Here is a 72,089-nt window from a genome sequence, read left to right as displayed (position 1 = left end):
CAACTCCCCCTAAAGGTCAACTCCCCATGACCAATAGGTAAAACACCCCCTAAAAGTCAACTCCCCCTTGACCATTGCATCAACAATGTCTTGGAGAGTTTCAAACCTTTAGAACTCTAAAACACCAATTCCCGAGCTGAAATTTCAAACAACCAGTCGAATTTCAGCAACTTGGCACGCCCTGATCGGTCACCAGACCGATCAGGTCTTCCCTGGATCGGTCACAGTGACCGATCCACAACTGCCTGGACCGATCAGACTCCCTTCTGATCGGTCCACAACCTTTGATATCAGTTTCTGAATTTCCTTCCGAAATTCAGAAACCCCTACAAAATTCCAGAAAATTCCAGAAATTATAAAACTTTGAGGATACATTCCTCATAATATATACTATTGATCCGGCGGTAAGAATGGGGGACCCCATTTAGCAGAGTCAACACCACGTGGAGGTCGAAAGGTAAAAGGCCAACCAGAAGCTTGGCCGAGCTGATTATGATGGTGATAACCGGCTGAATCTTCCGAGCAGAAGCGATACACCCCGGCGGGGAGTCGGGGTTCCGACGCTCATGATGAACAGTATAGTAGAGCCGAGCGGATGGCCCGCTCGGCCAAAAGAATGAAACACTGCGAACAGTCCCGAGCACGCGACCAGGAAGCTCCCGAGCGGATCAGGAAGCTCCGACCGGTCGGACGTGAGGAAACCGCCAACCGGTCGGACGCTCGGCATGGAGACAAGGACAGAAACATCCTCTGATAGCAGGTGATACGCAGGATCTTAAGGCATGGGCTCACTGTCCCATCATTGACGTGCTCAGACTGTAGCAGTAAGGGGTTAGGCAAGCCCATCTGACAAGCCCATACTAAGGTATGACACATAACACGTGTGCACCTCGGTATGAGTGCACATGCCTCTTCACAGCCCTATATAAGGGTCCTCACCCTTCGCCGGAGGTACGCTCTCTCGCATGTTGGAGCCTGACTTGAGCGTCGGAGGGTCGTCGCCGGGGACCCCTCCCCGGCCCGACTTCTGTGCAGGTTCGCCGGAGGTCGATGCAGCTGGCCGAAGATAGGGGAGAGCGCCACGTGCCCAGCGTCCGTCGATTCAGCGACTCAGACAGGATCAATTTGGCGCCGTCTGTGGGAAAGCGCCTATATCCGAGCGGAATAGATGGACGAGGCTGGATGACCTCACATCGTGATGCTCCCCCAGGAGAAACTCGACGCTCTAATGGGGGCAAGAGCAGCTAAGCTCGTGGAGCAACAGAGACAAAAGGCTCAAGCTGAGCGGATATCCGAGCGACCCAGGAGGACTGACCGGAGAAACATTAGAAATGGGAGTAAAATAAGGGTCCAATCGGCCCTCAGGTGGGAGCAACTCCTGCCCCGATATCGGTCCGACAAAGGGGTCTTCATCAGGCGAGGCAACTGGCCAATAAGTTTCGACAAGTATAACGTATGCTCCTCACTCCACGGGTATTCGGGAGTTGAGAAATTGGGTCATAGTCGTGCCGATCGATAGGTCAGTTCTTTCAATTACCTGTTGCTCAGATTGGTAGTTTAAGAACTCACGTGCCGCTCGGCCGGGAGTGTATAAACCGAGCCAAGAGCTCGATGGGAAGACCACGAGCCGCTCGGCCGGGAGTGTATAAACCGAGCCAAGAGCTCGATGGGAAGACCACGAGCCGCTCGGCCGGGAGTGTATAAACCGAGCCAAGAGCTCGATGGGAAGACCACGTGCCGCTCGGCCGGGAGTGCATAAACCGAGCCAAAGGCTCGACGAACGAAGGCCCCGAGCCGTTCGGCCGGAGGTATAATATCCGAGCCAAGCGCTCGACGAACGAAGGCCCCGAGCCGTTCGGCCGGAGGTATAATATCTGAGCCAAGCGCTCGACGAACGAAGGCCCCGAGCCATTCGGCCGGAGGTATATTGAACGAGCCACACGCTCGAAAATTCGGAGACCCCGAGCCGTTCGACCGGAGGTATAATATCTGAGCCAAGCGCTCGACGAACGAAGGCCCCGAGCCGTTCGGCCGGAGGTATAATATCCAAGCCAAGCGCTCGACGAACGAAGGCCCCGAGCCGTTCGGCCGGAGGTATAATATCCAAGCCAAGCGCTCGACGATCGAAGACCCCGTGCCGTTCGGCCGGGCGTACGATACCCAATCATCGACACAAAAATCGAAGGCCACGTGCGGGAAGCAAAGTGGTGTAATATGGCGCTAATGCTGTATATTTTAAGCTGCGCCGAACGGAAGCGTTAAAATTAGCCTTAACGGCCGACGAGCACCGTCGTTAAACATCGAGAGCCGCGCCGACCGACTATAAATAACCGCGCCGTCTAGCCCAGACGTTAAACCGTAGAGCCGCGCCGATCGGCTATAAAAACCGAGCGGAAGACCGACGAGCACCGTCGTTAAAAATCGAGAGCCGCGCCGATCGGCTATAAACAACCGCATCGTCGAGCACCGACGTTAAATATCGAGAGACGAGCCGGCGTCTGTAAACCCTCCGAGCGGAAGACCGACGAGCACCGTCGTTAAAAATCGAGAGCCGCGCCGACCGGCTATAAACAACCGCGCCGTCGAGCACCGACGTTAAATATCGAGGCGACGTCTATAAACCCTCCGAGCGGAAGACCGACGAGCACCGTCGTTAAAAATCGAGAGCCGCGCCGATCGGCTATAAACAACCGCGCCGTCGAGCACCGATGTTAAATATCGAGAGACGAGCCGGCGTCTGTAAACCCTCCGAGCGGAAGACCGACGAGCACCGTCGTTAAAAATCGAGAGCCGCGCCGATCGGCTATAAACAACTGCGCCGTCGAGCACCGACGTTAAATATCGAGAGACGAGCCGGCGTCTGTAAACCCTCCGAGCGGAAGACCGACGAACACCGTCGTTAAAAATCGAGAGCCGCGCCGATCGGCTATAAACAACCACGCCGTCGAGCACCGACGTTAAATATCGAGAGACGAGCTAGCGTCTGTAAACCCTCCGAACGGAAGACCGACGAGCACCGTCGTTAAAGATCGAGAGCCGCGCCGATCGACTATAAACATCCGCGCCGACGAGCACCGTCGTTAAAGATCGAGAGCCGCGCCGATCGGCTATAAACATCCGCGCCGACGAGCACCGTCGTTAAAGATCGAGAGCCGCGCCGATCGGCTATAAACATCCGCGCCGACGAGCACCGTCGTTAAAGATCGAGAGCCACGCCGATGAACGAATATCAGAGTAAGAAACCGCGGAAACTACAAATATTAAACCATTCAGGCCCGATCGGGGGTTGGTCCTTCGATACTCGGCGTTTGTTAACTTCACGCAGGCAGGATACGTGTAGAGCGAGTAGACCTCCTTGCTCGGACTTTATGCAACGGGCCAAGCCGGTCGGACGCGTGAGGGAGAACGCTTAAGAGCAGGACTGACTCTAAGCATGAACGTTAAGCAAACAGAAGAATATTATGAACAATGAGTAGGAAGACAAGCAAAGGAGCATCGTTTCATTAGAAGAAAAATTATGCCGAACGGCACGTACAATAAAATTTTTGCATTCGCCGAGCGGATGAAATACAAAAAGCACTGGAGATAACTCGCCTCACTCCGGGTCTTCAAAATTAAAAAAGGCGTCCGGGATGTCATCAATCATGGCCGCCAGGTCGGAGGCGGGAATATGCATTCCCTCGGGAAGGTGGCCACTCTTCTTCAGGTACGCCAGGGTGACCTTGACCGCTTCGGCGAATGTGGAAGAGACACTGTCGCCGAATTTCGCGCCGAACCGCTCCGAGTGGAGATATTCTTGGCGCGCCGCTGCTAATCGACTCGGCTCTCCCTCCTTATACCTTTTAAGCACCGCCCGGGAGGCAATTAGGGAATCTTGGACTGCCTTCAAGTCCATCGCAGCTTTGGTGTGTTCGGCCGAGCGGATCTCCCGCTCGGCATTCAGCTCGGCCTCTAGCTTTTTAGATTGCTGATCCAGGGCCCGGACTTCGACTTTCATTTTATCCAGATCAGCAATCGCTCGCCTCTTCCGGCCACTGGCGCGCTTCACGTCCCCGTCCCGCTTCTTCACCAAGTCTTCGAGTCGGGCCACCTCTGCAGCCAGATCGGCAGCCTTCTACTGTTCGGCCTCGAAGGTTTGTTTCTCCCATTCGGCCGACGGACCCCCCGACATTTGAAGTTTTTCCAGGAGATCCTCCAGCTCGGCAGCCCAGCGCTGCAAGGGAAATAATAAAATCAGGAATCGAACAATAGCATGGCACGGGAATAAAGATGGGTTTACCTGAGTGGCCTGCTGCATATTGTTATCGTCGAGCTGCTTGGGCGTCATGAGGGCCACCTGGATCTGGGCGTCCTCGAAGAGCTTGGCGAGCGGACCAGTCAGGGTTATTTCGTGGACGGGGCTCGATGGCCGGTCGGCAGACAGTAAATATTCCTCCGATGGAAATCGGAGGGTGGTCTTGATGGTCGGATGGCCGGACGGCGCTTCTTCAGTTGCCGCCGCTTGTTGCGAAGACTCCCCTATGGTGGAAGTTTCACCCAACCGACGTAAACGGCGACGAGTCCGGGGAGGAGAGCCGGAAGGCTGTGCGGTAGGTGAGGCCGCTGGAGTCCCGATCTGTGATGGCGTGCGAGCAGGCGAAGTTACGCCGATCGGCACCTGTGGTGCTCCCTCTTGTGGTGGCGGAAGGCTGGAGTCCCTTCAACGCTTTCGCCGAACTTCCAGCGGTGGATCCCCGACTTGAGGGACCCCCAGCTTGGCGGGGGCTAAGGAAACAGGATCTGACTCAACCTCTGTTGAAGCGGATGGGGCAACATCTGTTTCAGGGGCGGACTGCGCCCCCCCCCCCCCCTCCCGCATCTGCCGGGCGGCTGGGGATGAGACCCCGCTCGGCGAGCTCCTTTTTGGTGGCCGCCTCGATCTCCACGGCCTTCAGTTTCAGATGAGCGGTAGCTTTGGAGCGCCACATGACTTCAACTGCAATAGAAGAAATTAAAATCAGTTAGATAAAAAAGGTGAAGGGAGTAAAGAGTCTCTTACCCATACGGTAGGGAAGATTGGCCCGAACGGGAGATAACCCAAAAATATACAACACCCCCTTGAGAAGCAACTGGTCTATCTTGTACCGCTGACCGGACAACCAGTTCACTGCATGGAGATATGCCGGGTTGCTTCTGAATTTGCCGAGCTCCGGCTGAGTCGGCACGGCGGTTTGCCATTTGGTTCGAAAGGCTGGCCGCTCAGGAAGTCAGATGTAGAAGAAAAATTCTTTCCAATGCTTGTTGGAGGTCGGCATATTGTCAAAAAACTTAAAGCCTATTCTACTTTGGAAAATAAAAGTCCCCAACTCGGATTTTTTGGGGTAGAAGAAGAAGTGGAATATTTTAGGGTCAAGAGGGATACTGTGCAGCTTGAAGAGGACGACCATCCCGCTCAGTAGCCTAAAGGAATTCGACACAAGTTGGCCAAGCGGGATGCGAAAGTAGTTACAAACCTCTAAAATAAAGGGATGGGTAGGAAATCTAAGGCCACCCTGGAATTGGTCTAAAAAGAAACAGATTGTGCCGATCGGCGGGTCATGTGGTCGGTCAGTCGGGTCGGCTACAACTATTTCATAGTTATCGGGAATCCCGTACGTCCGAACAAGACGCCGAGCACCCTCCTCATCAAACCGACTCTCCATGGTCAGGTACCAAGGGCCGTGAACACCAACAGCGGGTTCGGAGGAGCTTGCCATCTCGAAGGAGCAAAAAGACAGCGAGAAATCGAAAGAATGGGAACAAAGAAGGCAGAACGAGTTGGGAAGGCCTTGTAAGGGAAGGGAGAAGCTTACTGAGGGAAGGTAGACAGGAAGGATCACCAAAGAGCCGAAGACCACCAAGAGGTGAAAGCTGGGATGGCCGGAATGAGGCAGCAGCAGCGGGCACCTTCGACGGAGAATACGCGATGAAACAGAAAATGCGGCGTAAAAGGCGAAGACGAGGGCTTTATACGAACGAGGCTGGTCAGCCTCGTCCGTCAGATGCAGGTCACGGAAGACGAAGCCATCGTCTAGCCGTCCGTTTCAAAATGACCAGCGTCCCATCGTACGAATCATCACCGCCACGCGAGAAGAGCCACGTGGCGCTCTGTCGCCAGGCACAATTAATGCGCCCATACCGCGCATGCTTCGACTTAATGGAGAAGATTTACGTGATTTTCGAGAAGATCTAGACAAGCAAACATCCATGTTGAGCGACAAGACAACCGGAATGAAGAGCCGAACGGCTGAATTTGACAGAAGGGCCGAACGACCCCAGGGATATTATAAGCTACGGAATGGCGGCGACCGCCCGCTCGGACACATATAGTCCAGTCAGTCGGACTCACTGCCTCCTTCGACTAGACTTGAAGGGAAGGCAAGTGATCCGGCGGTAAGAATGGGGGACCCCATTTAGCAGAGTCAACACCACGTGGAGGTCGAAAGGTAAAAGGCCAACCAGAAGCTTGGCCGAGCTGATTATGATGGTGATAACCGGCTGAATCTTCCGAGCGGAAGCGATACACCCCGGCGGGGAGTCGGGGTTCCGACGCTCATGATGAACAGTATAGTAGAGCCGAGCGGATGGCCCGCTCGGCCAAAAGAATGAAACACTGCGAACAATCCCGAGCACGCGACCAGGAAGCTCCCGAGCGGATCAGGAAGCTCCGACCGGTCGGACGTGAGGAAACCGCCGACCGGTCGGACGCTCGGCATGGAGACCAGGACAGAAACATCCTCTGACAACAGGTGATACGCAGGATCTTAAGGCATGGGCTCACTGTCCCATCAATGACGTGCTCAGACTGTAGCAGTAAGGGGTCAGGCAAGCCCATCTGACAAGCCCATACTAAGGTATGGCACATAACACGTGTGCACCTCGGTATGAGTGCACATGCCTCTTCACAGCCCTATATAAGGGTCCTCACCCTTCGCCGGAGGTACGCTCTCTCGCATGTTGGAGCCTCATATCTACTGTCTGCTTGCCTGACTTGAGCGTCGGAGGGTCGTCGCCGGGGACCCCTCCCCGGCCCGACTTCTATGCAGGTTCGCCGGAGGTCGATGCAGCTGGCCGAAGATAGGGGAGAGCGCCACGTGCCCAGCGTCCGTCGATTCAGCGACTCGGACAGGATCAACTATCAAGGAAAAATAGTTTTCTATGAAAATATCTTCCATTTTTCAATCTTGATACAAAGTTCAAAAGTCTTTGAAATAGCTCAAAGTAAACTCATCTTTGTATCACTTTGCTCAATGATGAGAGCTATCACTAGAAAAGCTTCATCAAGGTTTTTCAAATCAATTTTAAAATGATTTTAAACCCTTTAATTTAGGACCACAATCTTAGGGCTAAATGTACATGACTTGTACACAAGCTTTCCCTATGATCCCCAATTAGAATTAGGCTCATCTAGGTACAAGAACTATGCACCTTGATCCTAACTCACAATCCTAATATCTCACACACATCTAAGGTGTATCAAACACATCCAAGTCAATTTTGATGTGAGATATGGGTTTAGGTTAGCTTAATCTAAGTTCTCATGCATTTTTCTAAATAACAATTTGATCTCCATATCAAATTGTGTTTTAGTCCTTAAATCAATTTCATTGATCATTAATGCACAAGATGATGACATGACATATAATTGTATCATAAATGGAAACATGTGCCAATGTCATGATGTCATGACATAAAGTATGAAACTTAAATAAAGCATGACATTTAACTAACCTAAGCATTATCATGACATTTTAAATGATCATAAAATAAATATGATGTTATGACATGACATATGGCAAACAATATATGGCAAATAGCACATAAAGGTAAAGAAAATACCTAATTCTAGCCTTAGTTGCCATTTTTGATAATTTTGATCATTTTGCCATAGGTTCTATATTCCTAAGTGTAATAGACCTAGCATCTTATACCAAAGATTTTTAGATCACTATGTGCCAATTAGATTGACTCTAGAAAACTCCTCAAATTTGATTGGCACATTCTAATCACCTTAGGAATAATTCTTAATTTCATTTTCAAGGCTTGATTATACCTTGAAAAATCCTAAAGTGCCACCTTTTGCCATGATTAGGTTAACTACCTATTCAAGTAAGGTTGGCACACCCTAACTAATCTAGCGTGATGAAATCACGCTCCTAGGAACCCAATACCTATTGGAGCTCATTGGGTTCACTAAATATTCACTAGGGATGACTTCCCTAGCAACCCTCCTAATGATCCTCCTAGGCTTTGAAGCCTTGGTCATTTGGGACTCATCAAGATCAACTCTAGGGGTGACTCCCCTTGTGACTTTGGTATTGTTCTTGTTGGGATCTTAGATGGCTAGAGGGGGGTGAATAGCCTCTTTGGAAAACACTAAACAGAAATTTCTTAAAGAACTTTGTTAGCACAGCACAGCGGAAGTAGAAAAACTAAAACGAAAGAAAACAAACACACAGCAGACACAAGGATATACGAGATTCGGGGATAACTTGCCCCTACTCCTCGGCGTGTCCGTAAGGAGGACGACTCCTTGATCTTTCGGTAGATCACACCCCGGACAAGATCCGGCTAAAGATGTCTCCTTCTCGGTGGAGCAACCTCTCAACAAAGTCTCAGATGATTATAGATTTAAGCACAAGACTTACAGTGGCTGAGAAAGATATTAAGATGAGCTTACAGCCACGCGGAGAAGAGAACAGAGCAGAGAGCGCACAATCAACCTTCTCAGCAAGGAGCTCATAGCTTCACCAACTTGTTCTCTCGAAGACTTGATCACAAAAGACAGAGAATTCAGAATGATTCCTTTCTGAACTCCTCTTCTTCCTTCTTATGTCTCTCTACTTCACTGGCTCGAATCACCGCCGTCTGCAGAATCGCTGCTGCCAGCCAGGCGTAGCCAATCACCTCTCCTCCTCTTCTGATTCTCTGAACACATGCCAATGGAAATCACTAGCGTCTCTGGATACCAACCAATGGGAAGAAGTCAAACTGAGCAGCCCAATCGTAATCGGATTTCGCCAGTGAACGTTGATGCCCCAAATGTATTTGTTGCAGCAAATTACAGTGAAAAGGGTACTTGTCTCCTTCTCTTAATGAAGCTTAATTTGAATCCAGACATGAGAATGTGACCTGCAACCTGCAAGCTAGAAAGACTCACAGCGAATGGTTAAAAACAGATAGGTGAATACAAATACGGCAATCAGAAAAAGTGCATGCAAAGCGAACAATACCGTGGGTCGGTCTGCAGACCGAACCACGCTTTCTGGATCATCGCTGATCGGTCTGCGGACCGATCAGGAACTAATCTGATCGGTCCCCAGACCGATCAGGCGCCGCTCTTTCCGAAGGTGCGCAGCTTCTGATCGGTCTGCGGACCGATCAGGCACTAATCTGATCGGTCCCCAGACCGATCAGATGTCGCTTGTCCCAGTGCTTAAAGCCTCCTGATCGGTCTCCAGACCGATCAATGAAATCTCAGTAGGCTACTGATTGATTTCTGATCGGTCCGCAGACCGATCAGTAAAATCACAGTGGGCTACTGATCGATTTCTGATCGGTCTGCAGACCGATCAGTAAACGTTCAGTAGCCACTGATCAATTCCTGATCGGTCGGCAGACCGATCAGGTATAAAGGTTTCACTGGATCGGTCCGCAGACCGATCAGGTGTCCAAGGTTTCACTGGATCGGCAGATCAGCTTCTTGACTCAGTCCGGGTCGAGCCCTCTCTGACCTAGTCCGGAGAAACGAGCTCCCTAGCTCTCTCCGACTTCATCTGGTCCTAGAGAACGAGCTACCGAGCCCTCTCTGACTTCGCATGCCAAGCTTCCTTCTTGGACTTTTCAACACCAGATGTCCGATCACCCTTGATCCATCTGGATTTTTCCTTGCCTGGCTTCACTCACCAGGACTTGCACCTAGCTTCACTCACTAGGGTTTTCACCTGGTTTCACTCACCAGGACTTTCCAACTGCCTAACATCCCAGTTAGGACTTTCCACTCGTGCCAAGCTCCCTGCTTGGACTTCTCCAGTGCCAAGTCTCCATACTTGGACTTTTTCCCGAATCAGGTCAACCAAGTCAACCTAGATTAGTAATTAATCTGAGTTAAATATCTGATACAAACTTAAATCAGTGTCAATAGCAAAACAACATCCAGGTCAGACTGTATCAACAATCTCCCCCTTTTTGTTGTTTGACAACACGATTTAAGTTTAGATCAGAAATGCTCATATACCCATAATTTTAGGGAAATCAGGATCCTCCCCCTAAGACGGATACACCACCAAGTCAAGGACGGGAATCAGGATCCTTCCCGTTATCCTCTCCCCTAAAATCAAGCTTTCATACATTTCTAAACTTAGGAAACTTAGGTATCCTCTCCCCCTTTGTCAAACACCGAAAAGGTGCAAATGAGGTGACAAAAACTAAAAAGGCTCCCCCTGAATCCATACTGCCTTCTTTTAACTGACCTAGAGTTCCCTCTAAGGTCACAATACGACAGTAAGAGAGACAAAAGATACAACCAAATCATGGCATAGGAACAGCATAAAAAAAACATAGAAAATGAAGCATAATAAGGAGCAAGCAAATATAAAACCGAGTAGCATAAATATATGAGTAGCATCAGAAGTGCAAACATCCAGGTCAGACTAACAAATAACATCCAAAATACATACAGACAAGGTGACACACAGACTATATCAATCAACGTCCTCAACATGAGGAGCATCATCATCATCGGCAGGAAGGGTGAAATCCTGAGGCGGCACGCTGGAGGATGGATAGCCTGGGTAAGACTGCGGAGGCGGGTATCGTGCCATCCATCCGAGTAGCAACTGCTGTGTCACCACCTGATGACTGCGCATATCATCGAAGCGCTGGTCAATATGCCCGCGCAGGTCATCGTAGCGCTGGTCAATCCGTAAGCGTAGTCCATTGAACTCAGCAGTCACCATCTCCTCGTGACGATCAAATCGGCTCTCCAACTCAGCGATCTGCCAGCGCAGGTCTGGATCCGCCTCGCCAATGTCAGCAGGAGGAGCAGCAAAAGGAGCAGCTGCAACCTGTCGTGGAGGTCCCCGTGGTAACTCACCTAAAGCTCTCCTATCCTTCCACTGAACATCCCCATTTTGCCCTATGATTCCAGACTTGGAAAATGCCCTTTTCCCAAGTCGGCAATCCTGCCTGACCATTTTGATTATTCTACCCTTAGAGACATCAACCTGAAGGGTCTCAAGCCAATCAGTAATTATATGCCCATAAGGCATATAAATAGTGAAGCCGCTAGGCTGAGAATATGATATGATCGAGGAGTAGATGCTCGACATGATATCAAAATCAAGACGCCTACGCAACCCGTAAAGCATCAGACAATGATACGGTCGAATCTCTGATAATGGTTTAGATGTGATAGGTAGAAGGCAGTTCGTGACAATTTTAAAAAGAATATAATCTTGAGGAGATAATCTCAAGGCTGCAAAAGTAGGGAAGTCAACATCTAGCTCATCTAGCCCTTGTCTAGGCTGTCTGAAGAAGTACTCATATATATCGTCAGGTGAGATATCAAACGGTGGAAGTAACTGTTCTGGTAAGTCAGGAAATATCGAAAAGACATTACCGGAACACCTCCGACAATTGAGATACTCAAAGAAAGATGAGATATTGAAATCAAGAGTCCGCTTAGCAATTCTCGTTTTAAAACCTTGATCATTAGTCTCATGAAGGTTATTATAGAACTCAGAGACCAAGTCATAGTTGATATCCCGTTCCAAGTAGACTAGTGAATCGAGTTTGTAGTATGCTATGATTTCGGACACTTGTGGGCAAAATTCGTCCATGAATTTTCTATCCACGGACCTACAAGGAAGTAATTTGAATGTCCTTTGTTGAAAAGCTTGCTCAGACTGGCGGTTTGGGAATCTACTGGAACTAGCTGGTTGGGGTCGGGAAGGAGCAGCAGGAGTTTTGGATTTAGATGTCTTGGTTGGTTCCTTAGAGGTTCCCTCACCATCAGTGGGTTTCTTCCTAAGGGGACACAATGGGGTAAAATGGGGCAATGAGTGAGCACCGGAGCCACCAACAAGTAAGAACCGAGACAACAATAACAGAAGTTCCAGTGAGAAATGAAAACACAATGCCAAGTTTTAGAGAGGTAAGAAGTTACCTTGGTGCCATTTGAACTTTAGGCTAGGGCTTCCGAGGGCTGGAGCTTCGGCGTGCAAAGAGAAGAGAAAGGGTGAACTGGTGGGAAGAGTCGGCTAGGGTTTCGCGTGAATGAAGAAAAGGAGGGATCGGGAGGTTTTAAGGGTTTAGATGAGTGTACAGTGAAGAAATGATCGGACGGTTGTCCGATCAGAAGGTATCCGAAGCCCCCTGATCGGTCACCAGACCGATCAGGGAACCTCCTGACCGGTCTGTAGACCGATCAGAAGGTGATCAGTAGCCTTCAGCGAAGCCCCCTGATCGGTCACCAGACCGATCAGGGAACTTCTTGATCGGTCCGTAGACCGATCAGAGATCGATCAGTAAGCCCCCTAAGTCACAGACTTAACCAATAGAACCACTGATCGGTCTATGGACCGATCAGAAGAGCCTTATGCGTATCAGATTATCCTGATCGGTCCCTGGACCGATCAGTGAGGCGCACAAACATAACCTGATCGGTCCCTGGACCGATCAGATTACAGACAGAAAGGTTGGGAAGTTTTTGGATCGGTCTGTCGACCGATCCATCTTCTCCTGATCGGGCTGTAGCCCGATCAGAGTCTGATACTGAAATTTTCAGTGATTTCAGTAACCGAAATCCTTAGATATGTTTGATAGTTCGTAGAAGTTTCTCCAGTAAAACTTTCAAAATCAATATCTAGAACCCTGAGAATCTACAAGCATAATTATGTCCTAACGATGGGCTCTTATGGTGTGAATTTGTTTATAACTTGAGACTTTCAAATTCGAGCACAAACACTGAGATTTCAGACAAGTTTCAAGTTTGTCAAAATAGACAACTCAAGGTTAAAAACTGAAATCTTCAACCTTGCTATGTTCAGTCCCAAATTTGGCAAAATATGTCCAAATTTCTATCATTATTTCGATGACTTATCCTAGTTTCAATCAAAATCACGAAAGGTATCGATCAAAGGTATCAAACATTCCAACAATCAAGGTTACATGATTTATAGGGAAAAGTCCAACCAAGTTTCCTTGGTTGGAATATATGAGTAAGATCTAGGAACCAAATACACATGAATTATGTAATGGTCTTCCCCATACTCAATTAATGTCTCTTCAACCTAATTATTCAAGGGATGCATGATACATTTTGAATAACTTGGTTGTTCCTAGCATCTCACCCCATTTCTAGCAAACAAAAATATTTTGTTAAACCTTATAGTTTGTGTGAGATGTTCCCAAGTTGCCCAAAATCATTCCCAATTTCTTTTGTCATTTTAATTTGTCCTTATTGATCATGATGAAGTCCTAAGGACCTAAGGAGCCAAACACATCCCCAACTCCCTCCTTAAATGACTAAATTCATTTTCCGGAAGGGGTTTGGTGAAAATGTCGGCTAGGTTTGACTTTGACTCCACATATGTGAGCACAATGTCACCCCTAGCTACGTGATCTCTAATGAAGTGATGACGCACTTCAATGTGCTTGGTCCTAGAATGATGGACTGGATTTTTAGTTAGGTTGATCGTGCTAATGTTGTCACATAGCACTTGTACACCCTTATAAGAAAGTCCATAATCCTCTAGGGTGTGTATCATCCACAACAATTGCGATACACTCTCTCCCATGGCAATATATTCGGCCTCGGTCGTGGAGAGAGCAACACAATGTTGCTTCCGACTTGACCAACTAACTAAAGATGAACCTAAAAATTGGCAACCCCCACTAGTGCTTTTCCGATCCAATTTGCACCCAGCATAGTCGGAATCGGTATAGCCTATCAAGTCAAAAGACTCTGTATGAGGGTACCATAGACCTACTCGAATTGTGCCCTTAAGGTATCTCAATATTCTCTTAACTGCAATTAAATGAGATTCCTTGGCACAGACTTGATATCTAGCGCACATGCCCACAGCAAAAAGTATGTCTGGTCGACTAGCTGTGAGATATAGAAGACTACCAATCATGCTTCTATATTGCGTTAGATCAATTGGTTTTCCACTCTCATCATTGTCAAGGCGAGTGCTTGTCGCCATTGGAGTGGACACTTCCTTAGAGTCACTCATATTGAATTTTCTAAGCATCTCTTGAGTGTATTTTGCCTGATGGACATAAATTCCATCTCGAGTTTGTTTGATTTCAAGTCCAAGAAAGAATGTCAATTCTCCTACTAGACTCATCTCAAACTCACTTTCCATGTGAGAAATAAATTCATTCAAATAGCCCTTGTTATTTGAGCCACAAATTATGTCATCGACATATACTTGGGCTACAAAAATATTTTCACCATCTCTCAGAAATAGTGTTGGGTCTATTTGGCCTCTCACAAAACCCTTTTCTAGTAAATATGTTGACAACCTTTCGTACCAAGCTCGAGGTGCTTGTTTAAGCCCATAAAGAGCTTTCTTGAGCTTGTATACGTGGTTTGGAGCTTCGGTACTCACAAATCCCGGGGGTTGTTCAACATAGACCTCTTCTTTAATGAAGCCATTTAAGAAGGCAGATTTAACATCCATTTGATAGAGTTTGAAACCTCTATGTGCAGCAAAAGCTAGCATCAAACGAATGGACTCTAATCGTGCCACGGGAGCATAAGTCTCATCATAATCGAGACCTTCGACTTGACTATAGCCCTTGGCTACAAGTCTTGCCTTGTTTCTTACAACTTCTCCCTTTTGATTTAACTTATTTTTGAAGACCCATTTAGTTCCAATAATGGTGGTCTTCTTAGGTCTAGGAACTAAGTCCCACACTTGGCTCCTTTCAAATTGACCTAATTCGTCTTGCATAGCTATGATCCAATCAGGATCGTGCAATGCCTCATCAACTAATTTCGGTTCAATCTCTGAAATCAATGCGACTTCATTAGACTCATTTTTGAAGAATGACCTAGTCCTAACCCCTTGTTGAATGTCTCCCACAATTTGGTCTTGGGGATGACTAGAGGCTATCCTAGATTGTCTTGGTGTTGATGGTGCCTCATGAATGGTCTCACTAGGCACAGGCAAGGACTCAATATCTGGCAAAGGATCAGATTGAGTTCTTTGTTGCCTTTGCTCATCAACATCAGAGTCAACTTCGACTCGTTCCTCATTTTGATCATTCAAACTTAGATTTCTAAGTTCAAATTGAATTTCTCCTATAGCCCTTGATTGATCATTTGAGTTAGGGATTTCTTCAAAAGCTATATCAGAGGACTCTTCAATCAATTTAGTCCTATTGTTGTAGACTCGATAGGCTTTGCTGGTGAGCGAGTACCCAACCAGTATCCCCTCATCAGCCTTGGCCGAAAATTTTCCAAGATGGTCCTTAGTATTTAAAATAAACACCTTACAACCAAACACCCTAAGATGTTTAATTGTAGGTGGTTTCCCAAACCAAAGTTCATGGGGAGTCTTTCCTAAAAACCTATGTATCAGGATTCGGTTTTGCACATAGCAAGCTGTATTCACAGCTTCAGCCCACAAGTAACTCGGTAGTGAGTACTCATTGAGCATGCTTCGTGCAGCCTCTTGTAAGACTCGGTTCTTTCTCTCCACAACCCCATTTTGCTGTGGGGTCCTTGGAGTTGAGAACTCATGTCTATACCCTTTTCCTTGAAAAAATTCTACACACCTATGGTTTTGAAATTCACCACCATGATCACTTCTAATGGTTTTAATTGTTGTTGATTTTTCATTTTCAGTTCTTCTACAAAAGGAAATAAAATATCTATAGTTTGGTCCTTATGCTTCAAAAAGAAAGTCCATGTGTATCTAGTAAAATCATCAACGATTACCAAGCAATATCTACTTCCATTCAATGATATTACACTACTGCAATCAAATAGGTCCATGTGCAATAAATCTAAAGCAGTAGATGTACTTACAATGCTTTTACCTTTATGAACACCTTTTGTTTGCTTACCCATTTGACATGCATCACATAGTTTGTTCTTTTGGTACTTGATGCTTGGTAAGCCTCGTACTAGTCCTTGGTTGGCCAACTTCCGGATGTTCTTCATATTGACATGTGCCAACCTTCTATGCCAAAGCCAAGACTCTTCTTCTTTTGACATGAAACACTTAATCAAAGCATTAGTAGCACTTTTAAACGATACTTGATAAATATTATCAACCCTTGTGCCTACTAGTACCGTGTCAAGTGTGTCAATGTGTTTAACCAAACATTGACTTGAATGAAATTCAATTGTGTAACCCGTATCACACAATTGACTGACACTTAGGAGATTAAAGTCATCCCCTTGACTAGAAGAACATTCTTGATGTGGAGACATTCGGATATATGAATGTCTCCAACCCCTATAACCTTAAGACTACCATTATTGCCAAAAGACACATTACCTCTATTTTTATTTTGTATGGTAGAGAATAGTGACTTGTCCCCTGTCATGTGCTTGGAGCATCCACTATCAACAAACCAAGTTGATAGACGCTCCCCCTCGACCAATGCCTACAAGACACGAAAGACGGATGTTTTAGGTACCCAAATTCTGGGACCTAATGCATCTACAATGAGAGACTTAGGCACCCATGCCTTAGTCACCTTCTTCCTAGTCTCATGAACCCTAGAAACATGTGTTCTATGAAATTGGGTTCTTGACACTAAAGAAATAAAACTAGACTCCTTAGGTTGGTATCCTAATCCAGCCTTGTTGTAAACCGCCCTTTGGGCATTTAGAATCATGTCTAAGGTCTTAGAGCTGGTTGAGAATTTCTCAAGCATTTTCTTGAGCTTCTCAATTTCACCCTTCAAGGTTTTGTTTTCATCCTCTAGGGCCTCTTGATAAAGGTCATCGACCTCATCTTCCCTAAGGGCCCTTAATTTCTCTATTTCATCTTTTAGCAGTTTAGTTTCTGTTTTTGATTTTTTAAGGGAAGTAGACAAATGTGCAATTGTTTTATAACACTTTTCTAAATGGGGAGATGTTACCTCTTCATCATCCGAAGATGATGAAGTCGCGGCTGAAGAGCTTGAGTCCTCACTCTCGGACTCGGACTCCTCTCTTGCCATGAGGGCTAACTGCCGTGTACTCTTCTCCCTCTTCTCTTCCTCAGATGAACTTGAAGAAGACTCATCCCATGTAGCTTTTAGAGTCTTCTTCTTCTTGACTCTTTCCTCCTTCTTTTTGGCTCGTTCCTCCTTCCTTTTTAATTTCGGACACTCGCTCCGATAGTGTCCCTTTTTGCTGCACTCATAACATGTAACATTAGTTTTGTCAATATTTTGTTCACTAGGTTTACCTTTCCCTTTGTATCTTCTGCTCCTTCTCATGATTCTTCTCACGAAGTTGGCCATCTCGCTTGATGATGATTCACCTTCATCATCGGACTCGGAGGAGGATGAAGATGAAACAATTTCTTTCTCCTTCTTCTTTTCTTTCTTTCTTCTTCCCTCCTTGCTCTTTTCTTCTGCAACCAAAGCAATACCTTTCTCTCTTTGCCCTTTGTTAGCAAGTTCATGTAATTCCATTTCACAAAAAAATTCATCTAACTTAACAATGGAAAGATCCTTGGATACCTTGTAGGCATCCACCATGGATGACCACAAGGCATTCCTAGGAAAAGCTTTTAGAGCATACCTTACGAGGTCACGGTTTTCTACTCGTTCATCCACCGAATGGAGACCATTGATGATCTCCTTGAACCTTCCATGTATCTCACTTACAGTTTCATTTTCCTTCATGACAAGGTTCTGTAGTTGGTTTAGGAACAAATCCCTCTTGGCGATCCGAGAGTCTCGAGTCCCTTCTTGGAGCTCGATGAGCTTGTTCCATAGATCCTTCGCACTTGTGAAAGGACCAACCTTGACAAGTTGATCCTTGGCTATCCCACATTGCAAAGTGACAACCGCCTTGGCATCGGCTTGTCCCTTGCGAGTTTGCTCGGTTGACCATCTCGATGAGTCGAGTTCCTTACCTTCTTCGTCCTTTGGAGGTGAGAATCCCTCCTTGACCGAGAACCACATGGAGATATCAGTCTTGAGGTAATACTCCATGCGACTCTTCCAATATTGGAAATCTGCTCCATCGAAGAACGGTGGTCTGTTGGTGCTGAATCCTTCCTTCATGGCCATCTTGTTGCTCCTTGGAATGTTAGTCCAGATGAAGAGCACCAGGCTCTGATACCACTTGTTGGGATCTTAGATGGCTAGAGGGGGGTGAATAGCCTCTTTGGAAAACACTAAACAGAAATTTCTTAAAGAACTTTGTTAGCACAGCACAGCGGAAGTAGAAAAACTAAAACGAAAGAAAACAAACACACAGCAGACACAAGGATATACGAGGTTCGGGGATAACTTGCCCCTACTCCTCGGCGTGTCCGTAAGGAGGACGACTCCTTGATCTTTCGGTAGATCACACCCCGGACAAGATCCGGCTAAAGATGTCTCCTTCTCGGTGGAGCAACCTCTCAACAAAGTCTCAGATGATTATAGATTTAAGCACAAGACTTACAGTGGCTGAGAAAGATATTAAGATGAGCTTACAGCTACGCGGAGAAGAGAACAGAGCAGAGAGCGCACAATCAACCTTCTCAGCAAGGAGCTCACAGCTTCACCAACTTGCTCTCTCGAAGACTTGATCACAAAAGACAGAGAATTCAGAATGCTTCCTTTCTGAACTCCTCTTCTTCCTTCTTATGTCTCTCTGCTTCACTGGCTCGAATCACCGCCGTCTGCAGAATCGCTGCTGCCAGCCAGGCGTAGCCAATCACCTCTCCTCCTCTTCTGATTCTCTGAACACATGCCAATGGAAATCACTTGCGTCTCTGGATACCAACCAATGGGAAGAAGTCAAACTGAGCAGCCCAATCGTAATCGGATTTCGCCAGTGAACGTTGATGCCCCAAATGTATTTGTTGCAGCAAATTACAGTGAAAAGGGTACTTGTCTCCTTCTCTTAATGAAGCTTAATTTGAATCCAGACATGAGAATGTGACCTGCAACCTGCAAGCTAGAAAGACTCACAGCGAATGGTTAAAAACAGATAGGTGAATACAAATACGGCAATCAGAAAAAGTGCATGCAAAGCAAACAATACCGTGGGTCGGTCTGCAGACCGAACCACGCTTTCTGGATCATCGCTGATCGGTCTGCGGACCGATCAGGAACTAATCTGATCGGTCCCCAGACCGATCAGGCGCCGCTCTTTCTGAAGGTGCGCAGCTTCTGATCGGTCTGCGGACCGATCAGGCACTAATCTGATCGGTCCCCAGACCGATCAGATGTCGCTCGTCCCAGTGCTTAAAGCCTCCTGATCGGTCTCCAGACCGATCAATGAAATCTCAGTAGGCTACTGATTGATTTCTGATCGGTCCGCAGACCGATCAGTAAAATCACAGTGGGCTACTGATCGATTTCTGATCGGTCTGCAGACCGATCAGTAAACGTTCAGTAGCCACTGATCAATTCCTGATCGGTCGGCAGACCGATCAGGTATAAAGGTTTCACTGGATCGGTCCGCAGACCGATCAGGTGTCCAAGGTTTCACTGGATCGGTCTGCCGACCGATCCAGCTTCTTGACTCAGTCCGGGTCGAGCCCTCTCTGACCTAGTCCGGAGAAACGAGCTCCCTAGCTCTCTCCGACTTCATCTGGTCCTAGAGAACGAGCTACCGAGCCCTCTCTGACTTCGCATGCCAAGCTTCCTTCTTGGACTTTTCAACACCAGATGTCCGATCACCCTTGATCCATCTGGATTTTTCCTTGCCTGGCTTCACTCACCAGGACTTGCACCTAGCTTCACTCACTAGGGTTTTCACCTGGTTTCACTCACCAGGACTTTCCAACTGCCTAACATCCCAGTTAGGACTTTCCACTCGTGCCAAGCTCCCTGCTTGGACTTCTCCAGTGCCAAGTCTCCATACTTGGACTTTTTCCCGAATCAGGTCAACCAAGTCAACCTAGATTAGTAATTAATCTGAGTTAAATATCTGATACAAACTTAAATCAGTGTCAACAGCAAAACAACATCCAGGTCAGACTGTATCAACAGTTCTTTCTAGCCCTAGGTTTTGTTCCATAATCGAATGGAACATTATGATAAGTGGGCTTTGATTTTTGACCCTTAGGCCCTTGAGTTGACTTCTCTAAATTCTTAAGGGCCTTTTCTAGAGAGTCAAGTCTTGACCTCAAGACTAGATTTTCTTTCTCTAATACCTCAAGCTTTAATTTATCCTTTTTCTGTGAGGTATTCCTAGGCATATGTCTAGATGATTTGGGATTTCTACCTAGATTTTCCTTAGCCTTAGATGGGTTAATTCTAGGGTTGACATTTCTAGTATTATCCTTATCTAGGTTAACATGTTTGGCTCCTAAGCTCATGTATTGGTTCCTAAAGTTAACATGCTTATCATTATTAACAATTGTAACAAAACTACTAGCATGTGTCTTATTGCAAGAATGAGACTTAAATGTTACCTTAGGGTTTGCCTTAGCTCCCCCTATTGACGTGCTCGGTCTCTTGTCCTTGTGAGGTTGCCTCCCCCTCGGACATTGACTCCTATAATGTCCCCTTCGCTTGCATTGGAAGCACACCACGTGCTCCTTGCCCTTGCGTGTTGGGACTCCGGCTTCCTTGACCTTTGGCGCCGGTGGAGTCTTTCTAACCCTCTTTGGACATTTACTCTTGTAATGTCCAAATTCCCTACACTCAAAGCACATTATGTGTAATTTGCTAGAAACTAAATGGCTTGAGTTACCTAGAGTTGAGGATGGATGTGAGCTCTCTTCTTCATCCCTTCCGGAGGTAGAAGCTTCTTCTTCTTGATCTGAATTTGAAGAAGAACTCTCCTCCTCTTCTTCTTTAGATGTTGAGTGGCCCTCAACTTCTAAATCCATTCCTCCATGAAGTGAGCTACTTGGCTCACTTGACTCCTCTTCATGACTTGAAGTGGAGTTCTCCTCATGGAACTTTGCCAAGTTGTTCCACAACTCCTTGGCATCGTTATATCCACCTATCCTACACAAAACATCATTAGGTAAAGAAAATTCAAGAATTTTCGTTACCTCATCGTTGATTGTGGATTGGTGGATTTGCTCCTTCGTCCACTTTTTCTTTTCTAGGGTTTTTCCGTCTTTATCCACCGGATGGGTAAACCCTACTTGCACACAACTCCAATGAACTAGGTTAGTCATAAGAAAGTACTTCATCCTTACCTTCCAAAACGCGAAGTCGTCGCGATCGTAGAAGGGTGGAATCGTGACGTCTTCTCCAAGTTGATCCATTCTCTAGCTTGTGCTCCCCCGGGTGTTAATCCGACGAAGAGCAACCTCGCTCTGATACCACTTGTTAGGATCGATGGATTGCGGCTAGAGAGGGGGGGTGTGAATAGCCGACCCCAAATTGCTCGTTTCTTCCTACGATTAGGGTTAGCGCAGCGGAAATAACTAAATAGAAACGCAAAAAGGAAAGATCAAACCTCAAACTCGAACTCGACGATGTAACGAGGTTCGGAGATGAAACTCCTACTCCTCGGCGTGTCCGTAAGGTGGACGAAGCCTATCAATCCGTCGGTGGATGAGTCCCCGGAAAACCGGCTAATAAGAACTCCTTCTGGGTGGAGAAACCTCACCACAAACTCTTGCAACAGCAAGATCAGAGTACAAGTACAAGAAGCACAGCAAGATACAAATATAAAGATGAATGTAACAACTCTTGCTTGCCTTCTCGTCGTCGACTGAAATCTGTAGATGAAGCACCAACTTCACAGAATCACAGCAACAGCTGAAACCAGTCGAAGAAGTCGAGGAAGCTCACGCGAAGCTTCGGAAGCGAGCTTAACAAAGCTCTAGAACAGCAGAAGCAATAACTTGCAGAAGCAAGAAGAAGATCAAGAAGAAGCAGAAGTAAGAAGTGGTCCCGTCTGTAGAAGCCCTCAGCCTCTTTTATACCTGCATCCACCTGCGAAGAAGAAGCCAGAAGACAGCAGAAGACAGAAGACCGTTGTGAGGCAACGGATAGTTCTGGACCGATCAGGCTGAAGCCTGATCGGTCCCCGGACCGATCCCACCTCTCTGTAAGAGAGGTGGCTACGTCTCTGATCGATCGTGGAGACCGATCAGACTCCCTGCTGATCGGTCCCCAGACTGATCAGTTCACTCACAAAAAGTTGGCTCAACTCCTCTGATCGGTCTCCAGACCGATCAGATGACTTACAGAACCCTTCTGTTTGTTATCTGATCGGTCACCAGACCGATCAGATACTCAGGCGTATCGCTGGATCGGTCACCAGACCGATCCAGGTTTAGAGCTCCAGCCCTAAACCCTAAATGGTCCTGAGAACGAGCTACCGAGCCCTCTCTTGACCTAGTCCGGAGAACGAGCTACCGAGCCCTCTCCGACTTCGTCCGGTCCAGAGAATGAGCTACCGAGCCCTCTCTGACCACAGTCCGGAGAACAAGCTACCGAGCCCTCTCCGACTTTCCGTGCCAAGTCTCCAACTTGGTCTTCTCCGTGCCAAGTCTCCATACTTGGACTTTTCCCGTGCCAAGCTCCCTGCTTGGACTTTTCACCAGATGTCTGGTCAACCTTGACCCATCTGGATTTCCCTTGCCTGGCTTCACTCACCAGGACTTCCAAACTGCCTAGCTTCACTCACTAGGTCTTTCCCCTGCCTGGCTTCACTCACCAGGTCTTCCCAACTGCCTAGCTTCACTCACCAGGACTTTCTCCAACTGCCTGGCTTCACTCACCAGGACTTTCAGAACTGCCTAACATCCCAGTTAGGACTCCCCAGTCAAGTATTCGGTCAACCTTGACATACTTGACTCTTCTTCATCCAACCTGATCAGACCCTGATCAGTATCTCTCCGCATGGACAACTGCACCTGCATTGTCCATGTCTACATGTCTTTCTGTATTGTCAAACATCGAAACCATGACCAAGGTTTACGCTTGGTCAACTAGGTCAACCTTGACCTACTGGAAATTGCACCAACACGGTCGACCGATTAGCCCTTCTTTCCTTTGCTTGCTGATTCGGTGCTGATGAACTGGCTTGCTGAGTCAACAGGTTCGGTCGACCGATCTTACTTTTCGGTCGACCGATCAAGCTTTGACCGGACTCTGGCTCAGTTCTGATCTGGACTGACTTCTGTGCTGATCTTACTTGGTTCGGTCGACCGATCCGCCTAGATCTGCAAAACAGTGTTAGAACAAAAAACACCCTGCAACACAGATGTTAGCATAACAGTATAATATGTATGAGTAATAAAAGAACAGTAGAACTGTTCTTGATCTCAACTTGGAAACATTCCCGGTTTCTTCAGTTGGATCAGCGACCTAAGGTTGTTCCCTCCGGGAACCCGACCTTACTGTCGCTCCTCCAGTTTGCTTACATCAACCTACCTGCCAAACTTTGATCCTCCAGATCTAGTTTGGACTTCTCACTCAGCCTTGATCGACTCCCCAGGACTTTTCCTTTGATCTTCGGTCCTTCAAACCTCTCGATCACATTGCCAAGCTTTGTCTCCCCTCGACCTTCTTGGACTTTCACCTGGGTTCCACGATCTGCTAAGATTTCTCCTGCCTAGCCTCCAACTAGGTCTTTCCCGGTTGAGTAAACATTCTGCACACTCAGTAAACTTGTTAGATCACAACAAGACTTAACTTGAACCTTTGACAACATCAAAACTTAGGTTTGATTCTGGTGCAGCTTGCACCAACAGGAGGCACCTTGGACCCTCGGGATAGACTTTCCAGGAGCTATATAAAGGCCCCTGGAGTTAGAAAATATTCAACAATTCAAACAATCAACTGTGTAGTCTTTCCTAGCAATAGTTCTAAGCTTCTAAAGTGTAAAAGGCTTCTCCGCCTTCAGAGAAGGAGATTTTTCTAGTGCGCACTTTTCATCGCCCTGGATTAACAACCTTCTTGGTTGTAACCAGGTTAACTCCCGAGTCTCTAGCTTTATTATTTTAGTTCTTTTATTATTATTGCTATTGCTTTTACTTTGAGTTGAAAAGATTTGAGGATGGTAGTTTTAATTTGTGCAGGCAATTCACCCCCCTCTTGTCGGCCTCCGCTGCATCTACAAAGGTGACCATCAAGACTCTTCATAAAACCTCGAATTTCATCATTAAATTCCTTGTACTCAGTTTCAGCATTATTCACAGGTGCAAACTTGGTCTTCTTTGAAGCTTTATGAACTTGGTGAGGGCATTTTTTTTTGGCAACACGTGAACTGGAAGAATTAGATGGCAGTGACTCCATGGTAGATAAAAATTCAATTTCAGCGTTAGAATTACTCTCGTCTGTCATAGTCAAAGTAACATCAACATTTCCTAAATTCTGCTCAGCAGCAAGTGGATCTTCAGCCAGATCCCCCGTCGCTCGATCCTTGCTATACATAATATCCTAATCCGTAAAGTAAGGGAATTAAAAAAAAAAATACAAAGCCAACATTGCAATTAGATTCTACATAAAATAACAACATAGCCTTTTAATTACAAATCATGAAGGGTTCAAGAACTGATCTATTTTGTTTGGCTTATGCAGAACTATGTTTCTGTAGTGTTGTTTGGTTATCTGATGGCACACATGCTTATGCAATCAAATTGAACCTCTATTTAGTAGCACACAAGAACTGATCTATTTTGTCTACGTTGATGTACTTAAATAGACTTATCTTTGTGATGCTGCTAGTTAAAATTTCATGTGTACTGTGTCATGAACTTAGGACAACCCAATTAGAATATAGACAGCTAGGCAGTGACAATACTGTGTCTGAATCTGCAATGGTATTCTACTCTAGGATAAATACGACATTTAAGCTCTAGTAAACATGGTGCAGATCAAACAAAGTTCCCCTGCAACTATAAATAAAAAGAAACAGTATCTAGAGCGGAGTTTGAAAAAAAAAGGTACAACATACAATATTATAAAATTGCAAAATAAAACTCATGAATTAACATACCTTAATTCATTCGGTATACCATGTAAATTCACATGCAATCTTTTTTTCAACATCATTCCAAGAACATCCATTCTGCTTGCACATTTCATTAATAACATGGTACCTTCCCTTCAAGAACTTGATCTTAGGATCAATGTGCTTCACTTCAATTATCAACCGGGGTAACTTTTGCACCATTAATCTTTTTATTTCGTTCATGTAATTATTCTTAAAACCACCATCTGTTTTCCAAAGAGAATCTATGGTCATATCTTGTAAACATCTAATTAAGACTCAACTTTCCTCCTCTGTCCAAAACCGCTTATTCTTGTCTCTTCCATATTCCACATCATTTGTCTCTTAGTTATGAGCATCCACTGCACTACTTTTCATTATACTGTGGTTCAATAAATACAAATTCCAAAATCATAATAATATAATTATACATATTATATAACAACTCAAAAACATAAATATCAAATAATATTGAAACAGTTAGGCGGTACATAAGGCAGATAGCAGAGTTATACAAAATCCTACATCACATTGGAAATGTTCTAATCAAAATACAACAAAAGCACAAACATATGCAATAGTCAACTCATATTAAAAACTACATTTCTCCAATTATTAAACATTTCAATAGTCATATTATTCTTGAACGCATTCCACTGGTTAGTTGGGGCAATTGTTCGTATGTATTCCACTTCATCATCATCATCACTTTCCTCATCTTCGCTTTCTTCATCATCCTATATAGATTCCTGAGGATCTGTACTCGTAAATTTGCAAATCAAATTATGGAGTAGACAATAGGAAATAATAATATGGACTTGGGTTTGTATTGGGAAAAAAGAAGGGGATGCTAGAATTTTCCAACGGCCCTTCAACAAACCAAAACACCTCTCGATTACATTTCTTACTCTAGAGTGCTTCATATTAAAATATTCTTCCAGAGTCTCGGGCCGATGACCATCAAGCTCATTAAGATGATATCTATGTCCACGATAAGGCGCAAGAAATCCAGAAGAATTACAATAACCAGCATCCACCAAGTAGTAACAACCTTCGGCAATAAAATAATACTAAATGTAAGACTACAATAAAAATTAAAGTAATTGGTTAATTCACAACTTTTTTATGTATACCTTGAGGAACTTTAAGCCTAGTAGGCCTACTAATGGCATCATGAAGAACACGATCGTCGTGAGCAGAACCTTCCCATCAAGGTAACACATATATAAATTGCATATTTGGGGAACATACTCCCAACACATTTGTCGCTATACCTCCTTTCCTTGTGTGATAACGTTGTTTTTCTTCTTTAGGAGGTGTCATTGGAATAAAAGTATCGTCTAACGCGCCTAAGTAACCCTATAATAATCAAATGAATTAATAAGAAATACTACTAAAACATAATGACCCTACCATGTTACTAAATACTTATCATATGTTATTACCTTAAATGGTTTCCATCTGTCATCTTCATAGTTTTCGGATATAGGTTCTAGTGTTTTAAGTAATATGTGGTAAAGCTTCAAAATTGCATGAAGACACAGATTGAAGTGACGACTCACAGTCTCTTGACTTCGATGAAAAAGTAGACTAATTGTTCTGTTTTTCTTGTGATATGCCAGAACATAGATAAAAAATGCAACAATTTCATCAACGGATGCATTTCTTGTGTCTTTTAATCCCCCAATGTCTCTTACCATATCACATAATATCCCAAAGGTTCTCCTATCCATACGGAGTTCACAAAATACATCACTCTCTTTTGTAAGATTAAATATCCATTGCATTGGCTTAATACATTTTTCTTCCTTATTTTTTATTCGGCAAATCTTAGTACGTTGATATATTCGATACGAATGTTGATAGAATATGAGAACCAACATAGCCATAAGTATAACATGTGTAACCCACAATGTGCACATTAAATTTTGACTTCTGCTATTAAAAGGAGGTCATGCCATATTTTTCTACAACAATACAAGTAAAAAAAATCAATGAAATATAAGAGAAACAAACAGAAACTAATGCATAACTAACGAGGATATGTAACAAGGACACAAAGTTTAATAGCAAAAAAAAAAAACCATGTCTAGTTGAATAAGTAATATAGTCACCAAATGAAGGCAAAGGATTATAAACACTAGGGTTGTTGTGTAGTTACTGATAAATAAAATAAAATTATATTTTCCATTTCACCTAGATGCTAATGACAAATAAAATATATTTATCAAAATTTCACTTTACTTATCTTAAAATGAGTTTCTTTCCTGTTGATTATTATTCAAAGGAGCATAAGAAATCCAAAGAGACTCTCTCACTGAGCTATAAAACTGATATCACTATATACAAACTATGACTCTTTCTTAAAGTATTTTTGAAGTTGAGTATGCTTAGCAGGGATATTTGAAGTTGAGTATGCTTAGCAAGGGAGAATATACTATGTATAACCCAATACAGATATAATAAAGTCACAAATTCACATATTAGGTTTTTAGAATCCTGTTAGTTTCATTCTTCAAGCAAGCAAGTTAGTCAATATGAAATTTTCTAAAGAGAACAAGGAATATTAAAGGGAGCATATAATAACAGTACATATTAGGTTAAGGGAATTTTTGTAGGTCTGATTTTTTAATAGAAATGCACAATTTCTATGAATTTCCAAAATATTCTTATTCAAGCATACTTGCTCCAAGCTACCGTGAGAAAAAGAAAAGAATATAACACCTCTATCTTAAGTAGAGGATGATCTCCTACAATCGAGAGGAAAAGACATTACATTGAAGGGGTACCTGGTGGTGAGTGTGGGGAGGTGATGCAGTAGTTCGTGATTGTGTCGGAATACCTAGGTCACCGGTACAGCGCTATTGGGGAAGGCGGAGGAGTTCGGGTTCTAGGAGGAAGGGGATCTTCGAATCCCTTGCGAGGTGGCGACGTTCAGCGAGGTGGCGGCGTTCGGCGTCGTTCGAGAGCGGGCTCGACTTCGTTCGAGAGCAGCTGCAAACAGAGGAGAGGAGATGCGACGGAAAATATAAGGTTAAGGTCATTTTTGGTATTAAGGGGAAATTTTGATTACTGCAAATATCGAAATAGATGACTGAAGGGGTGGGATACGGGAACGAACCATTACCACTAATAAAGAATCATTTCCTCATTTGTATTCTCATTATTGTAAACCAAACACTAACATTAATTGCTATTCTCATTCTCTACTTGTATTCCCCCAAACCAAACACCCTAGGTACTTTCGAATTGTAAGGCATACCTTACTACTCAAGATCTTCCTACAATTTGACATGATTATCTTCAGTGACCTTTTATCTTTTGTTCCATAAAGCCAACAAGCAATTTAGCATTGTTTTTGTTAAATTCTGAAGCATCATTTTAAATAATAAATAACGATTGTATAGATTCTGTGATTTTATGTAATTCCATCGATTCTTATTTTACGGTTCCAAGCCATTTAAGTACTTTCAGATTGTAGGGCATACCCTATTATTGAGGGCCGCCCTACAATTTGACATAATTATTTTTAGTGACGTTTTTGTCTTTTGTTCCATAAACCCAACCAGCAATTTAGCATTGTTTTTGTTGAATTCTGAAGCATCATTTTAAATAATAATAAAACATTGTATTTTAGTTTTGACAAATTAACAGTAACTTTTTTTTTTAATAGACAACTGGACTGATTGTCCGTTGCAAACGCTTTTTAATTTAACCTAGTAACTAATAAAAAAAATTTGATATAATCGAATCGGTCATTTTAAAGATTAATTGATATAAGTTTGACTTGATGCCAACTAAAAAAAATTAAAATAAAATTATGATAATAATAAAAATAAAGTTGAAAAAACAAACAGAAAGATGACAATCGAAATTAAAGTCACTAAAAAAGTTAAACTCACTGCTCTAAATGGTCCAAAGGATCTGTTGTGCGACATTATCAGAAGAATGATCTTCGGGCAATCGGAATAGCTAATGGTGTTCAATCAGAGGGACCAGTCCTGCTCGCCGCCGCAAATCATCGCGCCTCAAGAATCACTGCAAATCCTAGCAATGAAGTGGACACCTACAACTAGGCAGGAAGGTTTCAAATTTAGGAGTGGTTCTCAAATCTCAATTTATAATTCAGTTAATGATGATACACTTCCATTTATCAAATCGAATGAAATATTGCATCACAAGGAATTGGGGATTATGCCATTTATGCAAAGTCAAAAGAAAACAAACAATAACATGATCAAGAACATCACTAAAACCCTGAAACTAGTTATCTTATCAAACCTCATAAGCAGTTTGCAAAAGCAGAATATAGCTTACCAATATAATCTCACAATTTCACACAATAATAGCATGTATGCCATGCTCCACGACAAGAAAGTAGTGTAAACTAACATGGTTTATCAAGTCAATTTTACCTAATTTTGTTTACAAATCTTATTGGATTTTCTGGCTGGCGCCGCGAGCCAATCACAAGTACAAAAATCCAACAAACAAAGCACAAGATACACCTAATGGAAAGTAGTCGCTAATCATTACATCCACAGATACGTTGCGTTTGAGATGTGTGAAGCTCCATGGTTTGAAGTAACTGCGGTTCTTTGATCCCCAATGTTATCGCCAAACCCTGAACGACTCGCAAGCGTTGGTATTAAATTCGCTCCTCGCACTCTGCCTTCTGGAGCAGAAAACCCAAACTGAGATGTCAGGTGATGCACTGGATATGGGATAGTGGTTGACCCAAGTATGACGCCACCTCGAACTCGGTGGTCCTGCACCAGGGCGCTGTGTGCAGCACAGAGAACAATTTTACCCCTCGCAAGCTTATTGCAGACTGGCTCGCCAGCACCAAAGTTTGAGCCAGGTTGACCCCAGGAACATCGTCTGCCTCCTCCATGTGCTTTACAAAAGTCGGTACTACCTTGTGCACTCTTCTCACATCCTTCGAACTTGCACCGTTTTCCACCACCGTGACCGACACAGAAACTAGTCCGCCCTCTAGCACTTCTAGGACACCCAGAGACAGCACACCTCTTTCCGCCGCCATGGGCTACACAGAATGGAGTTCCCCCATGCACACTCTTTAGGCACACACCTCCACCGTGATACGAACAGCGTTTACCTCCACCATGTCCTTTACACAAGGAAGTGCTCCCCTCAGCCCCTTTTGTACAGCCCAGAAATGTGCACCTCTTCCCGCCGCCATGTGCCTTACAGAGCAGTGTGCCACCCTGAGCACCCTTTGTACAATCCTCGATCTGGCAACGCCTTCCACCACCGTGGGCAATGCAGAGGCCCGAAGAACCTTCTGCGCTCTTTGTGCAATTCTCCCACTGGCACCTTTTACCACCACCATGCCTGATGCATAAACCAGATTTTCCTCTCGCAGCACGGGTGCAACTTGGATGGCTGCAGCGCCGACCACCACCATGCGCGATGCAGTAGTCTGTACGACCTTCAGCACTTTTTGTGCACCCAAGAAGTTGGCAACGACGACCGCCTCCATGTGCTTTGCAATATATCGTCCTGCCTTCTGCTCCCTTCTGACAGCCAAGTCGGTGGCATCTCTGTCCGCCGCCATGAGCTATACATAAACCAGAAGCACCTCTTGCTCCTTTAGTGCATCCCTGGAACAAACAGATACTTATCCTATTTTTGTGTTTCTGAGAATTAGAAGCCCCGGAAGTACAGGTAACCGGTTTATCCACTGCCTGCATTGTGGTTGATTTTCCATTCAGAACAACCGAAGTCGAATCAGCTTCGGCGCACTCTTTCCTTTCAGAAGAAAAGCTGCTAGTTGTTTCTAAGTTGACTGCACACGGTTGAAGACAAGCCCCAAATATCCAACAATGAGCCGATCCTTCCTCATTGCTAGACAGCGCCTGGTTTGCAAACACAGAGTCACTTGAGCTATTCAGTTTTGGGTCTGTGATTGTCTCGGCAATGGATGGAGCAGATGCAGAAGATACAATCGATAGACTTAATCCCAAGTCGAGCAGATGTCCAGTATGATACACCTTCAAATCATTCACTGATGATTTATCGGGACTCAAGCTATTCTGCCCGCCAAGGTGAAGCTGCATATCCAGTCCTACATTCACAGAGGAGTCTTCTTCAGTTTCCTGAATCAAAGATGCAGTGGAAACAGATGTTGAGATCGTCTTGCAGACATATGAACAGCTTGATGACTGACCTAGCAAGGGATATCCCAAATTCTTAATTTCATTAAATTTCTTGAACTCCCATGTCGTCTCTTCTATGATGGGATCAGAATCATGCAGATTTTGAAGGAGATCAAGTGATGTTTTGTCACCAATACTGCATTGATCTGCTGATTGCATTGTGCTCCAGAAACCAAATGTGGGGAGGTTTGTAGTAAAATCCATAGAGAGCATGCTCTCGTCCGCCATATTATTGAGAGTATCTCTTTATCAACCAAACTTGATGGAAAAAGAACCAGACAACCTGTCTTCCAGGACTCGAAGTTAAGAAAACATTCCTGAAAAATACTTTAATGAAGGACCGCAACCTCCACTGACAAAACCAGATGTATCACGACGGTCCATTATGCAAAATTTGGTACTAAGGTGAGATGATCAATAAACCCTCAAGTCAAACAAACAGACACACCGCTTCAGCCAACAATGTCATCGACGGCAGTTAACAAGAGAGCCTGTAATAGGAACGACAATCTTTTCAGAAAACGGTAAGAATATATGTAAAATGCATACTACCAAATCATGTTATGAATGCATATTAGCAATTATTTAAGCAAAGAACAAGCAAAAGTATGTCCCTTGAACTTGTTTATGAGTATCCAGCACGGTTTTGAATCAGGTGTCTAACACCATGTCGTCTAAAAAGTATTCTTTGTTGCCAATAAAAATGTAGGTGTGGGGGCGTAACTGATACAATAGAGGAAATTGAAGACTAAAATATCAGAGAGCAAAAATACTGTAATGCAGCACCAAAATTGAACAGTCAAGCCGCATAAAAATTTGGAACAAAATTGATGAAGCGAAAGTGCAGCTCTCTCACAGAGAGAAAATCAACCTCAAACAGAGATCATTAAGGAGAAAATTATATTAATTAAAGATTGAATATTACATAAACAGGCACCACTTTAATTGACTCTATCAACTAAACTAGAAAAGAAATGTCCTTGATTATGAAACACGGTACAATACAAAGATGCTCATTAAATTATAACTAAATTAAATCCTACCAAATTAGAAGTTCCCAAACTTTGCAAAAAATTAACCAGAATTAGGATAATTGCCAAAATTCTCAATTTGCATGATATCATTATTTCCTAAATTTGACAATTTTAATCTCGATAGGTACAAACTGAAAACTAAATGGCAAAAAAATAACATTCTTCAACTAGGGGTATTTCCACATCATCTTCTAGCATCCAGCACGCCTGAAGTAGCCTACAATCAGCATCCCAATCTTTCTTGTTACTAAAAGTTACTCATAAATGAATGATCAATGTCAAAGCCATGCCATACTTGACTCAAGCATAGTGCCATTTGAGGTAATGACACTGCCATAGCAATGTGCAAAGAAATACATCCTAAAATGGGAAATTGAAATTTTCAACATCTAAATCCTTGACTCAGAATAATTCAGACCAGTCGTCAATAAAAATGGTCCACAATAAATATATAGTCTGAAAGGAAAGACAAAAGACTAAAATTTGAAAGTCTAAAATTCTTCCTTAGGTTCAAAACATAGAGAAACCTGTGAAATGACTCAGAAGGAATACACATCGTCATACAAAGTTCAAATAACCCAGTAAAAGAAGGGGCAATTAGTACTAGATATGCCAAACCCATTAAATTCAAGATATCCTTCACCGACATTAGAGGAAAATGTGCTGTTATTTAAAATTACTTGTGGTAGGTACTAGTGTAATTCATCTCAAGGCTCAACCAGTTAATCATTTTCATCAGCTATTTGTAAATAACATGATGGAAGTGTAAGCTTTGATTTTGTGTGTACTTTTTCTCAAAGATGTAGACTTTAGAGAACTAAATATTAGTTCCGAATCATGTAGCACGACCAAGGTCAAATTTGGGACTAAACACAAGATAATGCATGATTCATGAATAGCATGATACAATAGTATTCTTTGGTTTTAATTTTATATACTTATTACTAACAATGTTGAAGTAATATTAGTTCAAAAATCATGTGTCACAATATTGCTCAAAATTGGAATTGATCACAATATAAATTAAAGTAATCAAAACAAAGAAATGTAAATATCTTTGGTTTTGTGAAATTGAACTAGGGCATTGAAGAACTTTGTTTACCCAAAAAAATAGTCAGAAATGAAAAAGGCTAGAACCTAGTTTTAATAATTTCAACCTTCCATTTTAATTTTAAAGAAATGAAAAATAACTAATTGGATGATAGTTGCATTCCATTCCCAGAAAAAATAGTTGGTGTATGAAATCTTGATGTGTTGTTGGAGACTACATTTCCTTGGGAAAGAAAGCTTTTCAACAACTATGCCGAAGTATGATTATGGTCATCGGTAATGGCATTACAGTTTTCAAATCCTTGGGTTAAAGATCCCTGCAACATTGCAACATCCCAGTGACAAAGCACAACTCTGTGGTGAGCTTCTTGACATGTCTTTGATTATCTAGTTGCACAGAAGCTGTTCATTTTACCAAATAAAAGAACCCTCAGGCTTTTGAAAGCCAAACGAACCTCAGGCTTTTGAAAGCCAAACGAACCTCAGTATACCTTGTTAGAGTAAACAGAAAATGGCTTTGTCAGTAACTGCACACCATATAAAGTTTAAGGGTGACATAACTCAAAAGAGGCTCTGTTCCCAGAAAATCAGGAAGCTATCATCCCTTAAGTATGATCCTAGCAATTACATATAATATTCCAAATTTGTCGACCTAGATACTTCCATTAGTTGGATAACCACGACAGACAAAACAGTGTGCAAAAGTCTTCTCTACAGCTACTCTTCTCTATATCAGTTGTGTGTATGTAGGATATACTAAACAAGCACAAAAGAGTTTTTTTTTTCTAAATCACAAATCTTCCAAGATTACAAGTTGAATTTTGCATTATTCCATAATAATTAGTAGAATTAGAAAAAGAATAGATTGAATAGTTAGATGCATGGATATGCATTTCATTTGTGAATTAGAGTTTTAGATATTTTAAATCTATTGTTCAACAAGAAGTAATATTGATATACATATTATACACAAAATAAATAATGAGTGGTCAAAATGGAAAAGCTTCCAGAATCTTGTGTGAACGCGTGCCCCTTAAGCTAAAAAAGGCAATTATATAGATGAGCTTTAGCCCACCCTACTTTATGGATATGAGTGTCAGGCTGTTAAGAGATTTCCACAGCAGCGGAAGAAAATTTTTGGATACTTCACAACAAAAAGATCCAACAAACACACTCAACCAACAGAACACAACAGTTCAAAACTATTTGGACTTTATGTTACCATGATAGAACGCTAGAACAGGCTAGAAGATACAAGGAAGACACCGAACCAACTAAGAGCAGAAATTATATAAACGCCCAAATAAGATAATTAAATTAAAACGAAACAAGGGAAAAGATAGGCAACGGACAAAGATCGAGCAGGTAGTAATATGGCACAGATCCTAATCTAAGACATCAAAGCACGAAAGAGATTAATTCTCCGGTGAAGATTAATTCAAAGAGCTAAAGAAAGGGCGTCAAGTGTTCATGAGTCCCACTGCATACTCAAAATTATTCCTGTGGCAACGAAATTACAGTCAACTGCCGTTGTTTACCTTGACGCTCAAACAGACAGACAAATTAATCCAATAACTGAATTGATCTATGTATTAAATTTTTTTTAAAAAAAATCGTCCCTAGAAAGAACATAAGGAGAAACTAGCCAAGGTGAAAAAAATTAGTCCAATCGAACAAAAAAAAGGTACAGATTTGAATCAATCAGTGAAGATAAAGTTACTACGGCTCCAAAAACAAGCATGAACGAAGAAATGACCAGTACAAAATTATTGAAGAAAACATCGTCCTTTTCCATTCAGCGACTTAACCGAGGTAAACAAATTCAAAGAAATCAGAAGCCAAACAAGGGGGAAAAAATCTTCATAAGCGTCACAGTCCCCTATGTTTCTATGAGCAAGATTAAAAGAGGATTCTTCAGTGGAAAATAAACTAAATCAGAACGAAATTATATCACAGAAGAAAGGAACGAACTCAAAATCAAATTTTCTTTTACCTTAACGAAAGGAAACAAATAACAATCTCCATCCGTCCAAAAACTCCGACTGGAGGAATAAGATACCTGACGACGAGAAGATTCCCTCTACTCCTCCCCGAAGAAAGCAGAGTAGACAAAGAACGGCAATAGGCGCTTCTCAAATGACCAAAATAAGCGATCTAACAGACGGAGATCTTGGAGTCGCCGCGGATCAGGAACTAGGGTTTAGTCAGCTTCTACTCGCGGATTGTTTGGAGACGCGGAGAGCGGACACAAGCGGACAGAAGAAAGGAAGAAAGAACAACGACGCTTTCTACGGCGCGTCACCATTCGGAAAGGCAAATCGAGAACGGAAGCTTAAAATAAATTAGAGTAAAAAACCGATATTGCCCTTCTAAAGAATTTTATAAATATTAAAATTACGAAAAATATATATTTTAAAATTGAACGAAAATAATAATAATAAAAAAAACGCCTTTGGTTTCGTCAGAAAATATAAAGCGAAGAGTCGCTCAGCTCAGAGGAAAATTCTAAGATTTTTCAAATTTCGAAAGGTAAAAAAAATACGTATTTAGAAAAATTAAGGGCCGAATTGAGAAAATTGATAAGATGGGTAGCAAAATGAAATGCTCCCTGCTAAATATCCAGGAGCTTTCGGTTGGGTTGAGGGCACGCGCGCACGTTAGGGGGCGCCAGGAATTCCACAGTCGCGGGGCCCACGCGCGTGAGGGCTTGCGGATGCGGCGGATGGGAGGCCCGTCACTGCGGATTCGCTGCCGATACGACACGTGGCGGTTCTGAAAGTTTTCGGAGAATAAATATTGTACTTTAAAAATGGTAAAGGAATTCTTTATGATAATTATTTTTTAGAAAAATAAAATAAAATAGTACACATATTAATTTTTTTTAAAAAAACGTTCATTTTTTTTTAAAAAAATATATTATTATTTTAATATTGTTATGATAATTTGATTAAAATTATTATAATATTCTACATAATTTAAATATAATTAAATAATTTTAATCAAACCTATTATTATATAAAATAAATTTAATCCAAACTATTATAATATATAGGATTATAAATAAGTAAGTGGAGTTATGTTTAAAGTTTGTTTTATAAAATAATCAAGATAAATTAAATTTAAAATGAATTAAGTCATCGAAACAATGATTAAAATTTAGTATGATTTATTTTTATTAGCTTGAGTTTGATTTAATGTGATAATTCAAATTTATTCATTTTAAAAGATTTGTTATTTATGTAGTACACTAATAAGTGTTTTGTTAATGAATAGTTTATGAATATTATTCATAAATATTGTTCATCATATTTATTTAAATTTATTTATTTAACTTAACTAATTATTTAAATTTATTTATTTAATTGATTTTATGTATATTAAATAAATATAAATAAATTTTTATTAAATTGAATATCAAATTTGTTCATAAATATTTGTCATACTAATATAGGGTGCAATTGACTTAATATAATTTTAATGGAATTATTATAAAACTGAAAAAAAAATTTAATAAATAAAAAAATATGATAAAAATTATTTTATTTTTTTTATTTTGTCAATTTGTGCAATTAAACCCTTTAAATTTAATAAATTCAAATTACTGTGGACTTGACTACTTTTTTTTCATTAAACTTCTCTTTGCTACTGTACTATGCCATTTGAATGAGTCAGAGTAAATTTAAAAATAAATCTACTACATAATAGATTTTTTTAATCATCATGAATCATGTCAAATTTTTTATCTAGCAATCTCCAAAGACTATTTCATTGTTAATATTTAAATCATCTAAATTATTTTGATTACCGACTTAATTGTACTTTTAAGTATGCTTAAAAGTCATGCTTATGTAATTTTTTAAAATCTAAAAATTAAGGGAAATTAAAACAAAATGAAAAAAAATTGATTAAATGATACTAACTATTTTTTAAAAAAATGAGAATATTTTGGTAATTCTAACTTTAATTTGATCAAAAAATACCCTTCGTGCTAATTATTATTTGGAGAGTTTTGGTATTATTGTCAAACCACACAACTTTGGTCGTGTTATTTGTGCTTGGCATGGCTTGAATTTGGGTCCAGCACAACTTGTGGGCCAAATAAAATTATTTGATGTCGTATTGGATCAGGTCGTGTCCTGTGTCACGGGCAATCTAGCTTACTTGACACCGCTAGGCTACTCGTATAAGCCATCATATCGTCTACACTCGAATTCCATATCCTAAATCTCTTCTCATTTGAAAATAATAGATAGATTGATTAGGTGAGAACAAAATAACTAAATTTTGAATCCGAATACGACTAAGTATTTCTTTTAAACTATTGGCATCCGACCAAAACTGAACTGATCTTTGGCCGAAGCTCCAAATCAAGTCGAGACACAGCTAGACGATGTGTGTTTAGTTAGTGTGGTATGCATTTTGCAATGCATTTTCGTGTGAATCATTTTAATTTCTTTTTTTCTTTTCTTGACCGAACCATCCAAGTTGCTAGCATATTGAAGGTGGTTCTTCTCCAAAATCTAGTTCGTGCGACGAATATAAAATGTGTTCATGTGGATATCGAAAAGGTGCGACCATTCTGATCGTGCTGAGATCTACCGAATCAAAGTTACTGTCGGGATTATACTGTTCATACAATAAATGTAGTCATTCTATCACACTTTGTATACTATATTCACATGCATCTATGGAGGGATCATTTTTTCCGCTGCATTTATATATTATTTTTCGTAAAAGATCCCTATAGTTAGGATCCGGGGCCAAGACATAAATGATATTAGTGAATGAGAGTGAGTCTTAGGTGATGTCAGGATCCAAGGTAGAGGCATGAAGGATGCCGGTGATTAAGGCCAAGACGTGGATGATGTCGACGACTGAAGCCGAGTGAGGATGTTAGGATCGTGGCTGAGACATAGATAATGTCAGCGATTAAGGCTGAGACAGAGTCGATGCTGGCAATTGATGCTGAGATAGAGGCGATATTGACGACTGAGACATGGAGGACGTCGAGATATGATACTAAGACCTGGATGATGTCGAAATCTGAGGTAGAAACATAGAGGATGTCGAGATATGAAGCTGAGACATAGATAATGTTGACGATTGAAATCAAGTTTTAGTAGTTGTCTGGTCTCCAAACAAATTTTATTCTTGGACGTGAGTGCACTGAGTAGCTTCAGTCAAATCCATTATTTTATCGGGCTCAATCTGATTCCCTTTGGATCAAATTTAATCCATCTTTACTTTGATGGACAGTTTAGCGCGATTTTTAATCACACATGACTCAGGGCGACATGATGCCGCCACATTACCCAAAAAACACTACCTAATAACTTTTGAGCTAAATTTGATAGTAACAACTGCACCGGACTCTAATAATATCATTCTTTTAGATACGATAATGCCATCGGACACAAGTGTCGAAGGACTAGCAAAAAGAAGGATATGGATGGCTCCGCTGTTGGATTGATTCCAACAAACAGAAAGATATCCAAAGGCGAGAGAGGAGAAAATATGAAAGTGAAGACACTTAGGAATCAAAGTAGGCAAACATAAACAATTTGCAGAGGCATTGGAACAGTTGAAAGAGAATCTGCAAGTGTAGTTGTGTAGAATAAACAATGACTCTTCATCTATTACAATAGGATTCCAAGTTCAAACTCAGAGAAGAATTGCAGTGAAAGAGACATTGCCAACGTAGAGCAAAAATTCCATGAAAACACCCGACAAAAGCTAAGTCTTACTTCTAACTTACAACTTAAGCATACACCGAAGATCGAACAAATCTGCAAAAATCATGGCCACCAGCATCACATGTTGCGTGATTGAATTAATCTCAATGCAATATTTCAAGTTGCCTCTAATTCAGGCATTATCTAAGCCTCTTGTTTTGCCACTAAAAATAATTGGATAAAGTTCTATGCATTCACATAAACAAGCATAAATGATATTATACTCTTTTTTGATAAAATAGGAAACATTGTTTTCACTACTAAGATTGTGACGCCCCAATTAAGTTCCAAATATGTGTTGTGAGACAACAAATAAGCTTTACAAACTTAAATGATTGATGTGTATAACGAGTTCATAGGTTAGTTCTCTCATCTAAACCGATGGGAAAATTAGTACACAGCGGGTATAATCTAGGTATCACGAGATCTTGCATGAGACTAGGAGTAATTTTTGGGGGATGAGTTAGATTTGGTACCTAAATTGAGATGTCAAGCTTTAAGTGGGAGATATTAGAGTATCTAAATCAATTTCTTTATAATATCTCTAAAATTTAAGATAAACCACACACCCTAAAATTTCTATTATCTTTATTTTTTATTTTTTTCTCTTTCTTCCACTTTTTAATTATTTTTTTCTCTCCCTATATGTAATATCTATTTTTCATTACCTAATCCATTTCCTTTATTTTTTTCTCTCTCCCAAATTAAATAATATTTTAATGTCTAGGGAATGAATTTTATTTCCTAAATCTAGAGAAGTACTATTCATGAAATCTAAATTTAAGGAATGAATAAGTTAGTTGATACAAAGATTTGTTTTAAATAAAATATAAAATTTAAGGTAAATCCTGCATTTAGAGAAGCTGATGTGAATACTCTTAGAGCATCCAGATTAGTTACTTTATCTAAAGATTTTATCTTAAATTTTGGATAGGGTAGCTAAAAACCTTTGCATCTACCATATCCATTTCTTAAATTTTACATTTATGAATAGTACTTCTCTAAATTTAGGAAATAAAATTCATTTCCTAAACATTACAGAGGAGAGAGGAAAAAATGAAGCTGATATATGAAATAGTAAAAAGTGGATATTTAAATTTAATAAAAAAAATTTTACTTTAAATTATACATTTTGGATAAAGAAACTGATGTGGATGCTCTTATAATGTAGTGTTACATGGTGAATTATAGGCTAATAAAGAAACTTTATAAGCATAGATAAGCGAGTTATTGTTAACTTTGGCTAAAATATTTTAAGTTAGAGGTTATGCCTCACAAGATGATTACTAAGTTCTCTCATCCAAGGGGATATAAAGACATTTAAATTATTGGGCAAAAGTCAAAAGAGTGTCACTTTTTTTTTTGGAATCATCAAGATGATGCTCTATTTTGATCAAAAGGGTGCCCTATCCTCATTTACAATTATCTAACTATCCTCCATTACACATTAGCAGTTTATTCTCATTATTATCTCTCTCCTAATTCTTTTAGTCTAAATTGGTGCATTGTAGCAACTACAAACGTGTAGCTACTACACAGTTATAGCAGCTACGAACCCATAGCTGCTACAATTAAGCTGGCACACTTTGTAGTAGTTACGACTTCGTAGCTGCTACAACATGAAAAAAATTAAAAGACTAAAATTGTTCGAAGCCTCCAAAAAGGAATTTAAACGATATTTTTTGAGCCTGAAACCTGACAGTTGTGGGTTTCACCCCATAATTATTTGTAGATCTTTGAATGAGCTTCGATTTGATATATTATGTGTTTCGTTGTTCTCAAGGTTTAACATTGATGTTGTAGAAGCTATGGTTTCATAGCTGCTATAACTATATAGCAACTACGGTTTTGCAGATAGTACAACTAAGTTGTCACACAGTTATAGCAGCTACGATTTTGTACCTACTACATAGTTATTTCAGTTATGGTTTTATAGTTGCTACAATATGAATTCTAAACCCTAAACTTTCACGAGCCATAATTTTTTACTCAAGTTGAATCACTGGATTCACAATATATCAAATCGAGACTCGTTCATAGATCTATATTTGGTTTTGAGGTGGATCTTGTAATTAGGGGTGAGCAAAAGTTTGGTTAAACCGAATAAACTAATCAAACCAATCGAATTTTAAAATTCGGTTCGGTTTATTCGGAAATTCGATTTTTTTCTCCAAAAAATCGGTTAATTAGGTTAATTCGGTTTGGGTTACGTTTTGAATTTTTTTTATTCAGTTAAACCGAATAGACCAAATTTTTGAACCAAATCGATTTTTTACTGTATAAATTTTAGACCGAACCAAATTTTTATTAAGTCAAATCAAATGTTTAGAAAAAATCGGTTTATTCGGTTCGATTTGTTCGATTTTATTGAAAATTCGGTTCGGATTGGTTCGGTTTTTATCAAAAATCAATTCGGTTCAGTTTGTTTGAAAAAAAAAATCGGTTTGGTTAGGTTAATTCGTTTCGGTTCGATTTTAACCGAATACTCACCCCTACTTGTAATGACCCAATTTCAGGCTCAAAGAATATCGTTTAAATCATTTTCAGAAACTTTAAACAATTTTAGTTTTAAAAAAGAAAAATTTCATGTTGTAGCAGCTACGAAACCGTAGCCCTACAACTGTGTGACAACTTAGTTATAACAATTACAAGATTGTTGCATCTTAGTTTTATAGTTACTACGTGCTGATTTAGGCATGAGATATGATGATAATGAGAACAGTACTATAGGATAATTAGATTATTTACAAGAAGGTGGGTACCTTTTGATAAAATATCAATATAAGATGTCCTTTTGACGATCCGGTAAAAAAGGGATATCCTTCTTACTTTTGCCCTAAATTATTTGTAGCTATGTCTCATTCAAAAGAGATTGACCAATTAAATTTTCAACTGCTTTTTAGAGGTTGTTTACTAGACTTATTTGCTTGATTCAAAGGACATAATTTGAAAGTGGATTGGACAAGAATTTGTAATCATTAAGATATGTGAAGATTATGCTCGACAAATTTCTAGATTAAACTCACAAGCCAATCAAATTGTTAGATGAATCACAATATGTTTAGAAGATTGGGTGAAATGTGAGGTTCAGAAGAACATAGATAAATCAAGACACATGCTATACTTTACCACTTCATAGAATAGAGGAAGTCTGCAAGATTATTAGACAAGACAAATTTAAGAAACAATCCAATGTTGAAATATTTATATCTCCAAAATAGGACATCTTGAATTAGTTAGAGTTGAAAAAGTGAAAGATAGAAAGGAAGCAAAGTAAACAATACATAAGATGATCATAAACAATAAAAAATTTGACAATTATATGTGAAATAGCCTTCTGCAGAGTCTGATAGTGGACAAAATGTATGGAATTAACCTAGACTCACAATTTAAGAATCAGGGAGAAGGAAACACCTTTTGTAGCAGTTGAAAACATTAAAAGGCAAAAGTAAAAAAGACGCCTCTTTTTTTCTAAATCATCAAAGCGCAACCCACTTTGATTTTTTGTTTTAATAAGAAAGGCATCCATTCTATTGTTCAGCCGTGTATAATTATCTAGAATTTACCCTCTAATACTATTTTCAGTACTATTATCTCGATCGAACATGTTATAGCAGCTATGATTTTATAACTGTTGTAGCAACTACAGTTTCATACCTACTATAATACATATTTAATCTATTCAACATTGATAAAAATTCATGTTGTAGCATCTACAACATGAACGGTAGGAATTTACGTTGTAGTTGCTATGAAATCATAACTGTTATAATAGAAACCGTAATTGCTATAATTATTATAGCAACTATGAAACTATAGTTGCAACAATGTGAATTCGACTTGCTCACTTAACATTTATGTTGTAACAGCTACAAAACTGTAGCTGCTATAACGTACCCAACCAATTAAAAAATTAGGCGAGAGATAACAATAATGAACAATATTGAATGACAGTTAAGTAATTGTATATGGCTAAACAGTATGGTGGGACACCCTTTTGATAAAAAAAATCAAAATGGAGCGTCCTTCTGATGATTTTGAAAAAATAATAGCGCCATCTTGATTTTTGACTATTATAAAAAGATTAATTTTGCACTCCAAAATTTTTACATGTCAAATCATAGAACAATTATGGGGTCCCCACAGAGTGCCATTTTGGTTAGAGGTGACAGGTTTACTACAATTGGAGTATAGATAAATTTTCAATTGATGCATGCCCTCGGTGGAAAAAAACTTCTTCAATCTCTTAACTACTTGACGATCAATTATAACTCAAGGACAAATTGTGAGAGACGCCGATGAATATAATAACCTTTTCCTATAATAGAGCAATCATGAACATGAAACTCTTGCAGGCCAAACTATTTTCCATCTCCCAATATTATTTGCCTTTTTATTTAGTCTATTAGAATTCTACTAAATCATTATGGATAATCTTCCCACTGGGATCAAAATCACTTCATCATCCCATAAGAATATCACTCTGATCAGTTAGGAAAAAGAAAACAACTCTTGTTTTATACAGAAGTAATGGGCCACACAAAGTATGTCATCCTAAACAAATGCCCATCGAAATTCACAATCAGCTACTTGAGAAGAGCGAAGACGAAGATAAAATTGCTCGTCGGAGTACTAACCTTGCATTACATCGAGATCGGTCACGTCGAGGGGGAGCTGAGAGTGCCAATCGAGGCTTCGCAACCAGCCACACTGCCCGTTCATCCCAGCTCCGGCGGATGCGTGACTTCTTGAGCCACTTTTCAGTAAAAATTAAACGATGAAATATTAATTTAATCAAATTAATTGATTTTTTAATGATAATATATTTTTATTCGATTTTATTTTTTTTTGAATCAGTAATTTTGAGAACGAAATCATAAATTGAATATAAATCTCTTAACGTAGTTATAAAAAGGAAAAATTAAATAAATTAATTTATTTGGTTTAAAGAATTATTGAGTTTTAAAATTAAGATAAACCAAATTAATTGAGATAATCGATATTTACAAAATTTTAGAATAATTTAATCAAAAATTTTAATTCAATCCATTTAACATAAATTTTGCTCAACCCTTATTTACTCCTTCGTTTCTCTCCTGAAAGCAAAAAAGACAGTGGGTCAACGGCTTTCTCGTAGTCGTAGGTCTAGGAGTCTGTTTACTTGGGAGGATGATTAGAAAAGGAATAGATATTTTTAAACAGAAAAACATCACAAGAAGAAATTAAAATTTAGTAAGGAACTCAAATTATTAATTCATTATATAAAATTTAATTAGGAGGAAAACAAAACTCGTTGTCTTTATCTATCGTAGTAAACACGGCAAGATTTGGCTTGAAATCGGTTGAATGAGGGGTATGGCAATTTCAAAAAGTTGGGGAGGAATTTGGAAAATCAATGAAAACGAATATTTTTCGCTGATTAGTCTGGTGGGTGGCGAATGGACGAGGGAAGATCTGTCCGCAAGCCACCTGCAAAATTGTTTCGATCGCATCTGAGTAAGCGGAAGGAGAGAAAGGGGAAGAGGATCGTGGTGAGTGCAGGGGTCGGGGGCGGCGGTGGCGGCGGCAGCAGCAATAGCGATGCAGATCCGGGGATCAGGTCCCCGCCCGCTGCCTAACTCCCGGATCTCTGCCGTCATGCTCGCAATGTTCGCCGGCATGGCTTCCTTCTACGTTGCGGACCGGTCGGTTCCCTTTTAGGTCCTCTACTCTACGTCCGATGCATTTTTCTCCTTTTGTTTTTTACTCGAATGCTAGTGTTTTCCCCCTTTTTGGCATCCAAAAATGGCGAATTTTAATCACAGTTATTCTCTTTTTTGACAGTCTCTGGCAGGATGCGCAGAGCAGGGTTTATCTCATCAAGGAACTGGATCGAAGGACCGGACAGGTTCTTAGATTTTGTTCTTCCGTTAAATGACTAGCCTTGTCGTCAAATTCCATCCCCTGATAGGAACCCGGCACGTGAAAAAATCGAAAGAGAAAGGGAAAAGGGGATAGGGTGACCCCTTCGAGGGGATCGGCCTCCAATAATCAAACGAAATTGATTAATTAAAAGGGAAATTACTTATCTTTCAAAGTTACATACCGTCTCTTTAAATAGAGACCTAAACTACCTTTTCAAAAAGAAAAGGTCTAAAAGAAAAATAAAATAAAACTACCTTTTCAAAAGAAAAGATGTAAAAGAAAAATAAAATAAAAATACATTTTCATGAGAAAATGTCAGATTAAAACTTATCTAGAATAAAAAAGAAAAAGTCCAAAACTTATTTTAAAAAGGAAATAAAATGGATTTTTTTGAATAGATCCATTAAAAGATCTTATCATTCCACCGCCCTTCAAAACAACCTTGTTCTCAAGGTTGTTTATCAATAAACTCTGGAAATTTTTCTTGAATGGTATCATATAATTCCCATGTTGCATCATCGATAGATAAATTGTCCCATTGAATTAATAGCTCAACCGTTGCTTGATTGTTCTTCTTCACAAGTCTCCTTTCTAAAATAGCATAAGGTTGAAATTTAACTTCACCATCTGAATTCACTTCAGGAAGATGTTGTTGAGGAGTAAATTTATCGCCTAGTTTCTTCTTTAAACAAGACACGTGAAATACAGGGTGTATTTTAGAATCTTGTGGAAGCTCCAAGCGATAAGCAACAGGTCCAATACGTTCTATCACTTTATAAGGGCCATAAAATTTCGGTGACAACTTCATAGAGTTTGAACGACGAATTGAACTTTGTTTGTATGGTTGTAGTTTTAGAAAAACCCAATCTCCTATTGCAAATTCTCTTTCCGAACGATACATGTCGGCCAATTGCTTCATTCTTGCTTGTGCATCGCATAAGTTGTTTTTCAAAAGTTGCAATATTTGGTCCCTTGTGCGTAGATTTTGGTCGACTTGATGCACATCTGTTGATCCACGTGTGTATGAGCTAACTGAGGGTGGTATACATCCATAAACGACCTCAAATGGGGTAATCTTAGTAGCTGAGTGGTAGGTCGTATTGTACCACCATTCTGCCCATGGAAGCCAACGAACCCACTCCTTGGGTCTATCACCATTTAAGCAATGTAAATAATTCTCTAAACATCGATTAACAACCTCTGTTTGTCCATCAGACTGTGGGTGGTAGGATGTGCTAAAATTAAGTTTAGTACCTTGCAATTGGAATAATTCTCTCCAAAATTTACTTGTGAAAACCGGATCCCTATCAGTGACAATAGATCTTGGCAGACCATGTAGTTTGATTATATGGTCAACAAATGCTTGAGCAACACGGGCAACAGTATAAGGATGCGATAATGTACAAAAATAGGCATACTTTGTCAGACGATCAACGACCACCATGATAGTACTTTGTCCTTGTGAAGTGGGTAACCCATCTATGAAATCCATGGAAATGTCTGTCCAAATTTGTTCAGGTATAGGAAGGGGTTGAAGAAGACCTGGTCTTGCTACATTTTCTCCTTTGTTTCTTTGACATATATCACATTCAACAACAAAGTTTTTGGTATCCTTCTTCATTCCCTTCCAATAGAAAGCTCTTGAAATCCGTTTATACGTGCGTAGGAAGCCAGAATGCCCTGCAATTGGTGAACAATGAAATTCCTCTAGTATTACTTCCTTTTCAGCTGAGTTTGCTGGAAGGAAGATTCTATTTTTATATCGTAAAATTTCTCCATCCCAAGAATAGTGGGGTTCTGGCGATGAATTTTGTAATATGTTTTGGATGAGAGCCTGTGCCGCTGAATTTTCCTTTTGCTCTTTTTTTATGTTCTCCAAGTTTTTGCAAGTTACTAAGGATATAGCAGTGAACTCTATGTTGGATCGAAAAGAATTTAGATATCTCCACAATGGCATGATATTGTCCACTTTGGGCCTATGCCCTCATGACTTTGCTCTTGGGCTCTCTCCAAAAGACCTCATGCCAATGGAGATATCTTTCTCTTTATAAACTCATGATCTTTCCCATGTGTTTTCAATGTGGGACTATGTTTGCAACCTTCCAACACCAACAATCCCCCCTCAAACAAAGGACCACAGGCTTCCCATGTTCGATCCTCGACCCACCAGGTCTTCCTACCCCTCGGTCCACCCGACCTACTAAGACTTCCTTGCCTAGCCACAACTAGGACTTCCTGCTTGGTGTCTGGTCTTCTTGATCCGAACATATCCACTTTCTTTGTTCGAGGTCACTATTGTATCCACATGGCTCAATCAGACCATAGCTCTTGTGCCAGTCGGCGGTTAAACCTTCTGACAGTCCGGGCTCTGATACCAATTGTTGGATCGAAAAGAATTTAGATATCTCCACAATGACATGATATTGTCCACTTTGGGCCTATGCCCTCATGGCTTTGCTCTTGGGCTCTCCCCAAAAGGCCTCATGCCAATGGAGATATCTTTCTCTTTATAAACCCATGATCTTTCCCATGTGTTTTCAATGTGGGACTATGTTTGCAACCTTCCAACACCAACAATCCCCCCTCAAACAAAGGACCACAGGCTTCCCATGTTCGATCCTCGACCCACCAGGTCTTCCTACCCCTCGGTCCACCCGACCTACTAGGACTTCCTTGCCTAGCCGCAACTAGGACTTCCTGCCTGGTGTTTGGTCTTCTTGATCCGAACATATCCACTTTCTTTGTTCGAGGTCACTATTGTATCCACATGGCTTAATCAGACCATAGCTCTTGTGCCAGTCGGCGGTTAAACCTTCTGGCAGTCCGGGCTCTGATACCAATTGTTGGATCGAAAAGAATTTAGATATCTCCACAATGGCATGATATTGTCCACTTTGGGCCTATGCCCTCATGGCTTTGCTCTTGGGCTCTCCCCAAAAGGCCTCATGCCAATGGAGATATCTTTCTCTTTATAAACCCATGATCTTTCCCATGTGTTTTCAATGTGGGACTATGTTTGCAACCTTCCAACACCAACACTCTATTTGGTTAGGAAGGTGAGATAAAGCATCAGCTACTGTATTTTTCGTTCCCTTCTTATAAACAATTTCATAATCATATCCTAAAAGTCTCTTGATCCATTTTTGTTGATCCATATTTGAGATACGTTGATCCAAGATGAACTTAAGACTCTTATGATCAGTTCGTATTTGAAAGCGTCGGCCAAGAAGATAGGGTCTCCATTTTGTAACGGCATGTATGATAGCCAACATTTCCTTGTCATAAATTGACATCTGTTGATGTAGAGGAGATAGTGCCTTGCTAGTAAAAGCTAATGGTTGTCCTTCTTGCATAAGTACTGCTCCGATTCCAACTCCAGATGCATCGGCTTCAATGACAAATTGCTTATTGAAATTAGGTAGTGCAAGAACTGGTGTTGTCGTCATAGTCTCCTTTAAATTTTGAAATGCGTTTTTTGCTTCAGGACACCATCTAAATGCATCTTTCTTTAACAAAGTCGTTAGTGGAGCGCTAATCTTTCCATAATTTTTTACAAATTTACGATAATAACCTGCGAGACCCAGAAAACCACGTAATGCCTTGATATTCTTTGGGGTGGGCCACTCCTTCATAACTAGCACCTTTGAGGGATCAGTAGCTACTCCTTTTTTACTTACAATATGACCAAGGTATTCCACCTTAGTTGTCCCAAAGCTGCACTTAGATATTTTCACAAAAAGAGAATGCTCACGTAAAGGAGTGAGTACTTTATAAAGGTGATGCAAATGATCTTCGAATGATGAACTATAAACAAGGATATCATCAAAGAAAATCAAAACAAACTTGCGGAGATAAGGCCTGAAAATATCGTTCATCAAACTTTGGAATGTAGAAGGTGCATTAGTTAAACCGAAAGGCATGACTAAAAATTCATAATGACCATCATGAGTCCGAAAGGCTGTTTTTGGAATGTCCGGCTGATAGATCCTTATCTGATGGAAGCCTGAGCAAAGATCCAATTTTGAGAAGAATGAGGAACCTCCTAATTCATCAAGTAATTCATCAATAATGGGGATGGGATACTTATCTTTCACCGTAACTTTATTGAGTGCCCGATAATCTACACACATTCGCCAACTTCCGTCTTTTTTTCGCACAAGCAGTATTGGAGATGAATATGGGCTTACACTTGGGCGAACAATACCAGCTTGAAGCATCTCTTGTACAATCTTCTCAATTACCTCCTTCTGTATGTAAGGGTAGCGATAAGGCCTAACATTTGCTGGTGCACTTCCCGGTATTAGAGGTATACGATGATCATGTGAACGTGATGGAGGAAGTCCCTTTGGCTCAGCAAATATCATAGAAAATTTAGAAAGAAGTGCCTCTAATTCTGGAGGGGTATATGAGGTACCTTTAGGATCCTTTTTGATGGAGAGTTGCATGAGAAAAATGGAGCAATCTTTTTTTAATAGCCGCTCTGCCTGATAACTACTGATTGATGTGATAGTATCTTGTCTCTTGCCTCTGATGCAAACTTCTTTTCCTTGATCTTGGAAGCGCATTGTTAGTTGAGAGAAATTCCATATTATGTCTCCTAATGTTCTCAACCATTGTGCTCCAAGTACAACATCACATCCATCCAGGGGTAGAAGAAAAAGATCTGTGATTAATTCATAATTTGGTAAGATAATTTTAATACCTTCGCATTTTCCTGGACTTGTAAGTGATCTTCCATCCGCCACCTTAACATCAAATGTAGATGCTCGCTCTATTTTTTGTTTAAGCCTCCTTGCTAAGGTTGAGTCTAGAAAATTGTTGGTGCTTCCTGAATCTATAAGTATCATAACTAGTTGCTTTTTAATGAATCCTTTTACCTTCATTGTTTGCGGAGTTTGTAGTCCTTCTAAGGCATGTACTGATATTGCCATAGAGTCATCTTGTACTTCGTTGATATTATCTTGTGTTTCACCTTCATAGAAATCATCTTCTTCCTCAGAGTTCTCTATTGGTTCAATCATCAGTATCCTCTTTTGCTTGCATTGATGACCACGGTGCCACTTTTCATCGCAATGCCAACATAATCCCTTTGCCATCCTTTCCTTGATCTCTTCTTTTGTCAATCTACGAGGTGTTGAATAATGTGATGGGTTTTCACGAATTACCTTGTTATTTTTTCTTCCTTCCTCATTGATCTTCTCTTCTTGTAGTCGTGCAAAGGATAAGGCAACCTTCATGGTGCGGGGTTGATTCATTTTTACTTCTCGTCGTATATCAAGGCGAAGTCCTTCAATAAAAGTGCCCAGTAGTTGCTTTTCTTACCAATCACGAGTTCGATTAGAGAGTCGCTCGAATCGCCCTTGGTACTCTAGTACGGTTGAAGTCTGTCGAATTTTGGCCAATTCTCCATCAACATTCTCATAACCGGAGGGGCTAAATCGATTAATGAGTTCTTCCTTGAATTCCTCCCATTTTGGAGGCCCATGGCATGCTTCAAGCCAGTCATACCATTGGATGGCATCGCCTTCAAGATTTATAGATGCTAGTTCTACCTTTGCATTGTCCGACGTGCTGTGGAAGCGAAAATATTTTTCAGCCCTTGAAATCCATCCAATCGGATCGTTGTTCTCCCAGCGAGGAAATTCCACCTTCATACGTAGATGGTTGTGCTCTCGATCTTCATTTGAGTTTGCTCCTTGGTCATATTGTTGTTGTCGAGATTGTTGATTTATTCCCTTTTTGATTAGTATGCTTGGGCTGGAATATGCTTCTAAACGATCCTTCAATTCTTGCACTATTGTGACCAACGATGCCATAATTTTTTCGAGTTTATCCATCCTTGTCTCGTGCTTAGCTTCAAATTCCAGAGCCCATTTGGCGTCAGGATAAGATCCTCCGGTCGTCATGATAGAGTGAATTTTCTTTTCTTGAAGTCGGGTTAAGACCATGCGCTTGTTGAAGTTGCTGCGAGATACTATAGGACGAAGATGAAATGAACTCGCTCTGATACCAAGTTGATAGGAACCCGAGGGCCTATCACGTGAAAAAATCGAAAGAGAAAGGGAAAAGGGGATAGGGTGATCGCTTCGAGGGGATCGGCCTCCAATAATCAAACGAAATTGATTAATTAAAAGGGAAATTACTTATCTTCCAAAGTTACATAACGTCTCTTTAAATAGAGACCTAAACTACCTTTTCAAAAAGAAAAGGTCTAAAAGAAAAATAAAATAAAACTACCTTTTCAAAAGAAAAGGTGTAAAAGAAAAATAAAATAAAAATACATTTTCATGAGAAAATGTCAGATTAAAACTTATCTAGAATAAAAAAGAAAAAGTCTAAAACTTATTTTAAAAAGGAAATAAAGTTAATGGATTTATTTGAATAGATCCATTAAAGGATCTTATCATCCCCCTACTATTATATTCTAATCTAGCTGAAGTACATCAACATTAGGGACAATCTGCTATATCAGTTGATGAGACGCCGAAGTTGGTAGACTGCAGGTGACTTGCTTTCAGATTGCTTCTCTTTAATTTGAGCCTCTTCTTGAGTAGTAGGGATAAAGGTTGGGTTAAGATCATGAATATTTTGCTATTCAGACAACAGCACAAAAAGTTAGCGGCTCTGGAGATGGAGCTTGTGGTGGCGAGACACAAAGGGCTTGTTGGGCAGTACTCTTCGGAGACCAACGGGCCTAATTTTTCAAGGAAAAGACTGCTTGTTGTTATAGGAATAGCTACAGGATTTGAACGAAAAAAGACAGAGGGACGCAGTTAGAAAGTCATAGCTTGCAACTGGTGCAGTACAATCTTCTTTATTCTACTTATACCTATTCATCGAATTCATGAAATGTATAACTTATTATAGACTCTTTAAGCCTATGCAGTTACATACTGATTACTGTTGGTTTCATTGTCTCGGATTGAAAAATAGATGATCAATGCCCCATGTTTTCTATGAGATAAACTAGGATATATTAGTATGCAAACAGACTGTAAAAGAATTTACATGGAGGATGAATTTTTCCTCTTGCATTCCTCCTTATGGGCAGAATTCTCAAGATTTTTTTCAGAGAATTCATCAAGATTTTAGAATACTAAATTTGGGGGGTTTACTCAGTTTTAGATACTTTCAGTTATGAGTATCTTCTTGCCATTTGTTCTCAGGTGCAGCAATGAAAAAACTGGAATTAGAAAAAGGTGTGGTAGCACGATTTGTGATAGGACGAAGGTAAATTTCAAACATTGACAATGAAACATGATCATATTTGATGTGTTTTTTATTTGAGATAGTTTTACTCTTCCACAGTGCAAATCGTGGAGATAGTGCTGATAGAGAGATTGACAACGAAAATTGGAAGACAAATGATTTTATAATACTTGTATGTTTAAACTGTATTTCAGGTTCATATTCTTAATGCTGTCCTTATCTATCCTTGTTTATGTAGTTCAAAATGTGCCTTTTATGTTTATATTTCATCTTATTTCTGACTCTAAAAATATTACTTTTTTTAGTTGTTTACATGTCTATCAGTTCAACTACAATGGTAAAACAAATCCTGTGATGATATATTAGCACCAAATTTGAAGTTTATTAAGAGGAAACAAAGGATAATGATGATAGTAAGCTACAATCATTCTGCATTCTTTTCGACACAGTTAAAAGTAACTGGAATTTCTATTCCTCTTCTAAGAATAAGTTGAATTCTATCTTCTTTTTGGATCTTTACTTTATTTCTTCCCTGTGGAATACACTGAGGCAGATGTTTGCTTTTATGCTTCCTGTCAGATGCATATGAAATTAGAAACTGATGGAAACATGATAAAAGAGCTTTTTGTCTTTAACAATATGCTTATCTTTGTTGTGTAATGATGCATCCTGAAACCTGTAAATCTTATCAGATGAAGATTGAAGTTACTAATAATATTAGATTTCTAGAAACCTGTAAATCTTATTAATAATTTTATGACAATTCTTAGGAGACAAGGATATTTTAGGGTCTATCAGAGAGATCCCCTACCAACTTGTTCTTCAAATTTTAATAAAGAAATTGCCTACAGAAGCAAGCAAACTTTCATTTGCAGCATCACCTCTTCCTCAGTATTATGTGGTATCCTCTTTTGGCACTGTAAAATTTTGTATTCTTTATTGATTATCTTCATTTTTCTTATTAACAGCGTTCTATGTGTAGTATCTTGATTTTCTATATGCTTGTTGATGTTACTTTTTTCAATATGTCATTTGCAAAAAATATCTTGCATAGAACACCAGCTGAAGTATTTTAGCATCTAGCTAAGATGATATCACATCTTCATTTGAATGATTAAACAATTTGTTCTTATCTTCAACAGGATAATCATGTGGAAGCTTCTGAGGAACAACCGAAAAAGACAAAACTATTTCTTGCTCATGCAGCAGAAGCATGGGATGCTGAGTTCTATGCTAAAATTAATGATGATGTTTATGTTAACATTGGTATGTTTATTGTGAATTGCCTAGATATATCCTTCCAAATCAATTCGACTTAAATAATACTGCTTTTCTCATGCAATAAGATTGACTGAATAACAATTCTGTTTTATTGATTCACTGATCTAGAAGTGTTTAGTTGTAACAAGTATTTTAGATGAGCTATACCGATTCCTCTTGTTGAAAATTCTTTTAGCCCATGATTACTTGGAAGGAGGGGAGAGAGGTGGAGGATGGAGTAGAATGGGATTTAAAAAACTGATTGCTTGAAATAATGAGATGAGAGGAAGGATATTTTACTTTTGATCCCCTAATTACTTGGACAAAATGGAGTGTAGAAAGAAAATAAAAATGTCGAAAATTTCCTCTTTATAAATTTAAATCCTTTCGATCCCTTCTGCTTGTTACTTGGAGAGGAGGTCTTATATGTTTCCTGTGCGTTAGAGGATTTCCTCTTCTCTTACATTCCATCTAACAAACTATATTTCATTCTTAACTTTGCCCTCAATCTAACTGGAGATATCCTATTATTAACCATAATCAATAGGATGAATGAATCTTCCACCACTCGATTAATGTTTCAGTATAGAACAATGTCTTCATAGTCCACTGATACACCAAGATATAGAACATAACCAATTGTTTATGTCTTCTTAAACCACCAGAAATAACTAGAATCAAGTAAAGCAAAACAACTTATTGTGAACAAGTATTTGAAATAACAAATGTTTGATAACAACAATGTACTGATAATAACAAATGTTTAAAACAGAAGTCCAATCACAGCAAAGGAATCTCATTGATGCTACAGCTAGCCACATCAATATGCTTGTACCTAGGACTTGATTCTAATTGGAGAAGAGACTTTCAGAATATCCACTACAAACTGTTTGAATTCATTTATTTACTTCAGAGGAGCATGATTAGGTAGCATGACATCTGGACGAGCTGTCTTTTCTAATGCATCTTGTGTTTCCTTTCCGAAATGTAAGTTGTAAATGCATGAAACCATCCCTATCTGTTGTTTCTGTTTTATATCTAATTGTCCAACTACTACAAGTGGGTCATTGACAAAAACTGCATTCCATTACTTTTTGATCCTGACATTTTTTCTTTTACTTTTGGAGAGACTGGACAAATGGGAGTTGCATCTAAAGTTCTAGTGTGTTTTGGAAACCATGTCAATGATTCTTCTTTATTTTTCTTCTGGTTTCAATGCTATATCTACAAATCAGTTGTTTGCATACTGAAAAACTTGGTTAGTTGGAATATTATTCTTTTCTTTCCCTCCGAAGGCCAATGGTCTGAGGTAGACTAAGAATTATAAACTAACTGTTGTTAATTTGTTTTTCGATGGCTATAATTAACAGTCAACATAGTTGGCTAGCTTCAGGCCCTGAATGTTCATGTATGTATCAACATTAACATAGCTCCTCATTTAATAATAATCTGATTGGTGATTATTTGTGCTTTTATAGATGCTTTGGGTACAATGCTTGCAGCCCACTTGGACAAACCCCGTGCATATATTGGGTGTATGAAATCTGGCGAAGTTTTCTCTGATAAGTGAGTATTAATAGAGGTCATAGTCTTGTGCTGAAAGTTAGCTTAATTATATTTATTGATTGCTAATACTATATTCAGGAGTCAGAAGTGGTTTGAACCAGAATGGTGGAAGTTTGGTGATGGAAAATCGTAAGCATTTTTTGAACTAATTTATAGTTAGGCATATCAAGTTACATTGTGTTTAGTGAAAAAGTAGTTATTTTTTGCTATGATTCAAGTTATAGCTATGAACTATTTGAATTGATGGCTATCAGCTGCACATGTAACTACAATAGTCTTCAAGAATTCTCTGATTGGAAAGGAATGAGAGGTTGCAAGTAGAGTTACTTCATAACTTTGGCGGTGATTATTAGATCTGTTGCAGCAAAACTCTAATTTTAATCTGTAAAAGCATGTAATCAATCTTATGTGTATGTATATAATATTATGAAAAATTAACATTAGACGGCCCAAGTGCCCAAATCAAGATAATTAAATATAGTGCTAGGTCCATTAGTGAGCCTACCTTCCGAAAGCCCACTAGTAAGGCTTTCTAAAGGGTAGAGAAACATGGGTATCATATAAGGTCAGAATTCAAAAATCCAAATGTGGGAGTAAAGGTAGAGCTAATTTTTCAGTTTTCTCTTCTCCAAGAGTGATTGCTACTCATCTTTCCTGTTATTTTTGAGTCGCTTATGCTAAAGTATTGGGTAGGAAGATATCAATCAAGGAGCTTTGTTACTTTCATTTACCATTAAACATTAACATAACAGCATGCGTGTCAGAACAGTTGCAAACAGTGACAAGAATCACTCATGGACTAGTGAATACTTGAATGTATCCTTGAAGTGGTATCAAGCTTGAAACAGGCATAAGCATTGGTTTGTTGTGTATCTGTATAATCTCTTTTTCCATTTGGGTCATAGGGCTTTATGAAAATCTTGCTGTTTAGTCAGACAATTTGTGTCATTCAAATGCTACTCAATCATTCTGGCTACAAACTGAGGTCATCTATAAGAGAGAGTTGTAATCAAATGCTAGTGGAATCATACCAGCTTCAAGCTGAGGTTATCCTGTAAATAGAATTACTGCTTGCGGTACATCTATAATATGGTCTAGGTGCGTAATCAAAAGCTATTGTCATATTTCTTCTCAGTGTGAATATTAGCTATACAGCATGCTGAAATTTTGACTACTTCTAGATCACTGCAACACAAATTGTAGCATTCATTGATGGAAAGGCACATAACACATGCATTTATGCGGCAAGCAAATAGGATACCCTTTGGTTGTCAACACAATTTAGTACAAAAAGCATTTATGTTTTGTAGATAATTTATTTCAAAAAGATTTTATTATAGTTTATTTTGTCCTGAATACTTTTTTTGACTAAATGATGATTCCATGTCCAATTATGGATGCCATAGTGCAATGGCTTTCAGTTCATACTTAACATGGATTTTAAATTGTTTTCCTCTGCAGTAAGATATTTTGTGTTATCAACTTCCTCATTATGTTGACACAGGTATTTCCGGCATGCTTCTGGAGAGATGTTTGTGGTATCTAGAGCCCTAGCAAAGTTTATTTCTATCAATAGGTTTGTGCGCTTATTTTAACTGATCGATTAGGCAATTGGTTGACATCATTTAGGGAACATGTAATTTATGACTGATGCAATAACTTTGTAACATAGGGCTATTCTTCGCACTTATGCCCATGACGATGTTAGTGTTGGTTCATGGATGATTGGTTTTAATGCGCAGCATATTAATGAGGGAAAACTATGCTGCTCCTCATGGTCATCAGGTTGGCTTATAAACAGAAACCTATTTTTCTAAAACATCATCCTATGATCAAATTTCTTACACAAACTGAGACACGACATTTCAACCATGCATATCATGCGAAGCAGCATGAAGTTATCAAAACCATTCGATTTATATAATGATTAGTTAACTCCAACAGACCAAGTTGAGTGTTGTCACTGATTTCTTTTACGCCACTCTTTTTTCCATGATCTTATATTCTTCTCAGGAGCCGTATGTGCAGCTGTATGAAAAATATACAAAAAGAAACTTTGACATGGTGGATTTGCTCGATCGTCTCTGCCGACATGAAAGATGGTGCATGGCCTCTACATCTGAATACTTTTTCTCAATCTCGGAGTAAATTAACTGTATCAAAATCCTGCCGAAAGAGCTGTAGCAAAAATGTTTTGAGTTGGCTTTTCAACAGAAGAATTACAGTTGAATTCCTTAGGTTGGGAGCTTTGCTTGTGTTGATCTGTGTAAGGTACGCCATTAACCATTCTTTCACAATGAGATATATATTTTTCAGTAAACTGCAATTAGTTTTTTCTTTTGATGATAGTAAATTGTCAGTAGGTGAGATTATAGAGTGTTTGGTTACCACATTGAATCTTAAAATGGACAAGTTATATGTATCTCAAATTTGTTGATATTTGATCACAATAGTAGTTCAATTGTTAATCTATTCAAGGATATACGATATGCACAGGGGATCTTTGATAGTAAAATTATTATCATGTGATTTGGTGGTCATGAATGTGATTTGGTGGTCATGAATTCAAATTATGATGTAAAGTAAGATTGTATATAATTGACATCACCCAAGGATCATCTCAACTAATTGCTACGGGTACGAAATGGATTATCCAAGTCTAAGACGCCTTGTGGAGAATCAACATAACCCTCAACAAGTATACTCCACAAGTACATTAATTTCCCCATATAATCCACCCCAGGATGCAATGATGGGACCACCTGGTTATTCGCCGACAACAACAAGAGCGGATCCAAGTCCATCAAGGCCCACCTTTGAGCAAAGGCCCACTAATATAAGGTTTGTCAGAGACAAAAATAATGAAATGTGGACCTTGCCCTCAGCCCAACAACAAGATGGCGCTATATTTGTTATTCCTGAACAAATTAGGCTCTTTCATGATGTCTTTACTCGCTAGGAGTCTATAACTAAAAATCATGTTGCTAGCCAAGGCTTTACTGATCCTAAGGATAAGATAGAATATATGGAGAATCTTTTAGGAGAAATTGAAAAGCTAACCTGGATCCAATGAGGCATGAATTATCCGGCAGAATACACAACATTAATAGATATAGCCGATGACCGAGAAGGAACTCAGAATATATTATCTCAAATGAGAAGAGTATTTTCCTCTAAAGACCCAACATCAGGATCCACCACCATTCAAGATGCAGCTTACAGGGATTTGGAAAAATTATCTTGCGACAATGTAAAAAACATTGTTCAATACATAAATGACTATTTAAAGCTGTCATCTAAAATTGGAAGGCTATACACTGGACCAGAGCTTTCGGAAAAATTCTGGCTTAAGATGTCTAGTAACTCGGAAGCAAGATTAAAGAAGCATTTGACACAAAATATCCTGGTTTAACAATTGGTGTCTTTCCAAGGGTTTTATTTGCATACAAATTCTTGGAACAGGAGTATAAGGATGTTGCATTCGAACGCTCCTTGAAGGATCTCTCATTCTGTAGTCAAATGTCAATCCCAGGATATTATAAGAACCAGAGCCAGAAGAAATATGACATTCGAAGGTCCAAGACATATAAAGGCAAGCCACACGAGTCTCACGCCGGGATAGAAAAGAGGAAGCACTTGGTGAAGAATAAGAAATGCAAATGCTATCTCTGCGGCCAAGAAGGACATTTCGCAAGGGAATGTCCAAATGACAGAAGGAATATTAAGCGAGTTGCTATGTTTGAACAACTTAATATTCCCAAAGATTATGATATTTTGTCAGTACAAGAAAGAGAAGCACAAAGCGATGCTATTTTCAGCATCTCTGAAGAAGAGGAAGGCCTTGAAACCCTACAAAGGTCTAATGAGTTAATTCTAATGCTTGGACAGGTAGATGGTGATTACCATCCTCAGATAAGAATCAGGGAGAATCAGTTAAATTGTGTCCATAACTGGCACAATAATGAAGATATTGATCCCCCGCAACCCATCAACCGTACATGTTACAAACGAGAGATTATAAAGAGGGCAAGGATTCATTGCCCAAATTGCCTCATCACAGCTTGCAATTTATGTGTGCCCTACTATTTCAATACAAAAGTGTCTGTAGCCCCAACCACACCAGCTCCATTCTTCCCACAAAATCTGATACATGAACAACAATATTATATATCTTGGTGCAAAGGGGAGATCGAGCGACTACAAAAGGAAGCTGCATATTATAAGGGCCGATATGAGAAGCTCTTACTAGAGAAGGAATTAAGCTTAGACTTTCATAATCTTGAAAAGGGAAAGGAGCCAGTAGAAGAAGCAGAAGCTGCTAATGTTCTATATGAAGAATCAACAAGCAAGGTAACTGCAACATAGGAACTTAGAGGACCCAGGCTTGTCAAAAATATATTATACAATCTAACGGTCGAGATAAAGATTCCTGAAGTACCTAGGTTCTCATTAAGAGCAATTTTGGATAGTGGAGCTACAACTTGCTGCGTTGATAAAAAAATTAGTACCCAAGGAAGCTCTTGAAGACAACACCTTCGTGGTCCAGTTTAGCGGTATTAACTCACAACAAACCGCTAGGCTAAAGCTAAAGCAAGGAAAGATGATCATAGGATCAAATATATTCAGAATTCCTTACACTTACAACTTACAGCTTCCTGATGACCCTTGGTGACCACATTCAAATGATCATTGGGTGTAACTTTATTAGAGCAATGCAAGGCGGAGTCAAAATTGAGGGCAATACGGTAACATTTTGCAAAAATTTAACTACCATTAATACCTTACCTACTATGACCACAGCTGCAACAATTGAAGAATTAGAGATGGAGGAGGAAGAATATACAAATAAAGGAAATGGTTAATTACTCTTCGGAAAGAATTTTGCAAAATTTCCAAATGCAGTTCAAGCCCCTCTTATCGGATTTAAGGAACCAAGGTTTCATTGGAGAAAATCCTCTATGTCATTGGTTAAGAAACAAAGTACTCTGCCACCTGGATATTAAGAATCTGGATTCATTATTGAAGACAGGCCCTTGAGACATCTAACTCCTCAGCAAAAGGAGACCTTTACAAGACATGTAAAATCATTACTCGAAATACGGATTATCTGACCAAGCAAAAATAGGCATAGAACTATAGCAATTATTGTAAATTCAGGAACAACTATTGATCCAAGGACAGGAAAAGAAGTAAAGGACAAAGAAAGAATGATATTCACTACAAGCGACTGAATGATCTTACAAACAAGGATCAATATAGCCTTCAGGAATCAACACTATCCTCAGAAAGGTCAGTAATAGAAAAATATATTGTAAATTTGATTTAAAAAGTGGATTTCATTAGGTAGCTATGAATCTTGATTCCATTGAATGGACGACCTTCTGGGTACATGACGGACTGTATGAATGGCTGGTAATGTCTTTTGGCTTGAAGAATGCCCCGACAATATTTCAGAAAAATGGATAACTGTTTTAAAGGAACGAAGGAATTCATTGCAGTATATATCGACGACATATTGATATTCTCACCAAATGAAAAAGAGCACACAACATTTGAAGATCATGTTGGACATTATCCAGAAACATGGGCTGATTCTAAACCCAACAAAGATGAAAATAGCAGTTCTTGAGATAGAGTTTCTCAGTGCCATCATCGACAATCAAAAAATCAAACTTCAACCACACTATCAGAAAAATTGCTGATTTTAACAATAAGGAGTTGCTTACAAAACACGGGCTACGTTTCTGGTTAGGCCTTCTAAATTATACCAGGAACTATATTTCTAACTTGGGCAAACTATTAAGCCCATTATATGCAAAAACTGGCCCAACTGGAGATAAGAAGATGAACTCACAGGATTGAGCCTTAGTAACACAAATAAAAGATACTGTCCAAACACTACCAGATCTGGAGGTTCCTCCAGAAGACTGCTTTATCATTCTTGAAGTTGATGGCTGTATGGAAGGATGGGGAGGAGTTTGCAAGTGAAAACAAAATAAATATGACACCTGAAATACTGAAAGAATCTGCGCATATGCAAGCGCCAAATTCCTTCCTATAAAATCAACCATTGATGCAGAAATTCATGCTGTTATGAATTCCCTAGAAGCCTTAAAAATTTATTATCTTGACAAAAAAGAATTAATTATCAGGACTGACTGTCAGACCATCATAGATGATTTCTTCAACAAGTCATCAAATAACAAACCGTCTCGAGTTAGGTGGTTAGCCTTCACTATCTACGTAACTGGCATTGGAGTTCCAATAACTTTTGAACATATTGAGAGGAAAGACAATCAATTGACAAATTCTTTATCTCGCATAATTAATTGCCTTATTATTTCAGAATGGCCGGAAGAACTCCTCAACAAATTGGGACTCATAGCACCTGCTCTCCAAGAGATAAAGGAAAAGCCTACAATGGAAGTTCAGGCTCAGATGACCCAGACTCTCTTAGCCCTATCAGCCTCGCTGAGCAATATCAACAATTATTCCACAGGCAATATCCAATCTCCCTAGAGGACAATGCAAAGATTGACCAGCATCTCCACAAGCTATAGCAAAGGGCCGCTATCCATGCAACAAATGCTCTCCAGCAGCTCAGGCTGCTTCACTCCTTGAAGAAACGGGAGTGACAAAGACGGAGTACATCTGACAATTGATGGTCTGACTGGTATCCAGCTACAGAACAAGTTGATAAACAGCTGGAAACCACTGCCTACCTACTAAATGATGCTATTCGTCTGATGGCTTCTTTTCATTTGTAAAGAAAACCTTGCAGAAGTGGTGGATCTGTAGGGAATCAATGACTCAACCCCCTTCGTTCTTTGGGTTTTCAGATGTTCCCAAAGATAGGTTCTTTAGCTTGTCCATTAGTTCCTAAGGGATGGATGAAGTTTGAACTTCTCGTCTAGTTTGCTCTAGGATAGTCTTGAAGTCTGTCTGGATATCCTTGAGACTTTCAGCGATCTGCACAAGTAATTGAATTTGAGTATTATTTAACTTAATTATAGCAGAATTTCTTGAAGTTGGTCCTTGATATTCGCCTGGCTTAGCGAATCCCACAGCAGGAGACTCACTCTGCTCTGTGGCTTTGACAGCTTCCTTGTATGAGAGCGTGCTTTTTGTAATAGTGTAACTTTCGTTCATGAAGTTGTCCATTGTTCAAGCTTGTGGAGGAGTTTCTCCACTCGATCGATCTTTTTGTTGAGGTCTTCAGTTAACCTCAAGGCTCTTCCACCAGTTTTGGTTGCTCTACAATTTTTGCAACAAACTCTCTAACTTCCTGCTTGGTTAGAGGCTTATTTTCTGTATAAATACTAGTTAAATTTCGCAGGCAGAATTAGGCTAATAAACCACCTCTTCAAGTTTTTGGCACCTTTTTTGGATTTGTTTGAAAATTTTCAAGTGGACTCTAGATGATAGACAGATTCTATCTGATACTACAGCAAGGTTGTTGGCTAACGTATTGGTTGTAACCTTTGGGATGGAAGCAAGGTCAAGGTATTCAAGGTTAGATGTACGAGAGTTTGTATACCATTCATATATGGCCTTTTCCCAGGTCTTTGACATTAGGCTCTTAACATGATAATCATCAGATTTTGCTCACACAGGTGTGCCCTTGGTCTCATAGAGGCCTTCTGTCTTTTTGCCAAGTTAGGACCTGTTCTTTTGCGCTATATGAAGTTTATCAGATTAAGGTATACAAATATGAGTATAGTAGACCCCGTAATCTTTCCTTTTATACCTTAACCCTTAAGGTCTTAGGTTTCCATAGTCATCTCTTTACACCTTACTCTGATACCAGAGTGTGGCCATTTTAATAATAGAGCGCGTGGCGTTTCAAATCAATCAGATTATAAATACATTAATAGAAATAAGGGTAGAGATGAAAAAAGAACTCACAGATCCTATTAATCTGGTAGATTACACAAGACCACAGCTTGCACAAGATCCCAAGTAGAGCTCAGGTTATTGTTAGACCAACAGTCTCATCTTGAGCCTATCGAACGGGTTAGGATCCTATAATATTATTAAATTGAAAGATGATTAAATGGATGGGATCTAAACCCTTTATAGACTCGAATAAGAACTAGCTGTCTAACTAAGAAATCATATATTTTTTTCTCTAAAGTTATAACTCACTTTAAAGGGCTTAATTTATCTCTTAAAGCTATATCAAACGTTTAACAATTTTCAGAAATTAAAAATATATATAAATTTCAAACTTTAAATTTAAAATGAAATCTCTAAATTGGTCCTTAAAAAATATATAGAAATTTTCAACTCTGTAATTTAAAATGAAGTTTGTAAATTGATCCCTAATCTTAATTTTGGTTGGATAGGGTAGTTCTACTTCTTCCCCCATCACCTTCAGCTGTGCAAAAGTAACAATTGAGGGATTGTTGGAGGACCTCGGCCGCTTCTTCCTCGGCATTGGTTTCACAGACTGTGGTGATGTATTCAGTAGCCTTCCCCGCAAGGTTACCTATGGATCGGAGTACAACGGGCCCTGGCCTTGCAGCTCCTGCATAGGTGCGTTGAGGGTTGGGATACTAATAATTCGCCGATTGTGCTGAGGCTGGAAGATAGCGTTTTGTGGTACAAGTGTTTGCCAGAGGTCTTGTGTAAGTGGTTGTTGGGGGTTTCCTTGAGTAGATCCGAACCCTTGGGTCCTCTCTCTTCGTTATTTGAAATTCTGTGACCTCCATAAAATCCTGTTGGAGGATTTGTTGGATGATGATTTGGGCGACTCTGTCACCTGGTTTTATAAATACAAGACGAATAGTATGGTTAAATAAGAGGATTTTAACTTCACCTCGATAGTCACTATCAATGACTCTAGCACCGACGTGGAGTCCCAACTATAGTGCTGCATCAGACCATGTGGCTATACGCCCATAGAACCCAGAGGGGATGGCTAGGCAAAGGCCAGTGGAAACAAGTCCCCGTCCATGAGGTTCAATGGTGCATTCTGCATCTGCCATCAAGTCATACCCAACTGTCTCTTCTGATTGTCTTTTGGGTATTTCCGTTGTTCTTGTTAATCTTTTAACTTGGACCACACTTTCTTCGATAAGCACTGCTATGGTGTGAGTTAAAAGTCTTTCTTCATCACTGGGAACCTCCTCGTCGTGGTTATTGTAGAGTGGTGGTCTTAGTATTGGTGCTGCTGTATAATTATGGAAACTTAAAGATATACGTCCGTCCAGTAGATTACTACTGTTGACCTCAGTTGATTGCATCAGGCTACTTAATTGGCTAGGTCTAATGACCCAGTTTAGCCCTTGAAGTTGTGCCGTGGAGTACCTCCGTCTTGGTAACGCAACAATTCCATGACTTGTTAGGTAATCAACCACACCATTTACCTCATAAGCGAAGGCTATATTTGGGGTGTTTGATAATCTCCCGATAAGTCCTCGAGTAATCAGCAAGTTTGCTTCACCGTTGCGCCAAGATTCATATCCACGTGTGAGGATTGAGAGTTGTATATTTCTAAAGAAATCTCCAATTGTCATCATAATATCGGGAATAACATAAATTAGTTGGCTGCCCCTTGTTAGGTCGACTTCCATTGCTGCAATAACGGACCTGTCATCTTGCCATCTATTGTCTCTGAAAATTATAAGAGCCATCGTTCCTTCCTCTTGCCTGTGTAGGATTTGGATACGTATCTGGAGCACTCCAAGGTGGATATATTGCATATGGCTACTTCATAGTTGATTAAAACTTTCTTCTTGTATGAAGGATCGGTCCACCTGATTGTTATTTAGGCATCAAATTGCCTCTTCTGACGAGTGTATGTAGACCCGATGATGAGCATCATCGCGTCTAGAGTGATATAATACTTCAGCGGTGCGATTGCTGCTCTTTCTCGCATTGAGAGTTGTAATTGAGTTTGAGGGTCAATTTACTGCTCAAGTGTATGTTGGGTTATAGCTCTGCCTGTTAGCCTTCTTCCTAGTCTTCGCGTGGCTTGTTGAGCATTAAAAAGGCGTCTTTGATTCCGACGATACTCCCGAATCTAGTCTTCATCTAAAGGTGTTGTAGGAGGCTGTTCTTGCACTGTTTGAGTTCTTGACGTCATTGCTTTAGCTACAGTTTCTCCTTTTCTTCCTTTAGTATTCTCAGGGGATCTTTGAATACTAGTAGTTTGCCTTTCATCTCCTTGGGCTTTTCAGATGGCCCTAATGATAAATTGGAAAGCTTAGTAATTAATGATTCAGGTAAAGAGGTTGTACCTTCAGTCTCCTTTTTCTGGTATTCTATTATAGTTTTGAGGTCAGCTCGAATGTCTTGTAGTGCTTCAGCAATTTGCACCAGTAGTTGTATTTGGGCGTTGTTTTGCTTTACTATTGCTGTATTGTTTGCAACTGTACTGGAATACTCACTGAGTTTGATAAACCCAAGGGTTGGCGGCTCAATCTGTTCAGTGGCTTGGATGGCTTCTTTGTAGGAATTTGTGCTTTTGGTGAATATGTAGTTCATCCAAAAAGTTGCCTCTCAATTTTGGATAGCAACTGTTCCACCCTTTGAAGTCTTTTGTCAAGACTTGTCGTAAGCCGAGCAGTTTCCTTTTCGGCTAATAAGCGTTGCTCCTCCTGCCGAGTTTGAGGCATGTTCTCTGAAAATAAAGATGTTAATATTTCCACAGTGCCTCTAAGCTTCTCAATTTCCTGTTTCTGGTCTTGAGTTTCTTCTAGTAGGAGCTTAAAGTTTCTTAAGTGGACTTTGCTTGATAAACAGATCCTATCGTAGATAACTGAAAGGTTATGAGCTAGTTCTTTGTTTGTTGGCTTAGTACTTGCTAGGTCAAGGTATTCTAGGTTCAAAAAAATATGGAACCGTCACATCAGCGGCCCCCCTAGAGCCGGTTTCACTGATATGGAGGGAGGTAAATACAGGTACACAGGTGGAAAGTGCATAGCAGAGACGTTAACCCCAGGCAGTGACACCCCGGGGATCGACCCCTGGACCTTTCAGCCACAGAACCATGCACTCCCCATCTGTGCTACGCCCTGGGGACAAGGTATTCTAGGTTCAAGGTTTGTGAACTAGTATACCACTGTTGTATTGCTTCCTCCCATCTCTCATACATCAAGTTAGGTGCTAGTACCCTCTGATTTTCCCTCTCTTGCTAAGGAGACTGTTATCTCACCTTTTTAGTGGGTTTATAGGTTTCCTACCCATGCTTCCACCGTACGTCTGTTGATATTTGGGTTCCTTCTCAAGAAAATTACTTCCTCCTAGGTACTAGTATCTAACCCTTACTAGATCGGTCTTACCAAGGTCTTATTAGGTTCAGCCTCTGTGCGTTGTATAAGCGAACTCTATTCGAAAGAGCTTATTAGGTCCAACCTCTATACCTCCCTATAAGTTATCAGTTGAGGTTTATAGGAGTACTTCAACAAGAAATGGTACCGATGTTCACGACCTTTTACCCTGGAACCTTGAGGGTTTCTACACAGCCATAAGAACAAGCTCTGATATAAAAAATTTGGTATCCCTTCAAGGATTTACAGATAGTACCAACAAAGCAGAATTTATCAAAAACTTGCTAGGGGAGGCAGAGAAGTTAGCATGAATCCAATGGAGGATGTCCTACCCAAATGAGTATCAAGAACTCCTTAATAATGCAGACAGCTCAGCTGGAACGCAAAATATAATTTCACAAATAAGAACTATTTTTATGCTAGAAGATCCATACCAAGGGTCTACAACAATCCAAGAAGAAGCATATAGAGATCTGGAAAGACTGACATGCAACAATCTCAAGGATATTATTCAATTCCTAAATGAGTACCCGAGGATAGCAGCAAAAACAGGAAGTCTATTTACCAGTCCAGAATTATCCGAAAAATTATGGGCAAAAATGCCGGTAGACTTAGGGAGAAAGATAAAAGAAGCATTCGAAAAGAAGTACCAGGGAAACACCATCGGAGTAATTCCAAGGATATTATTCTCCTACAAATATCTTGAAAATGAATGCAAAGATGCTGCTTTCAAAAGAACATTAAAGGACTTGTCATTCTGCAGCCAGATACCTATCCCAGGATATTATAAAACACCAGAAAAAATACGGTGTTAGAAAATCCAGAACATATAAGGGGAAACCTCACCCCTCGCATGCCAGAATAGAAAAGAAGAAACATTTGGTTAGAAATAAAAAATGCAAATGCTTCCTTTGTGGAAAAGAAGGGCACTTTGCTCGTGAATGTCCAAATGAAAAGAAGAATGTAAAGAGAGTAACCCTGTTTGAACAGATCAATCTCCTAGATGACTATGAGATAGTATCAGTTGAGAAGGTGAGGACTTAAGCGATGCAATATATAGTATCTCAGAAGGGGAAGACAACATAGAAGACCTTCAGCGAGGAGTTAATACCATGATATTACAAGAGAAAATCTTTATGCTCTGAGAGGAATGAAGGTCATGGTGGATTGGGCCGAATTATGGACTATCCCAGAGACAGTTTGAATGCAACCATCTTTGGGAAATCAATGAAGATTTAGATGGAAGCTATGAAAAATGCCACTGCTGCAAAAGAGAAATTCAAAAGAGACAGAAGACATTGCCCCTCATGCAGAACAACCATCTGTGGAATGTGCAACCTGTATTATTATAACAAGAGGACTCCAGTGGCACAAACCACGCCCATAAGGTATGATCCTAAAGACCTGCTTAAAGAACAACATGATTATATTTCTCATTGTGAAGCAGAATTAAGAAGGCTCACTACAGCACTAGAAGCTAAGCAAGAAGAGAAAGAAGAGCACCAACAAATGAAATAGCAGGCGGTAGAAATGGCGGAAGAAAACCTGAGACTAAAGCACGAAATAGCAGCATGGAAAGCTAAATACAAGGAGCTTGAAGATGAGTCTATGGAGTTGGATAGCCTGATGCTTGAAAAAGAAGACTTACAAAAGGAGATAAAAAGTCTACATGAAAGTCTGAAAGGACTCAAGTAAAAAGAAATCATAGACTCAGATTTGAACGTCTTACTAATGGAAGAAACACAGAAGGTGTTCTCCTTGGAAACACAGGAAGTAGCCCACTCTTCCCGAAGGGCTAAGAACATGCTGTTCAATCTCAAGGTAGAATTTGACATCCCAAATACTCCCAATTTTAGAGTAAATGCAACTTAGACACTGGTGCCACTACCTGCTGCATTGACCAAGAATCAGTACCAGCATCTACCCTAGAAGAAAATCCATTTGTGGTGCACTTTAGTGGCATTACTTCAAAAACCACTACAAAGAAAAAGGTAAAAGGCGGAAGGATGATTATATTGGATAATACATTCAGAATCCCCTATACATACTCATTCCCAATGAAGTTCGGAGAAAATATCCAAATGATACTTGGATGCAATTTTATCATAGCCATGCAAGGAGGACTTTGCATTGAAGGCAACACGATAACTTTCTACAAAAATCTAACAATAATAAATACTCTTCCATTTGTTCTTGCAGCAGCTACTATCGAAGAACTAGAATTAGAAGAGGATGATTATATTCAAATAAAGGAGCTAGTGAACTATTCCATCGGGTCAACACAACAAAAGTTCCAAGAAAAGTTTAGTGACTTATTAGCTGAGTTAAAGGCTCAAGGCTATATTCTGACTCTTGATGGCTTGTTCTGTGCTGTCTTGTTAAAGAAGCTTATAATCGCTTGACAGTCAATCCTTATAATTAACTCGGGCTTGTCTAGGTAATATATTTTGAAACTGTCCATGCTGTTCATTACAGCGTGGATCTCCGCATCAATTGTGGACTTGATTGGACTGTATTTGCCACTTGCGTAAGCACATCTCTTTTCTTCAAACTTTGCATCATACTTTTGAGGTTTCCACTTGCATATACCTCCCCATCCGTCCATGTATCCATCAGTTTCTAGTATGATATAGCACTGCTCTGGTGGAATTGCAAGGTCAGGCAAGTCAGTGATCACCTTCTTAATCTTATGAATTAAGGCCCAATCGTGGGAGTTCATCTTTCTTTCACCATTTGGACTGGTCTTCGAATATAATGGGCCTAGTAATCTACCAAGGTTAGGTATGTAACTTCGACAATAGTTGAGGAGACCTAACCAGGAACGGAGGCCCTTTGCAGTTGCTAATTCTTGGTCTTTGAAAAATGCCATCTTAGAAATGATGTGAGCTTGTAGTTTTATTGTTGATGGCCCAATAACGACACCTAAGAATTCAATTGTAGAGCTGTCGATTTTCATCTTTGTAGGGTTCAGAATGAGCCCGTTCTTTTTGCATATGGACAACATCTTCTTTAAATGCTCCTTGTGTTCTTCTGTTTTAGAAAACACAAGTATATCATCAATGTATACCGCAATGAATTTTTTCGTACCTTTAAAGCACTCATCCATTTTGCGCTGGAATATAGCAGGGGCATTCTTTAAGCCGAATGGCATGACCAGCCATTCGTATAAACCATCAGGTACCCAAAATGTTGTCCATTCAATGGACTCAGGTTCCATTGCTACTTGGTGGAAACCGGATTTGAGATCAAATTTGGAATAAATATTGCTGTCTCCTACCCGTTTGATAATTGTGTTGATTCCGGGAAGGCTGTATTGATCTTTATGAGTATTGTCGTTCAGCCTTTTATAATTGAATATCATGCGTTCCTTGCCTTTAACTTCGCGTTTGGTCACGAGATCAATTGTTGTGCCAGAATGAACATTAATGGTTGTGGTTCGGTGTCGACTCTGGCTTGAGCGTATCACCTTGAGATCAAGGAGGGTTTGAATGTGTCTTTTGAAAGCATCTTGCATTTGGGGGGTTACATGCTTTAGTGGCCTGTCTTCTATTGTTAAGTCTGGATTTTTTATTGCAATTTTGCATTTGACTTGATTTTTCTCCCAGTAGTGCATAGGATTATTGTTGATGTACCCCATATCTGATAACTCCTTTATAATGCCTTCTATTTTGGTCCTAGTCTACTAGGTGCAAACTTGCTCCTTTATCTGATAATATTCTTCCTCTTCTAAATCAAGTTCTTCAATGATAGCAGCTGCAGAAATATTTTGATGAGTTTTAATGGTAGTGATATTCTTGTAAAAAGTTACCTCATCTCCTTCGATTTTGATGCCACCATAGAGGGATTGGATAAAATTACATTCGATGATCATAGTAATGTTACCTCCAATTGATAAAGGGAAAGCATATGTATATGGTATCATGAAGAAATGTTCACCGACTTTCATATTGCCATTTTTCAATTTTTTTTTGACTGTTGTCTTTGAATTGATGCCACTGAAATTGACTATGAATATGTTATCTTCAACGTCATATCTTTGAATTGCAAAACAAAGCTCATCATGCAATATACCGATAATCTTTCTCAACTGTTAGTAACTCACAACAAGAATTTGTACAGTTGCTAAATGTCAATTCTTTTTATCGCAACAACTCCTTGTCATCTGAGTTCCAGCACTACCCCAGAGTGATGGGATCCTAGATCTAAGGCTGCCACACCTGATTGGTCCGGAGCCTGTAGCTTCGATTCCATCAGAACAAACCAAATGATTATTCGACACAACTAGATATAAGTTACAGATCAGTTGAATATCAAGTGCACTTGCAAGATTCCAAGAACCTATTGTAACCAAAGAACTCTGACCAAAAGTTAATTATTAGAAATAATACAACAATAACAATTATGTCTGTCTCAATAAGTGGAGTTCCATTGGCCTTGATCCCTTAGTATATCTTCGTCTATATATTTAAATGAATTTTATGTTGATTTATCATTGTTAATCAAGTCCTCTTTGGTTGGTTTGTTTCTCAATTAATGTGTATTTTTTATGATTTTTTATTGTCTAATTGGAATATTTATTGATCATCTAAATATATATTTCTATCAACTTAAACAGGTTTTTAGAGTTTTCTTTTAAAATGTGCAACTTTTTTTTTAATGTTTCTTATCCTGATTATTCTCTTGTCCATACATCTATCTTAATATATGTTTAATATACGCATATACAAAGTAAATTTTAAAAAACGTTAATATTAGTTAAATTAGTATTTATTATCATAAATCAACCAAGGGGAAGTTTAGTATAACAATAAAATATTTGTATATTTTCGTTTTATGATTATTTTAAATTTAATAATGCAAGGAAAGATTTAATGTGGTCTCATCCTTCTCTAAAATATCATATTAACGTTCAAGTTATCCTTTATCATAAATTAACTAATTCTTAAATTTTATGCAAATGGTAAGTAGGATTTTCTGCCCCTAAATTTCTCTGTCTCCATGTCTCCGTGTCGATCGGACGGATCAGATTATATCTTAAAGATGTCTTACACATCATGAGGATACTGCATACATCTTAAAAATATCATGATACCTTAAGATATAATCTGGTCCGTCCGATCGACATGAGACGGAGACAGAAAAATTCAGGGACAGAAGATCTGAGTTGGTAGATTACTTACTAATAATGGAAAAATGGGAAAAAAATACAGTGTTGGAAAGAATGTTTCACTTTGGAAATTAATAAATTAGAGATTTGTGTGTTTTTATTTCATGATTATTCCAAATTTAATGTGCTATGGTAGATTCTGACCCTTCCCAAAATATCATATTCAACCTGAGTTTCTGTATCGAGTTATATTTTATTATAAATTAACTAATCCTTAAATTTCTATGAACATAATCTTCTGGATCTATATCCTTGGTCTGCTACCAGGGTTACTCATTGATGGAATCCCATAAATTTCACTTGTATAATAGGTGGAGTCTAAAATCCTACTAATAAATGGAATGATCCATTTGACGGTAAGTAAATTATGGAAAAAATATAGTATTTGGAAAGAAGGTTTCACTTTGGAAATTAATAAATTGTAAATTTGTATATTTTCATTTATGATTATTTCAAATTTAATGTCCCTAAAATATCATATTAACGGAAGTTTGGTGGATCGATCGAATTATCTTTTATCATAAATGAATTGATTCTTAAATTTCTATGCAAATGGTAGATTACTGACTAATAATGGAAAAACATGGAAAAAATAATGCAGTTTGGAAAGAAGGTTTCA

The 72,089-nt window shown here is 39.9% G+C and overlaps 1 protein-coding gene and 1 pseudogene across 3 annotated transcripts; one reads left to right on the top strand and one right to left on the bottom strand.

Moving 5' to 3' along the window:
• Positions 1 to 29,342: 29,342 nt before the first annotated feature.
• Positions 29,343 to 35,661, bottom strand: LOC122001794. Of its 3 annotated transcripts, XM_042556723.1 has the most exons (3): positions 35,353 to 35,661; positions 31,287 to 31,766; positions 29,343 to 31,184 (listed from the first exon to the last, which is right to left on the bottom strand). In XM_042556723.1, exons 2-3 carry the CDS (start codon positions 31,501 to 31,503, stop codon positions 29,629 to 29,631), a joined length of 1,773 nt encoding a protein of 590 aa, XP_042412657.1. In that variant the 5' UTR covers positions 31,504 to 31,766; positions 35,353 to 35,661; the 3' UTR covers positions 29,343 to 29,628. The 3 variants fall into 3 exon arrangements, with proteins under 3 accessions (XP_042412657.1, XP_042412655.1, XP_042412656.1); XM_042556721.1 differs by having other exon boundaries at positions 29,343 to 31,766; XM_042556722.1 differs by having other exon boundaries at positions 29,343 to 31,766; positions 35,419 to 35,661.
• An 8,841-nt stretch (positions 35,662 to 44,502) lies between these two features.
• LOC122001793 lies at positions 44,503 to 62,042 on the top strand (annotated as a pseudogene).
• Positions 62,043 to 72,089: the final 10,047 nt, after the last annotated feature.

This window comes from Zingiber officinale, chromosome 7A, assembly GCF_018446385.1.
Source record: "Zingiber officinale cultivar Zhangliang chromosome 7A, Zo_v1.1, whole genome shotgun sequence".
Classification (NCBI taxonomy): domain Eukaryota; kingdom Viridiplantae; phylum Streptophyta; class Magnoliopsida; order Zingiberales; family Zingiberaceae; genus Zingiber; species Zingiber officinale.
The sequence above is the reverse complement of the archived record's forward strand: the minus strand, read 5'-3'. Positions and strand labels throughout refer to the sequence as shown.

Coding starts and splice junctions, on each gene's coding strand:
- LOC122001794 (XM_042556721.1), bottom strand. CDS start 31,503: ATGGCGGACGAGAGCATGCTCTCTATGGATTTTACTACAAACCTCCCC.